A 72,089-nucleotide genomic window follows, 5' to 3' on the forward strand; every position below is an offset into this window, starting at 1 on the left:
CCGCAAATACGTCCGGCGCGCGGCTATTCTCCGCCGCGCAACACATTTAAAAAAAATCGTAGCGTGAAAACCGTGGGTTCGATCCGCGTGCCGCTTAAAGGCGATTACAGGGGAGATGCAGCCCTTTCCAAAGAGCCATGAAAAGACTTTCTACTCCCAAGGAGACAAGAGATATTAAGCCGAAATGACGTCCGACGCGCGCATTTCCTCCGCCGCGCACCACATTTAAAAAAATCATAGCGTGAAAACCGTGGGTTCGATCCGCGTGCCGCTCGAAGGCGATTACAGGGGAGATGCAGCCCTTTCCAAAGAGGCATGAACAGACTTCCTACTCCCAAGGAGCCCAAAGATATTAAGCCGCAAATACGTCCTACGCGCGTCTTTTCTACGCCGCGCACCACATTTAAAAAATCTTATCGGAAGAACGGTGGGTCCAATCCGCGTGCCGCTTAAAGGCGATTACAAGGGAGATGCAAACCTTTCCAAAGAGCCATGAAAAGACTTTCTACTCCCAAGGAGACAATAGATATTAAGCCGAAATGACGTCCGACGCGCGCATTTTCTCCGCCGCGCACCACATTTAAAAAAATCATAGCGTGAAAACCGTGGGTTCGATCCGCGTGCCGCTCGAAGGCGATTACAGCGGAGATGCAGCCCTTTCCAAAGAGCCATGAAAAGACTTTCTACTCCCAAGGAGACAAGAGATATTAAGCCGAAATGACGTCCGACGCGCGCATTTCCTCCGCCGCGCACCACATTTAAAAAAATCGTAGCGTGAAAAACGTGGGTTCGATCCGCGTGCCGCTCGAAGGCGATTACAGGGGAGATGCATCCCTTTCAAAAGAGCCATGAACAGACTTTCTACTCCCAAGGAGACCAGAAATATTAACATATAAAGCGTTACGCTCCAGTCGGATGAACGAGAAACGCTTGTACAATTGCAACGAATTGGAGGAGAAAGTTTAAACAAACGCGCTGACTTTGAACGCTCACATCTAGGCCGGGCCAACTCCAAATGGCGTGCAACTCGGTGTGCATCACCTCCATGACTGTCCCTAACGAACGCCACCTGCCACGCTTTCGGCCTATCCCTGGCGGCATTAAAAAATCGTAGCGTGATAACGATGGTTCCGATGCGCGTGCCGCTCGAAGGCGATTACAGGGGAGATACAGCCCTTTCCAAAGAGCCATGAACAGACTTTCTACTCCCAAGGAGACAAGAGATATTACGCGCATTTTCTCCGACGCGCACCACGTTTAAAAAATCGTAGCGTGAGAACGGTGGGTCCGATCCGCGTGCCGCTTAAAGGCGATTACAGGGGAGATGCAACCCTTTCCAAAGAGGCATGAACAGACTTCCTACTCCCAAGGAGCCCAAAGATATTAAGCCGCAAATACGTCCTACGCGCGTCTTTTCTACGCCGCGCACCACATTTAAAAAATCTTATCGGAAGAACGGTGGGTCCAATCCGCGTGCCGCTTAAAGGCGATTACAAGGGAGATGCAAACCTTTCCAAAGAGCCATGAAAAGACTTTCTACTCCCAAGGAGACAATAGATATTAAGCCGAAATGACGTCCGACGCGCACATTTTCTCCGCCGCGCACCACATTTAAAAAAATCATAGCGTGAAAACCGTGGGTTCGATCCGCGTGCCGCTCGAAGGCGATTACAGCGGAGATGCAGCCCTTTCCAAAGAGCCATGAAAAGACTTTCTACTCCCAAGGAGACAAGAGATATTAAGCCGAAATGACGTCCGACGCGCGCATTTCCTCCGCCGCGCACCACATTTAAAAAAATCATAGCGTGAAAACCGTGGGTTCGATCCGCGTGCCGCTCGAAGGCGATTACAGGGGAGATGCAGCCCTTTCCAAAGAGCCATGAACAGACTTTCTACACCCAATGAGACAAGAGATATTAAGCCGCAAATACGTCCGGCGCGCGACTTTTCTCCGCCGCGCACCACATTTAAAAAAAATCGTAGCGTGAAAAACGTGGGTTCGATCCGCGTGCCGCTCGAAGGCGATTACAGGGGAGATGCATCCCTTTCAAAAGAGCCATGAACAGACTTTCTACTCCCAAGGAGACCAGAAATATTAACATATAAAGCGTTACGCTCCAGTCGGATGAACGAGAAACGCTTGTACAATTGCAACGAATTGGAGGAGAAAGTTTAAACAAACGCGCTGACTTTGAACGCTCACATCTAGGCCGGGCCAACTCCAAATGGCGTGCAACTCGGTGTGCATCACCTCCATGACTGTCCCTAACGAACGCTACCTGCCACGCTTTCGGCCTATCCCTGGCGGCATTAAAAAATCGTAGCGTGATAACGATGGTTCCGATGCGCGTGCCGCTCGAAGGCGATTACAGGGGAGATACAGCCCTTTCCAAAGAGCCATGAACAGACTTTCTACTCCCAAGGAGACAAGAGATATTACGCGCATTTTCTCCGACGCGCACCACGTTTAAAAAATCGTAGCGTGAGAACGGTGGGTCCGATCCGCGTGCCGCTTAAAGGCGATTACAGGGGAGATGCAACCCTTTCCAAAGAGGCATGAACAGACTTCCTACTCCCAAGGAGACAAGAGATATTAAGCCGCAATGACGTCCGACGCGCGCATTTTCTCCGCCGCGCAGCACATTTAAAAAAATCATAGCGTGAAAACCGTGGGTTCGATCCGCGTGCCGCTCGAAGGCGATTACAGGGGAGATGGAGCCCTTTCCAAAGAGGCATGAACAGACTTCCTACTCCCAAGGAGCCCAAAGATATTAAGCCGCAAATACGTCCTACGCGCGTCTTTTCTACGCCGCGCACCACATTTAAAAAATCGTAGCGTAAGAACGGTGGGTCCGATCCGCGTGCCGCTTAAAGGCGATTACAGGGGAGATGCAAACCTTTCCAAAGAGCCATGAAAAGACTTTCTACTCCCAAGGAGACAAGAGATATTACGCCGCAATGACGTCCGACGCGCGCATTTTCTCCGACGCGCAACACATTTAAAAAAATCATAGCGTGAAAACCGTGGGTTCGATCCGCGTGCCGCTCGAAGGCGATTACAGGGGAGATGCAGCCCTTTCCAAAGAGCCATGAACAGACTTTCTACTCCCAATGAGACAAGAGATATCAAGCCGCAAATAGGTCCGGCGCGCGTCTATTCTCCGCCGCGCAACACATTTAAAAAAAATCGTAGCGTGAAAACCGTGGGTTCGATCCGCGTGCCGCTTAAAGGCGATTACAGGGGAGATGCAGCCCTTTCCAAAGAGCCATGAAAAGACTTTCTACTCCCAAGGAGACAAGAGATATTAAGCCGAAATGACGTCCGACGCGCGCATTTCCTCCGCCGCGCACCACATTTAAAAAAATCATAGCGTGAAAACCGTGGGTTCGATCCGCGTGCCGCTCGAAGGCGATTACAGGGGAGATGCAGCCCTTTCCAAAGAGGCATGAACAGACTTTCTACTCCCAAGGAGCCCAAAGATATTAAGCCGCAAATAAGTCCTACGCGCGTCTTTTCTACGCCTCGCACCACATTTAAAAAATCGTAGCGTAAGAACGGTGGGTCCGATCCGCGTGCCGCTTAAAGGCGATTACAGGGGAGATGCAGCCCTTTCCAAAGAGGCATGAACAGACTTCCTACTCCCAAGGAGCCCAAAGATATTAAGCCGCAAATACGTCCTACGCGCGTCTTTTCTACGCCGCGCACCACATTTAAAAAATCGTATCGGAAGAACGGTGGGTCCAATTCGCGTGCCGCTTAAAGGCGATTACAAGGGAGATGCAAACCTTTCCAAAGAGCCATGAAAAGACTTTCTACTCCCAAGGAGACAATAGATATTAAGCCGAAATGACGTCCGACGCGCGCATTTTCTCCGCCGCGCACCACATTTAAAAAAATCATAGCGTGAAAACCGTGGGTTCGATCCGCGTGCCGCTCGAAGGCGATTACAGCGGAGATGCAGCCCTTTCCAAAGAGCCATGAAAAGACTTTCTACTCCCAAGGAGACAAGAGATATTAAGCCGAAATGACGTCCGACGCGCGCATTTCCTCCGCCGCGCACCACATTTAAAAAAATCGTAGCGTGAAAAACGTGGGTTCGATCCGCGTGCCGCTCGAAGGCGATTACAGGGGAGATGCATCCCTTTCAAAAGAGCCATGAACAGACTTTCTACTCCCAAGGAGACCAGAAATATTAACATATAAAGCGTTACGCTCCAGTCGGATGAACGAGAAACGCTTGTACAATTGCAACGAATTGGAGGAGAAAGTTTAAACAAACGCGCTGACTTTGAACGCTCACATCTAGGCCGGGCCAACTCCAAATGGCGTGCAACTCGGTGTGCATCACCTCCATGACTGTCCCTAACGAACGCCACCTGCCACGCTTTCGGCCTATCCCTGGCGGCATTAAAAAATCGTAGCGTGATAACGATGGTTCCGATGCGCGTGCCGCTCGAAGGCGATTACAGGGGAGATACAGCCCTTTCCAAAGAGCCATGAACAGACTTTCTACTCCCAAGGAGACAAGAGATATTACGCGCATTTTCTCCGACGCGCACCACGTTTAAAAAATCGTAGCGTGAGAACGGTGGGTCCGATCCGCGTGCCGCTTAAAGGCGATTACAGGGGAGATGCAACCCTTTCCAAAGAGGCATGAACAGACTTCCTACTCCCAAGGAGCCCAAAGATATTAAGCCGCAAATACGTCCTACGCGCGTCTTTTCTACGCCGCGCACCACATTTAAAAAATCTTATCGGAAGAACGGTGGGTCCAATCCGCGTGCCGCTTAAAGGCGATTACAAGGGAGATGCAAACCTTTCCAAAGAGCCATGAAAAGACTTTCTACTCCCAAGGAGACAATAGATATTAAGCCGAAATGACGTCCGACGCGCGCATTTTCTCCGCCGCGCACCACATTTAAAAAAATCATAGCGTGAAAACCGTGGGTTCGATCCGCGTGCCGCTCGAAGGCGATTACAGGGGAGATGCAAACCTTTCCAAAGAGCCATGAAAAGACTTTCTACTCCCAAGGAGACAAGAGATATTACGCCGCAATGACGTCCGACGCGCGCATTTTCTCCGACGCGCAACACATTTAAAAAAATCATAGCGTGAAAACCGTGGGTTCGATCCGCGTGCCGCTCGAAGGCGATTACAGGGGAGATGCAGCCCTTTCCAAAGAGCCATGAACAGACTTTCTACTCCCAATGAGACAAGAGATATCAAGCCGCAAATAGGTCCGGCGCGCGTCTATTCTCCGCCGCGCAACACATTTAAAAAAAATCGTAGCGTGAAAACCGTGGGTTCGATCCGCGTGCCGCTTAAAGGCGATTACAGGGGAGATGCAGCCCTTTCCAAAGAGCCATGAAAAGACTTTCTACTCCCAAGGAGACAAGAGATATTAAGCCGAAATGACGTCCGACGCGCGCATTTCCTCCGCCGCGCACCACATTTAAAAAAATCATAGCGTGAAAACCGTGGGTTCGATCCGCGTGCCGCTCGAAGGCGATTACAGGGGAGATGCAGCCCTTTCCAAAGAGGCATGAACAGACTTTCTACTCCCAAGGAGCCCAAAGATATTAAGCCGCAAATAAGTCCTACGCGCGTCTTTTCTACGCCTCGCACCACATTTAAAAAATCGTAGCGTAAGAACGGTGGGTCCGATCCGCGTGCCGCTTAAAGGCGATTACAGGGGAGATGCAGCCCTTTCCAAAGAGGCATGAACAGACTTCCTACTCCCAAGGAGCCCAAAGATATTAAGCCGCAAATACGTCCTACGCGCGTCTTTTCTACGCCGCGCACCACATTTAAAAAATCGTATCGGAAGAACGGTGGGTCCAATTCGCGTGCCGCTTAAAGGCGTTTACAAGGGAGATGCAAACCTTTCCAAAGAGCCATGAAAAGACTTTCTACTCCCAAGGAGACAATAGATATTAAGCCGAAATGACGTCCGACGCGCGCATTTTCTCCGCCGCGCACCACATTTAAAAAAATCATAGCGTGAAAACCGTGGGTTCGATCCGCGTGCCGCTCGAAGGCGATTACAGCGGAGATGCAGCCCTTTCCAAAGAGCCATGAAAAGACTTTCTACTCCCAAGGAGACAAGAGATATTAAGCCGAAATGACGTCCGACGCGCGCATTTCCTCCGCCGCGCACCACATTTAAAAAAATCGTAGCGTGAAAAACGTGGGTTCGATCCGCGTGCCGCTCGAAGGCGATTACAGGGGAGATGCATCCCTTTCAAAAGAGCCATGAACAGACTTTCTACTCCCAAGGAGACCAGAAATATTAACATATAAAGCGTTACGCTCCAGTCGGATGAACGAGAAACGCTTGTACAATTGCAACGAATTGGAGGAGAAAGTTTAAACAAACGCGCTGACTTTGAACGCTCACATCTAGGCCGGGCCAACTCCAAATGGCGTGCAACTCGGTGTGCATCACCTCCATGACTGTCCCTAACGAACGCCACCTGCCACGCTTTCGGCCTATCCCTGGCGGCATTAAAAAATCGTAGCGTGATAACGATGGTTCCGATGCGCGTGCCGCTCGAAGGCGATTACAGGGGAGATACAGCCCTTTCCAAAGAGCCATGAACAGACTTTCTACTCCCAAGGAGACAAGAGATATTACGCGCATTTTCTCCGACGCGCACCACGTTTAAAAAATCGTAGCGTGAGAACGGTGGGTCCGATCCGCGTGCCGCTTAAAGGCGATTACAGGGGAGATGCAACCCTTTCCAAAGAGGCATGAACAGACTTCCTACTCCCAAGGAGCCCAAAGATATTAAGCCGCAAATACGTCCTACGCGCGTCTTTTCTACGCCGCGCACCACATTTAAAAAATCTTATCGGAAGAACGGTGGGTCCAATCCGCGTGCCGCTTAAAGGCGATTACAAGGGAGATGCAAACCTTTCCAAAGAGCCATGAAAAGACTTTCTACTCCCAAGGAGACAATAGATATTAAGCCGAAATGACGTCCGACGCGCGCATTTTCTCCGCCGCGCACCACATTTAAAAAAATCATAGCGTGAAAACCGTGGGTTCGATCCGCGTGCCGCTCGAAGGCGATTACAGGGGAGATGCAAACCTTTCCAAAGAGCCATGAAAAGACTTTCTACTCCCAAGGAGACAAGAGATATTAAGCCGCAATGACGTCCGACGCGCGCATTTTCTCCGACGCGCAACACATTTAAAAAAATCATAGCGTGAAAACCGTGGGTTCGATCCGCGTGCCGCTCGAAGGCGATTACAGCGGAGATGCAGCCCTTTCCAAAGAGCCATGAAAAGACTTTCTACTCCCAAGGAGACAATAGATATTAAGCCGAAATGACGTCCGACGCGCGCATTTTCTCCGACGCGCCCCACATTTAAAAAAATCATAGCGTGAAAACCGTGGGTTCGATCCGCGTGCCGCTCGAAGGCGATTACAGAGGAGATGCAGCCCTTTCCAAAGAGCCATGAAAAGACTTTCTACTCCCAAGGAGACAAGAGATATTAAGCCGAAATGACGTCCGACGCGCGCATTTTCTCCGACGCGCAACACATTTAAAAAAATCATAGCGTGAAAACCGTGGGTTCGATCCGCGTGCCGCTCGAAGGCGATTACAGCGGAGATGCAGCCCTTTCCAAAGAGCCATGAAAAGACTTTCTACTCCCAAGGAGACAATAGATATTAAGCCGAAATGACGTCCGACGCGCGCATTTTCTCCGACGCGCCCCACATTTAAAAAAATCATAGCGTGAAAACCGTGGGTCCGATCCGCGTGCCGCTTAAAGGCGATTACAGGGGAGATGCAAACCTTTCCAAAGAGCCATGAACAGACTTTCTACTCCCAATGAGACAAGAGATATCAAGCCGCAAATAGGTCCGGCGCGCGTCTATTCTCCGCCGCGCAACACATTTAAAAAAAATCGTAGCGTGAAAACCGTGGGTTCGATCCGCGTGCCGCTTAAAGGCGATTACAGGGGAGATGCAGCCCTTTCCAAAGAGCCATGAAAAGACTTTCTACTCCCAAGGAGACAAGAGATATTAAGCCGAAATGACGTCCGACGCGCGCATTTCCTCCGCCGCGCACCACATTTAAAAAAATCATAGCGTGAAAACCGTGGGTTCGATCCGCGTGCCGCTCGAAGGCGATTACAGGGGAGATGCAGCCCTTTCCAAAGAGGCATGAACAGACTTTCTACTCCCAAGGAGCCCAAAGATATTAAGCCGCAAATAAGTCCTACGCGCGTCTTTTCTACGCCTCGCACCACATTTAAAAAATCGTAGCGTAAGAACGGTGGGTCCGATCCGCGTGCCGCTTAAAGGCGATTACAGGGGAGATGCAGCCCTTTCCAAAGAGGCATGAACAGACTTCCTACTCCCAAGGAGCCCAAAGATATTAAGCCGCAAATACGTCCTACGCGCGTCTTTTCTACGCCGCGCACCACATTTAAAAAATCGTATCGGAAGAACGGTGGGTCCAATTCGCGTGCCGCTTAAAGGCGATTACAAGGGAGATGCAAACCTTTCCAAAGAGCCATGAAAAGACTTTCTACTCCCAAGGAGACAATAGATATTAAGCCGAAATGACGTCCGACGCGCGCATTTTCTCCGCCGCGCACCACATTTAAAAAAATCATAGCGTGAAAACCGTGGGTTCGATCCGCGTGCCGCTCGAAGGCGATTACAGCGGAGATGCAGCCCTTTCCAAAGAGCCATGAAAAGACTTTCTACTCCCAAGGAGACAAGAGATATTAAGCCGAAATGACGTCCGACGCGCGCATTTCCTCCGCCGCGCACCACATTTAAAAAAATCGTAGCGTGAAAACCGTGGGTTCGATCCGCGTGCCGCTCGAAGGCGATTACAGCGGAGATGCATCCCTTTCAAAAGAGCCATGAACAGACTTTCTACTCCCAAGGAGACCAGAAATATTAACATATAAAGCGTTACGCTCCAGTCGGATGAACGAGAAACGCTTGTACAATTGCAACGAATTGGAGGAGAAAGTTTAAACAAACGCGCTGACTTTGAACGCTCACATCTAGGCCGGGCCAACTCCAAATGGCGTGCAACTCGGTGTGCATCACCTCCATGACTGTCCCTAACGAACGCCACCTGCCACGCTTTCGGCCTATCCCTGGCGGCATTAAAAAATCGTAGCGTGATAACGATGGTTCCGATGCGCGTGCCGCTCGAAGGCGATTACAGGGGAGATACAGCCCTTTCCAAAGAGCCATGAACAGACTTTCTACTCCCAAGGAGACAAGAGATATTACGCGCATTTTCTCCGACGCGCACCACGTTTAAAAAATCGTAGCGTGAGAACGGTGGGTCCGATCCGCGTGCCGCTTAAAGACGATTACAGGGGAGATGCAACCCTTTCCAAAGAGGCATGAACAGACTTCCTACTCCCAAGGAGCCCAAAGATATTAAGCCGCAAATACGTCCTACGCGCGTCTTTTCTACGCCGCGCACCACATTTAAAAAATCTTATCGGAAGAACGGTGGGTCCAATCCGCGTGCCGCTTAAAGGCGATTACAAGGGAGATGCAAACCTTTCCAAAGAGCCATGAAAAGACTTTCTACTCCCAAGGAGACAATAGATATTAAGCCGAAATGACGTCCGACGCGCGCATTTTCTCCGCCGCGCACCACATTTAAAAAAATCATAGCGTGAAAACCGTGGGTTCGATCCGCGTGCCGCTCGAAGGCGATTACAGCGGAGATGCAGCCCTTTCCAAAGAGCCATGAAAAGACTTTCTACTCCCAAGGAGACAAGAGATATTAAGCCGAAATGACGTCCGACGCGCGCATTTCCTCCGCCGCGCACCACATTTAAAAAAATCATAGCGTGAAAACCGTGGGTTCGATCCGCGTGCCGCTCGAAGGCCATTACAGGGGAGATGGAGCCCTTTCCAAAGAGGCATGAACAGACTTCCTACTCCCAAGGAGCCCAAAGATATTAAGCCGCAAATACGTCAACGCGCGTCTTTTCTACGCCGCGCACCACATTTAAAAAATCGTAGCGTAAGAACGGTGGGTCCGATCCGCGTGCCGCTTAAAGGCGATTACAGGGGAGATGCAAACCTTTCCAAAGAGCCATGAAAAGACTTTCTACTCCCAAGGAGACAAGAGATATTACGCCGCAATGACGTCCGACGCGCGCATTTTCTCCGACGCGCAACACATTTAAAAAAATCATAGCGTGAAAACCGTGGGTTCGATCCGCGTGCCGCTCGAAGGCGATTACAGGGGAGATGCAGCCCTTTCCAAAGAGCCATGAACAGACTTTCTACTCCCAATGAGACAAGAGATATCAAGCCGCAAATAGGTCCGGCGCGCGTCTATTCTCCACCGCGCAACACATTTAAAAAAAATCGTAGCGTGAAAACCGTGGGTTCGATCCGCGTGCCGCTTAAAGGCGATTACAGGGGAGATGCAGCCCTTTCCAAAGAGCCATGAAAAGACTTTCTACTCCCAAGGAGACAAGAGATATTAAGCCGAAATGACGTCCGACGCGCGCATTTCCTCCGCCGCGCACCACATTTAAAAAAATCATAGCGTGAAAACCGTGGGTTCGATCCGCGTGCCGCTCGAAGGCGATTACAGGGGAGATGCAGCCCTTTCCAAAGAGCCATGAACAGACTTTCTACTCCCAAGGAGCCCAAAGATATTAAGCCGCAAATAAGTCCTACGCGCGTCTTTTCTACGCCTCGCACCACATTTAAAAAATCGTAGCGTAAGAACGGTGGGTCCGATCCGCGTGCCGCTTAAAGGCGATTACAGGGGAGATGCAGCCCTTTCCAAAGAGCCATGAAAAGACTTTCTACTCCCAAGGAGACAAGAGATATTAAGCCGAAATGACGTCCGACGCGCGCATTTCCTCCGCCGCGCACCACATTTAAAAAAATCGTAGCGTGAAAAACGTGGGTTCGATCCGCGTGCCGCTCGAAGGCGATTACAGGGGAGATGCATCCCTTTCAAAAGAGCCATGAACAGACTTTCTACTCCCAAGGAGACCAGAAATATTAACATATAAAGCGTTACGCTCCAGTCGGATGAACGAGAAACGCTTGTACAATTGCAACGAATTGGAGGAGAAAGTTTAAACAAACGCGCTGACTTTGAACGCTCACATCTAGGCCGGGCCAACTCCAAATGGCGTGCAACTCGGTGTGCATCACCTCCATGACTGTCCCTAACGAACGCCACCTGCCACGCTTTCGGCCTATCCCTGGCGGCATTAAAAAATCGTAGCGTGATAACGATGGTTCCGATGCGCGTGCCGCTCGAAGGCGATTACAGGGGAGATACAGCCCTTTCCAAAGAGCCATGAACAGACTTCCTACTCCCAAGGAGCCCAAAGATATTAAGCCGCAAATACGTCCTACGCGCGTCTTTTCTACGCCGCGCACCACATTTAAAAAATCGTATCGGAAGAACGGTGGGTCCAATCCGCGTGCCGCTTAAAGGCGATTACAAGGTAGATGCAGCCCTTTCCAAAGAGCCATGAACAGACTTTCTACTCCCAAGGAGACAAGAGATATTACGCGCATTTTCTCCGACGCGCACCACGTTTAAAAAATCGTAGCGTGAGAACGGTGGGTCCGATCCGCGTGCCGCTTAAAGGCGATTACAGGGGAGATGCAAACCTTTCCAAAGAGCCATGAAAAGAATTTCTACTCCCAAGGAGACAATAGATATTAAGCCGAAATGACGTCCGAAGCGCGCATTTTCTCCGACGCGCAACACATTTAAAAAAATCATAGCGTGAAAACCGTGGGTTCGATCCGCGTGCCGCTCGAAGGCGATTACAGGGGAGATGCAGCCCTTTCCAAAGAGCCATGAACAGACTTTCTACTCCCAATGAGACAAGAGATATCAAGCCGCAAATACGTCCGGCGCGCGTCTATTCTCCGCCGCGCAACACATTTAAAAAAAATCGTAGCGTGAAAACCGTGGGTTCGATCCGCGTGCCGCTTAAAGGCGATTACAAGGGAGATGCAGCCCTTTCCAAAGAGCCATGAAAAGACTTTCTACTCCCAAGGAGACAATAGATATTAAGCCGAAATGACGTCCGACGCGCGCATTTTCTCCGCCGCGCACCACATTTAAAAAAAATCATAGCGTGAAAACCGTGGGTTCGATCCGCGTGCCGCTCGAAGGCGATTACAGCGGAGATGCAGCCCTTTCCAAAGAGCCATGAAAAGACTTTCTACTCCCAAGGAGACAAGAGATATTAAGCCGAAATGACGTCCGACGCGCGCATTTTCTCCGACGCGCAACACATTTAAAAAAATCATAGCGTGAAAACCGTGGGTTCGATCCGCGTGCCGCTCGAAGGCGATTACAGCGGAGATGCAGCCCTTTCCAAAGAGCCATGAAAAGACTTTCTACTCCCAAGGAGACAATAGATATTAAGCCGAAATGACGTCCGACGCGCGCATTTTCTCCGACGCGCCCCACATTTAAAAAAATCATAGCGTGAAAACCGTGGGTCCGATCCGCGTGCCGCTTAAAGGCGATTACAGGGGAGATGCAAACCTTTCCAAAGAGCCATGAACAGACTTTCTACTCCCAATGAGACAAGAGATATCAAGCCGCAAATAGGTCCGGCGCGCGTCTATTCTCCGCCGCGCAACACATTTAAAAAAAATCGTAGCGTGAAAACCGTGGGTTCGATCCGCGTGCCGCTTAAAGGCGATTACAGGGGAGATGCAGCCCTTTCCAAAGAGCCATGAAAAGACTTTCTACTCCCAAGGAGACAAGAGATATTAAGCCGAAATGACGTCCGACGCGCGCATTTCCTCCGCCGCGCACCACATTTAAAAAAATCATAGCGTGAAAACCGTGGGTTCGATCCGCGTGCCGCTCGAAGGCGATTACAGGGGAGATGCAGCCCTTTCCAAAGAGGCATGAACAGACTTTCTACTCCCAAGGAGCCCAAAGATATTAAGCCGCAAATAAGTCCTACGCGCGTCTTTTCTACGCCTCGCACCACATTTAAAAAATCGTAGCGTAAGAACGGTGGGTCCGATCCGCGTGCCGCTTAAAGGCGATTACAGGGGAGATGCAGCCCTTTCCAAAGAGGCATGAACAGACTTCCTACTCCCAAGGAGCCCAAAGATATTAAGCCGCAAATACGTCCTACGCGCGTCTTTTCTACGCCGCGCACCACATTTAAAAAATCGTATCGGAAGAACGGTGGGTCCAATTCGCGTGCCGCTTAAAGGCGATTACAAGGGAGATGCAAACCTTTCCAAAGAGCCATGAAAAGACTTTCTACTCCCAAGGAGACAATAGATATTAAGCCGAAATGACGTCCGACGCGCGCATTTTCTCCGCCGCGCACCACATTTAAAAAAATCATAGCGTGAAAACCGTGGGTTCGATCCGCGTGCCGCTCGAAGGCGATTACAGCGGAGATGCAGCCCTTTCCAAAGAGCCATGAAAAGACTTTCTACTCCCAAGGAGACAAGAGATATTAAGCCGAAATGACGTCCGACGCGCGCATTTCCTCCGCCGCGCACCACATTTAAAAAAATCGTAGCGTGAAAACCGTGGGTTCGATCCGCGTGCCGCTCGAAGGCGATTACAGCGGAGATGCATCCCTTTCAAAAGAGCCATGAACAGACTTTCTACTCCCAAGGAGACCAGAAATATTAACATATAAAGCGTTACGCTCCAGTCGGATGAACGAGAAACGCTTGTACAATTGCAACGAATTGGAGGAGAAAGTTTAAACAAACGCGCTGACTTTGAACGCTCACATCTAGGCCGGGCCAACTCCAAATGGCGTGCAACTCGGTGTGCATCACCTCCATGACTGTCCCTAACGAACGCCACCTGCCACGCTTTCGGCCTATCCCTGGCGGCATTAAAAAATCGTAGCGTGATAACGATGGTTCCGATGCGCGTGCCGCTCGAAGGCGATTACAGGGGAGATACAGCCCTTTCCAAAGAGCCATGAACAGACTTTCTACTCCCAAGGAGACAAGAGATATTACGCGCATTTTCTCCGACGCGCACCACGTTTAAAAAATCGTAGCGTGAGAACGGTGGGTCCGATCCGCGTGCCGCTTAAAGACGATTACAGGGGAGATGCAACCCTTTCCAAAGAGGCATGAACAGACTTCCTACTCCCAAGGAGCCCAAAGATATTAAGCCGCAAATACGTCCTACGCGCGTCTTTTCTACGCCGCGCACCACATTTAAAAAATCTTATCGGAAGAACGGTGGGTCCAATCCGCGTGCCGCTTAAAGGCGATTACAAGGGAGATGCAAACCTTTCCAAAGAGCCATGAAAAGACTTTCTACTCCCAAGGAGACAATAGATATTAAGCCGAAATGACGTCCGACGCGCGCATTTTCTCCGCCGCGCACCACATTTAAAAAAATCATAGCGTGAAAACCGTGGGTTCGATCCGCGTGCCGCTCGAAGGCGATTACAGCGGAGATGCAGCCCTTTCCAAAGAGCCATGAAAAGACTTTCTACTCCCAAGGAGACAAGAGATATTAAGCCGAAATGACGTCCGACGCGCGCATTTCCTCCGCCGCGCACCACATTTAAAAAAATCATAGCGTGAAAACCGTGGGTTCGATCCGCGTGCCGCTCGAAGGCCATTACAGGGGAGATGGAGCCCTTTCCAAAGAGGCATGAACAGACTTCCTACTCCCAAGGAGCCCAAAGATATTAAGCCGCAAATACGTCAACGCGCGTCTTTTCTACGCCGCGCACCACATTTAAAAAATCGTAGCGTAAGAACGGTGGGTCCGATCCGCGTGCCGCTTAAAGGCGATTACAGGGGAGATGCAAACCTTTCCAAAGAGCCATGAAAAGACTTTCTACTCCCAAGGAGACAAGAGATATTACGCCGCAATGACGTCCGACGCGCGCATTTTCTCCGACGCGCAACACATTTAAAAAAATCATAGCGTGAAAACCGTGGGTTCGATCCGCGTGCCGCTCGAAGGCGATTACAGGGGAGATGCAGCCCTTTCCAAAGAGCCATGAACAGACTTTCTACTCCCAATGAGACAAGAGATATCAAGCCGCAAATAGGTCCGGCGCGCGTCTATTCTCCACCGCGCAACACATTTAAAAAAAATCGTAGCGTGAAAACCGTGGGTTCGATCCGCGTGCCGCTTAAAGGCGATTACAGGGGAGATGCAGCCCTTTCCAAAGAGCCATGAAAAGACTTTCTACTCCCAAGGAGACAAGAGATATTAAGCCGAAATGACGTCCGACGCGCGCATTTCCTCCGCCGCGCACCACATTTAAAAAAATCATAGCGTGAAAACCGTGGGTTCGATCCGCGTGCCGCTCGAAGGCGATTACAGGGGAGATGCAGCCCTTTCCAAAGAGCCATGAACAGACTTTCTACTCCCAAGGAGCCCAAAGATATTAAGCCGCAAATAAGTCCTACGCGCGTCTTTTCTACGCCTCGCACCACATTTAAAAAATCGTAGCGTAAGAACGGTGGGTCCGATCCGCGTGCCGCTTAAAGGCGATTACAGGGGAGATGCAGCCCTTTCCAAAGAGCCATGAAAAGACTTTCTACTCCCAAGGAGACAAGAGATATTAAGCCGAAATGACGTCCGACGCGCGCATTTCCTCCGCCGCGCACCACATTTAAAAAAATCGTAGCGTGAAAAACGTGGGTTCGATCCGCGTGCCGCTCGAAGGCGATTACAGGGGAGATGCATCCCTTTCAAAAGAGCCATGAACAGACTTTCTACTCCCAAGGAGACCAGAAATATTAACATATAAAGCGTTACGCTCCAGTCGGATGAACGAGAAACGCTTGTACAATTGCAACGAATTGGAGGAGAAAGTTTAAACAAACGCGCTGACTTTGAACGCTCACATCTAGGCCGGGCCAACTCCAAATGGCGTGCAACTCGGTGTGCATCACCTCCATGACTGTCCCTAACGAACGCCACCTGCCACGCTTTCGGCCTATCCCTGGCGGCATTAAAAAATCGTAGCGTGATAACGATGGTTCCGATGCGCGTGCCGCTCGAAGGCGATTACAGGGGAGATACAGCCCTTTCCAAAGAGCCATGAACAGACTTCCTACTCCCAAGGAGCCCAAAGATATTAAGCCGCAAATACGTCCTACGCGCGTCTTTTCTACGCCGCGCACCACATTTAAAAAATCGTATCGGAAGAACGGTGGGTCCAATCCGCGTGCCGCTTAAAGGCGATTACAAGGTAGATGCAGCCCTTTCCAAAGAGCCATGAACAGACTTTCTACTCCCAAGGAGACAAGAGATATTACGCGCATTTTCTCCGACGCGCACCACGTTTAAAAAATCGTAGCGTGAGAACGGTGGGTCCGATCCGCGTGCCGCTTAAAGGCGATTACAGGGGAGATGCAAACCTTTCCAAAGAGCCATGAAAAGAATTTCTACTCCCAAGGAGACAATAGATATTAAGCCGAAATGACGTCCGAAGCGCGCATTTTCTCCGACGCGCAACACATTTAAAAAAATCATAGCGTGAAAACCGTGGGTTCGATCCGCGTGCCGCTCGAAGGCGATTACAGGGGAGATGCAGCCCTTTCCAAAGAGCCATGAACAGACTTTCTACTCCCAATGAGACAAGAGATATCAAGCCGCAAATACGTCCGGCGCGCGTCTATTCTCCGCCGCGCAACACATTTAAAAAAAATCGTAGCGTGAAAACCGTGGGTTCGATCCGCGTGCCGCTTAAAGGCGATTACAAGGGAGATGCAGCCCTTTCCAAAGAGCCATGAAAAGACTTTCTACTCCCAAGGAGACAATAGATATTAAGCCGAAATGACGTCCGACGCGCGCATTTTCTCCGCCGCGCACCACATTTAAAAAAAATCATAGCGTGAAAACCGTGGGTTCGATCCGCGTGCCGCTCGAAGGCGATTACAGCGGAGATGCAGCCCTTTCCAAAGAGCCATGAAAAGACTTTCTACTCCCAAGGAGACAAGAGATATTAAGCCGAAATGACGTCCGAAGCGCGCATTTTCTCCGCCGCGCACCACATTTAAAAAAATCATAGCGTGAAAACCGTGGGTTCGATCCGCGTGCCGCTCGAAGGCGATTACAGCGGAGATGCAGCCCTTTCCAAAGAGCCATGAAAAGACTTTCTACTCCCAAGGAGACAAGAGATATTAAGCCGAAATGACGTCCGACGCGCGCATTTCCTCCGCCGCGCACCACATTTAAAAAAATCATAGCGTGAAAACCGTGGGTTCGATCCGCGTGCCGCTCGAAGGCGATTACAGGGGAGATGCAGCCCTTTCCAAAGAGCCATGAACAGACTTTCTACTCCCAAGGAGACCAGAAATATTAACTTATAAAGCGTTACGCTCCAGTCGGATGAACGAGAAACGCTTGTACAATTGCAACGAATTGGAGGAGAAAGTTTAAACAAACGCGCTGACTTTGAACGCTCACATCTAGGCCGGGCCAACTCCAAATGGCGTGCAACTCGGTGTGCATCACCTCCATGACTGTCCCTAACGAACGCCACCTGCCACGCTTTCGGCCTATCCCTGGCGGCATTAAAAAATCGTAGCGTGATAACGATGGTTCCGATGCGCGTGCCGCTCGAAGGCGATTACAGGGGAGATACAGCCCTTTCCAAAGAGCCATGAACAGACTTTCTACTCCCAAGGAGACAAGAGATATTACGCGCATTTTCTCCGACGCGCACCACGTTTAAAAAATCGTAGCGTGAGAACGGTGGGTCCGATCCGCGTGCCGCTTAAAGGCGATTACAGGGGAGATGCAACCCTTTCCAAAGAGGCATGAACAGACTTCCTACTCCCAAGGAGACAAGAGATATTAAGCCGCAATGACGTCCGACGCGCGCATTTTCTCCGCCGCGCAGCACATTTAAAAAAATCATAGCGTGAAAACCGTGGGTTCGATCCGCGTGCCGCTCGAAGGCGATTACAGGGGAGATGGAGCCCTTTCCAAAGAGGCATGAACAGACTTCCTACTCCCAAGGAGCCCAAAGATATTAAGCCGCAAATACGTCCTACGCACGTCTTTTCTACGCCGCGCACCACATTTAAAAAATCGTAGCGTAAGAACGGTGGGTCAGATCCGCGTGCCGCTTAAAGGCGATTACAGGGGAGATGCAGCCCTTTCCAAAGAGCCATGAAAAGACTTTCTACTCCCAAGGAGACAAGAGATATTAAGCAGCAATGATGTCCGACACGCGCATTTTCTCCGCCGCGCACCACATTTAAAAAATCTTAGCGTGAGAACGGTGGGTCCGATCCGCGTGCCGCTTAAAGGCGATTACAGGGGAGATGCAGCCCTTTCCAAAGAGCCATGAAAAGACTTTCTACTCCCAAGGAGACAAGAGATATTAAGCCGAAATGACGTCCGACGCGCGCATTTTCTCCGCCGCGCACCACATTTAAAAAAATCATAGCGTGAAAACCGTGGGTTCGATCCGCGTGCCGCTCGAAGGCGATTACAGGGGAGATGCAGCCCTTTCCAAAGATCCATGAACAGACTTCCTACTCCCAAGGAGACAAGAGATATTAACATATAAAGCGTTACGCTCCAGTCGGATGAGCGAGAAACGCTTGAACAGTTGCAACGAATTGGAGGAGAAAGTTTAAACAAACGCGCTGACTTTGAACGCTCACATCTAGGTCTGGCCAAGTCCAAATGGCGTGCAACTCGGTGCGCATCACCTCCATGACTGTCCCTAACGAACGCCACCTGCCACGCTTTCGGCCCGTCCCTGGCGGCTTTAAAAAATCGTAGCGTGATAACCGTGGGTCCAATCCGCTTGAAGCTCGAAGGCGATTAGAGGGGAGATGCAGCCCTTTCCAAAGAGCCATGAACAGACTTCCTACTCCCAAGGAGACAAGAGATATTAAGCCACAAATACGTCCGGACCGCGTCTTTTCTCCGCAGCTCACCACATTTAAAAAAATCGTAGCGTGAAAACCGTGGGTTCGATATAGTATACATACAGAGTATATAGTTTGACCAAAAGATCGTGCTGATCTTTGATCTCCTGGTTCTTCATCTCCAGCGCCACTTTCAGACTCATAATGTCCTCCTCTATGGGCTGGTATAACACAGACACGAATCATCACTACAGCCAGTACAATGGAAAGGTGGGAATGTGTACTGAATGTGTACTGACGTTATAAGTGAGAGGTGGTGGTACTGGTGGATGTGTACTGACACTATAAGGGATCTCTACCTGCAGTGACAGTTTGAGCTTCTCAAGTTCTTCCTCCAGAGATTTCTTCTCCTGTTCACAGGCCATTTTCATATCTGCCAGAGCAAGTATCATTACTGCTGGATATAACACAGATTGTATATACTACATAATTACTGCTGAATATATAAAATATAATATATATAGTACTATACATATATTAGTGTCACTTTTATTGGAGCCTAAAGGCTAACATTCATTATTAGTTATGTTAGTATTATTGCATTTCCATAGTACTTACTCTTGATGGACCTGTTATGCTCCTCCTCCTCCTGCTGTTTCTGCAGGAGCTCTGTCTCCTCCTGCTGCTTGTGTTTCAGCATCTCCTGAAGAACCTGCAGCTCCTTCTGCTTCTGCAACCTCAACTCCTTCAGCTGCTCAAACAAACTGTTCTCCAACTCCTCCTTCTCACACCGCAAACACTGCAATCGGGCCACAGGCCCCACTAGTGACACAGAACCACACACACACACACACAGACACACACACACACACACACACAGAGAGAGATAAACATGTATAAATGTATAAGAATTTGTGGATAAAATTATTATGAGATTATTTATAATCAAACGACTACACTACACAACCACATCTTCCTTTTATTTACATATTATACAGATATTTAGAGATATTTACATTTTATTTACCCGCGTGCGTCTCTCTTCTCCAAGGTAGCGGAGAGATATGAAAGGATAAAAGGGGAAAAGAATAAAATGCACGTCGGTTTTAAATTCGCAGGCTACCTGCGCTGAAGGCGTGGAAAACGAGCACGTGACGGAAAGGCTTCCGTACCCGATGGGTCCAAATCACATGCCCAGCAAAGTAGCCTTAAACCTGGACACACAATGGAGACCATTTGACCCTTTAAAATCATACTACAACCAGACTTCCAGGCCCAAGAGGTCACACAGTCATGCCCAGCAAAGTAGCTCTGGGCCTGGGCACACTTCACGCAGTTTGACCGTTTAAATAAAACTAGAAACAGACTTCCTGGCCCAAGAGGTCACACAGTCATGCCCAGCAAGGTTGCTTTAAACGTGGGCACACTTCAGACCGTTTCACTCTTTAAATCATTCAAAGCACCACATTTCAAGGCCCAAGAGGTCACAGAATCATGCCCATCAAAGTAGCTCTGGGCCTGGGCACACTTTACGGAGTTTGACCCTTTAAATAATACTACAACCAGACACATACAGGTGCGCACATATACACAGATACACATTCTGTTTAATTTCTTCACATCTGCAGACTAGAGTAAGCTGAGGGTATAGTGTTAAACCAGGAGCTACATAAACAGTATATAGTATATATAAAGAGGATATAGTGTTAAACCAGGTACTACATACAGAGTATATAGTATACATACAGAGTATATAGTTTGACCAAAAGATCGTGCTGATCTTTGATCTCCTGGTTCTTCATCTCCAGCGCCACTTTCAGACTCATAATGTCCTCCTCTATGGGCTGGTATAACCCACACATACGAATCATCACTACAGCCAGTACAATGGAAAGGTGGGAATGTGTACTGAATGTGTACTGACGTTATAAGTGAAAGGTGGACGTACTGGTGGATGTGTACTGACACTATAAGGGATCTCTACCTGCAGTGACAGTCTGAGCTTCTCAAGTTCTTCCTCCAGAGATTTCTTCTCCTGTTCACAGGCCATTTTCAGATCTGCCAGAGCAAGTATCATTACTGCTGGATATAACATAGATTGTATATACTACATAATTACTACTGAATATATAAAATATAATATATATAGTACTATACATATATTAGTATCACTTTTATTGGAGCCTAAAGGCTAGCATTCATTATTAGTTATGTTAGTATTATTGCATTTCCATAGTACTTACTCTTGATGGACCTGTTATGCTCCTCCTCCTCCTGCTGTTTCTGCAGGAGCTCTGTCTCCTCATGCTGCTTGTGTTTCAGCATCTCCTGAAGAACCTGCAGCTCCTTCTGCTTCTGCAACCTCAACTCCTTCAGCTGCTCCAACAAACTGTTCTCCAACTCCTCCTTCTCACACCGCAAACACTCCAATCGGGCCACAGGCCCCACTAGTGACACAGAACCACACACACACACACACACACACACACACACACACACACACACACACAGAGAGAGATAAACATGTATAAATGTATAAGAATTTGTGGATAAAATTATTATGAGATTATTTATAATGAAACGACTACACTACACAACCACTTCTTCCTTTTATTTACATATTATACAGATATTTAGAGATATTTACATTTTATTTACCCGCGTGCGTCTCTCTTCTCCAAGGTAGCGGAGAGATATGAAGGGATAAAAGGGGAAAAGAATAAAATGCACGTCGGTTTTAAATTCGCAGGCTACCTGCGCTGAAGGCGTGGAAAACGAGCACGTGACGGAAAGGCTTCCGTACACGATGGGTCCAAATCACATGCCCAGAAAAGTAGCCTTAAACCTGGACACACAATGGAGACCATTTGACCCTTTAAAATCATACTACAACCAGACTTCCAGGCCCAAGAGGTCACACAGTCATGCCCAGCAAAGTAGCTCTGGGCCTGGGCACACTTCACGCAGTTTGACCGTTTAAATAAAACTAGAAACAGACTTCCTGGCCCAAGAGGTCACACAGTCATGCCCAGCAAGGTTGCTTTAAACGTGGGCACACTTCAGACCGTTTCACTCTTTAAATCATTCAAAGCACCACATTTCAAGGCCCAAGAGGTCACAGAATCATGCCCATCAAAGTAGCTCTGGGCCTGGGCACACTTCACGCAGTTTGACCCTTTAAATAATACTACAACCAGACACATACAGGTGCGCACATATACACAGATACACATTCTGTTTAATTTCTTCACATCTGCAGACTAGAGTAAGCTGAGGGTATAGTGTTAAACCAGGTACTACATAAACAGTATATAGTATATATACAGAGGATATAGTGTTAAACCAGGTACTACATACAGAGTATATAGTATACATACAGAGTATATAGTTTGACCAAAAGATCGTGCTGATCTTTGATCTCCTGGTTCTTCATCTCCAGCGCCACTTTCAGACTCATAATGTCCTCCTCTATGGGCTGGTATAACACACACACGAATCATCACTACAGCCAGTACAATGGAAAGGTGGGAATGTGTACTGAATGTGTACTGACGTTATAAGTGAAAGGTGGAGCTACTGGTGGATGTGTACTGACACTATAAGGGATCTCTACCTGCAGTGACAGTCTGAGCTTCTCAAGTTCTTCCTCCAGAGATTTCTTCTCCTGTTCACAGGCCATTTTCATATCTGCCAGAGCAAGTATCATTACTGCTGGATATAACATAGATTGTATATACTACATAATTACTACTGAATATATAAAATATAATATATATAGTACTATACATATATTAGTATCACTTTTATTGGAGCCTAAAGGCTAACATTCATTATTAGTTATGTTAGTATTATTGCATTTCCATAGTACTTACTCTTGATGGACCTGTTATGCTCCTCCTCCTCCTGCTGTTTCTGCAGGAGCTCTGTCTCCTCCTGCTGCTTGTGTTTCAGCATCTCCTGAAGAACCTGCAGCTCCTTCTGCTTCTGCAACCTCAACTCCTTCAGCTGCTCCAACAAACTGTTCTCCAACTCCTCCTTCTCACACCGCAAACACTCCAATCGGGCCACAGGCCCCACTAGTGACACAGAACCACACACACACACACACACACACAAAGAGAGAGATAAACATGTATAAATGTATAAGAATTTGTGGATAAAATTATTATGAGATTATTTATAATCAAACGACTACACTACACAACCACATCTTCCTTTTATTTACATATTATACAGATATTTAGAGATATTTACATTTTATTTACCCGCGTGCGTCTCTCTTCTCCAAGGTAGCGGAGAGATATGAAAGGATAAAAGGGGAAAAGAATAAAATGCACGTCGGTTTTAAATTCGCAGGCTACCTGCGCTGAAGGCGTGGAAAACAAGCACGTGACGGAAAGGCTTCCGTACCCGATGGGTCCAAATCACATGCCCAGCAAAGTAGCCTTAAACCTGGACACACAATGGAGAGCATTTGACCCTTTAAAATCATACTACAACCAGACTTCCAGGCCCAAGAGGTCACACAGCCATGCCCAGCAAAGTAGCTCTGGGCCTGGGCACACTTCACGCAGTTTGACCGTTTAAATAAAACTAGAAACAGACTTCCTGGCCCAAGAGGTCACAGTCATACCCAGCAAAGTACGTTTAAACCTGGAAACAAATCAGATCCTTTCTGTCATTCAAAGGAATGGGCCTGCAACTCACAACCACATCCCCAGTGAAGCGCACCGTCACCCAGCCACACTACCCCACCTTGCCCGTCCTGGAACAACCACACCTCCAGGGCACCACATGCCAATCTCTCATGCCCAGCAAACTGCAACCTCACGCAGCCAGGCCACACACTGTCTCCCCTTGTACAGTCCAAGGACGAACTCCTCCACAAACCTGGTGTTCACGCGCACACACGCAATTACAACGAATTGGTGGAGAACTTTGAAACAAACGTGCTGACTTTGAAAACTCACATCTAGGCTGGGCCAGGTCCAAATGGCCTGCAGCTCGGTGCGCATTAACTGCTTGACTGTCCGTCACGAACGCCACCTGCCAAGCGTTCGTTCCGTCCCTGGCGGATTTTAAAAAATCGTAGCGTGAGAACGATGGGTCCGATCCGCGTGCCGCTTAAAGGCGATTACAGGGGAGATGCAACCCTTTCCAAAGAACCATGAAAAGACTTTCTACTCCCAAGGAGACCAGAGATATTAACAGATAAAGCGTTACGCTCCAGTCGGATGAGCGAGAAACGCTTGTACAATTGCAACGAATTGGAGGAGAAAGTTTAAACAAACGCGCTGACTTTGAAGGCTCACATCTAGGCCGGGCCAGGTCCAAATGGCCTGCAACTCGGTCCGCATCACGTCCATGACTTTTCCTAACGAACGCCACCTGCCAAGCTTTCGGCCCGTCCCTGTCGGCATTAAAAAATCGTAGCGTGATAACGATGGTTCCGATCCGCGTGCCGCGCGAAGGCGATTACAGGGGAGATGCAGCCCTTTCCAAAGAGCCATGAACAGACTTTCTACTCCCAAGGAGCCCAAAGATATTAAGCCGCAAATAAGTCCTACGCGCGTCATTTCTACGCCTCGCACCACATTTAAAAAATCGTAACGTGAAAACCGTGGGTTCGATCCGCGTGCCGCTTAAAGGCGATTACAGGGGAGATGCAGCCCTTTCCAAAGAGCCATGAAAAGACTTTCTACTCCCAAGGAGACAAGAGATATTAAGCCGAAATGACGTCCGACGCGCGCATTTCCTCCGCCGCGCACCACATTTAAAAAAATCATAGCGTGAAAACCGTGGGTTCGATCCGCGTGCCGCTCGAAGGCGATTACAGGGGAGATGCAGCCCTTTCCAAAGAGGCATGAACAGACTTCCTACTCCCAAGGAGCCCAAAGATATTAAGCCGCAAATACGTCCTACGCGCGTCTTTTCTACGCCGCGCACCACATTTAAAAAATCGTATCGGAAGAACGGTGGGTCCAATCCGCGTGCCGCTTAAAGGCGATTACAAGGGAGATGCAAACCTTTCCAAAGAGCCATGAAAAGACTTTCTACTCCCAAGGAGACAATAGATATTAAGCCGAAATGACGTCCGACGCGCGCATTTTCTCCGCCGCGCACCACATTTAAAAAAATCATAGCGTGAAAACCGTGGGATCGATCCGCGTGCCGCTCGAAGGCGATTACAGCGGAGATGCAGCCCTTTCCAAAGAGCCATGAAAAGACTTTCTACTCCCAAGGAGACAAGAGATATTAAGCCGAAATGACGTCCGACGCGCGCATTTCCTCCGCCGCGCACCACATTTAAAAAAATCATAGCGTGAAAACCGTGGGATCGATCCGCGTCCCGCTCGAAGGCGATTACAGGGGAGATGCAGCCCTTTCCAACGAGCCATGAACAGACTTTCTACACCCAATGAGACAAGAGATATTAAGCCGCAAATACGTCCGGCGCGCGTCTTTTCTCCGCCGCGCAACACATTTAAAAAAAATCGTAGCGTGAAAAACGTGGGTTCGATCCGCGTGCCGCTCGAAGGCGATTACAGGGGAGATGCATCCCTTTCAAAAGAGCCATGAACAGACTTTCTACTCCCAAGGAGACCAGAAATATTAACATATAAATCGTTACGCTCCAGTCGGATGAACGAGAAACGCTTGTACAATTGCAACGAATTGGAGGAGAAAGTTTAAACAAACGCGCTGACTTTGAACGCTCACATCTAGGCCGGGCCAACTCCAAATGGCGTGCAACTCGGTGCGCATCACCTCCATGACTGTCGCTAACGAACGCCACCTGCCACGCTTTCGGCCTATCCCTGGCGGCATTAAAAAATCGTAGCGTGATAACGATGGTTCCGATGCGCGTGCCGCTCGAAGGCGATTACAGGGGAGATACAGCCCTTTCCAAAGAGCCATGAACAGACTTTCTACTCCCAAGGAGACAAGAGATATTACGCGCATTTTCTCCGACGCGCACCACGTTTAAAAAATCGTAGCGTGAGAACGGTGGGTCCGATCCGCGTGCCGCTTAAAGGCGATTACAGGGGAGATGCATCCCTTTCCAAAGAGCCATGAACAGACTTTCTACTCCCAAGGAGACCAGAGATATTAACAGATAAAGCGTTACGCTCCAGTCGGATGAGCGAGAAACGCTTGTACAATTGCAACGAATTGGAGGAGAAAGTTTAAACAAACGCTCTGACTTTGAAGGCTCACATCTAGGCCGGGCCAGGTCCAAATGGCCTGCAACTCGGTCCGCATCACGTCCATGACTTTTCCTAACGAACGCCACCTGCCAAGCTTTCGGCCCGTCCCTGTCGGCATTAAAAAATCGTAGCGTGATAACGATGGTTCCGATCCGCGTGCCGCGCGAAGGCGATTACAGGGGAGATGCAGCCCTTTCCAAAGAGCCATGAACAGACTTTCTACTCCCAAGGAGCCCAAAGATATTAAGCCGCAAATAAGTCCTACGCGCGTCTTTTCTACGACGCGCACCACATTTAAAAAATCGTAGCGTAAGAACGGTGGGTCCGATCCGCGTGCCGCTTAAAGGCGATTACAGGGGAGATGCAACCCTTTCCAAAGAGCCATGAAAAGACTTTCTATTCCCAAGGAGACAAGAGATATTAAGCCGCAATGACGTCCGACGCGCGCATTTTCTCCGCCGCGCACCACATTTAAAAAATCTTAGCGTGAAAACCGTGTGTTCGATCCGCGTGCCACTCGAAGGCGATTACAGGGGAGATGCAGCCCTTTCCAAAGATCCATGAACAGACTTCCTACTCCCAAGGAGACAAGAGATATTAACATATAAAGCGTTACGCTCCAGTCGGATGAGCGAGAAACGCTTGAGCAGTTGCAACGAATTGGAGGAGAAAGTTTAAACAAACGCGCTGACTTTGAACGCTCACATCTAGGTCTGGCCAAGTCCAAATGGCGTGCAACTCGGTGCGCATCACCTCCATGACTGTCCCTAACGAACGCCACCTGCCACGCTTTCGGCCCGTCCCTGGCGGCTTTAAAAAATCGTAGCGTGATAACCGTGGGTCCAATCCGCTTGAAGCTCGAAGGCGATTAGAGGGGAGATGCAGCCCTTTCCAAAGAGCCATGAACAGACTTCCTACTCCCTAGGAGACAAGAGATATTAAGCCACAAATACGTCCGGACCGCGTCTTTTCTCCGCAGCTCACCACATTTAAAAAAATCGTAGCGTGAAAACCGTGGGTTCGATATAGTATACATACAGAGTATATAGTTTGACCAAAAGATCGTGCTGATCTTTGATCTCCTGGTTCTTCATCTCCAGCGCCACTTTCAGACTCATAATGTCCTCCTCTATGGGCTGGTATAACCCACACATACGAATCATCACTACAGCCAGTACAATGGAAAGGTGGGAATGTGTACTGAATGTGTACTGACGTTATAAGTGAAAGGTGGAGGTACTGGTGGATGTGTACTGACACTATAAGGGATCTCTACCTGCAGTGACAGTCTGAGCTTCTCAAGTTCTTCCTCCAGAGATTTCTTCTCCTGTTCACAGGCCATTTTCAGATCTGCCAGAGCAAGTATCATTACTGCTGGATATAACATAGATTGTATATACTACATAATTACTACTGAATATATAAAATATAATATATATAGTACTATACATATATTAGTATCACTTTTATTGGAGCCTAAAGGCTAGCATTCATTATTAGTTATGTTAGTATTATTGCATTTCCATAGTACTTACTCTTGATGGACCTGTTATGCTCCTCCTCCTCCTGCTGTTTCTGCAGGAGCTCTGTCTCCTCATGCTGCTTGTGTTTCAGCATCTCCTGAAGAACCTGCAGCTCCTTCTGCTTCTGCAACCTCAACTCCTTCAGCTGCTCCAACAAACTGTTCTCCAACTCCTCCTTCTCACACCGCAAACACTCCAATCGGGCCACAGGCCCCACTAGTGACACAGAACCACACACACACACACACACACACACACACACACACACACACACACACAGAGAGAGATAAACATGTATAAATGTATAAGAATTTGTGGATAAAATTATTATGAGATTATTTATAATGAAACGACTACACTACACAACCACTTCTTCCTTTTATTTACATATTATACAGATATGTAGAGATATTTACATTTTATTTACCCGCGTGCGTCTCTCTTCTCCAAGGTAGCGGAGAGATATGAAGGGATAAAAGGGGAAAAGAATAAAATGCACGTCGGTTTTAAATTCGCAGGCTACCTGCGCTGAAGGCGTGGAAAACGAGCACGTGACGGAAAGGCTTCCGTACAAGATGGGTCCAAATCACATGCCCAGAAAAGTAGCCTTAAACCTGGACACACAATGGAGACCATTTGACCCTTTAAAATCATACTACAACCAGACTTCCAGGCCCAAGAGGTCACACAGTCATGCCCAGCAAAGTAGCTCTGGGCCTGGGCACACTTCACGCAGTTTGACCGTTTAAATAAAACTAGAAACAGACTTCCTGGCCCAAGAGGTCACACAGTCATGCCCAGCAAGGTTGCTTTAAACGTGGGCACACTTCAGACCGTTTCACTCTTTAAATCATTCAAAGCACCACATTTCAAGGCCCAAGAGGTCACAGAATCATGCCCATCAAAGTAGCTCTGGGCCTGGGCACACTTCACGCAGTTTGACCCTTTAAATAATACTACAACCAGACACATACAGGTGCGCACATATACACAGATACACATTCTGTTTAATTTCTTCACATCTGCAGACTAGAGTAAGCTGAGGGTATAGTGTTAAACCAGGTACTACATAAACAGTATATAGTATATATACAGAGGATATAGTGTTAAACCAGGTACTACATACAGAGTATATAGTATACATACAGAGTATATAGTTTGACCAAAAGATCGTGCTGATCTTTGATCTCCTGGTTCTTCATCTCCAGCGCCACTTTCAGACTCATAATGTCCTCCTCTATGGGCTGGTATAACACACACACGAATCATCACTACAGCCAGTACAATGGAAAGGTGGGAATGTGTACTGAATGTGTACTGACGTTATAAGTGAAAGGTGGAGCTACTGGTGGATGTGTACTGACACTATAAGGGATCTCTACCTGCAGTGACAGTCTGAGCTTCTCAAGTTCTTCCTCCAGAGATTTCTTCTCCTGTTCACAGGCCATTTTCATATCTGCCAGAGCAAGTATCATTACTGCTGGATATAACATAGATTGTATATACTACATAATTACTACTGAATATATAAAATATAATATATATAGTACTATACATATATTAGTATCACTTTTATTGGAGCCTAAAGGCTAACATTCATTATTAGTTATGTTAGTATTATTGCATTTCCAGAGTACTTACTCTTGATGGACCTGTTATGCTCCTCCTCCTCCTGCTGTTTCTGCAGGAGCTCTGTGTCCTCCTGCTGCTTGTGTTTCAGCATCTCCTGAAGAACCTGCAGCTCCTTCTGCTTCTGCAACCTCAACTCCTTCAGCTGCTCCAACAAACTGTTCTCCAACTCCTCCTTCTCACACCGCAATCACTCCAATCGGGCCACAGGCCCCACTAGTGACACAGAACCACACACACACACACACACACACAAAGAGAGAGATAAACATGTATAAATGTATAAGAATTTGTGGATAAAATTATTATGAGATTATTTATAATCAAACGACTACACTACACAACCACATCTTCCTTTTATTTACATATTATACAGATATTTAGAGATATTTACATTTTATTTACCCGTGTTCGTCTCTCTTCTCCAAGGTAGCGGAGAGATATGAAAGGATAAAAGGGGAAAAGAATAAAATGCACGTCGGTTTTAAATTCGCAGGCTACCTGCGCTGAAGGCGTGGAAAACGAGCACGTGACGGAAAGGCTTCCGTACCCGATGGGTCCAAATCACATGCCCAGCAAAGTAGCCTTAAACCTGGACACAGAATGGAGACCATTTGACCCTTTAAAATCATACTACAACCAGACTTCCAGGCCCAAGAGGTCACACAGCCATGCCCAGCAAAGTAGCTCTGGGCCTGGGCACACTTCACGCAGTTTGACCGTTTAAATAAAACTAGAAACAGACTTCCTGGCCCAAGAGGTAACAGTCATACCCAGCAAAGTACGTTTAAACCTGGAAACAAATCAGATCCTTTCTGTCATTCAAAGGAATGGGCCTGCAACTCACAACCACATCCCCAGTGAAGCGCACCGTCACCCAGCCACACTACCCCACCTTGCCCGTCCTGGAACAACCACACCTCCAGGGCACCACATGCCAATCTCTCATGCCCAGCAAACTGCAACCTCACGCAGCCAGGCCACACACTGTCTCCCCTTGTACAGTCCAAGGACGAACTCCTCCACAAACCTGGTGTTCACGCGCACACACGCAATTACAACGAATTGGTGGAGAACTTTGAAACAAACGTGCTGACTTTGAAAACTCACATCTAGGCTGGGCCAGGTCCAAATGGCCTGCAGCTCGGTGCGCATTAACTGCTTGACTGTCCGTCACGAACGCCACCTGCCAAGCGTTCGTTCCGTCCCTGGCGGATTTTAAAAAATCGTAGCGTGAGAACGATGGGTCCGATCCGCGTGCCGCTTAAAGGCGATTACAGGGGAGATGCAACCCTTTCCAAAGAACCATGAAAAGACTTTCTACTCCCAAGGAAACGAGATATTAAGCCGCAATGACATCCGACGCGCGCATTTTCTCCGCCGCGCAGCACATTTAAAAAAATCACAGCGTGAAAACCGTGGGTTCGATCCGCGTGCCGCTCGAAGGCGATTACAGGGGAGATGCAGCCATTTCCAAAGAGCCATGAACAGACTTTCTACACCCAATGAGACAAGAGATATCAAGCCGCAAATACGTCCGGCGCGCGTCTATTCTCCGCCGCGCAACACATTTAAAAAAAATCGTAGCGTGAAAACCGTGGGTTCGATCCGCGTGCCGCTTAAAGGCGATTACAGGGGAGATGCAGCCCTTTCCAAAGAGCCATGAAAAGACTTTCTACTCCCAAGGAGACAAGAGATATTAAGCCGAAATGACGTCCGACGCGCGCATTTCCTCCGCCGCGCACCACATTTAAAAAAATCATAGCGTGAAAACCGTGGGTTCGATCCGCGTGCCGCTCGAAGGCGATTACAGGGGAGATGCAGCCCTTTCCAAAGAGCCATGAACAGACTTTCTACTCCCAAGGAGACCAGAAATATTAACATATAAAGCGTTACGCTCCAGTCGGATGAGCGAGAAACGCTTGTACAATTGCAACGAATTGGAGGAGAAAGTTTAAACAAACGCGCTGACTTTGAAGGCTCACATCTAGGCCGGGCCAGGTCCAAATGGCCTGCAACTCGGTCCGCATCACGTCCATGACTTTTCCTAACGAACGCCACCTGCCAAGCTTTCGGCCCGTCCCTGTCGGCATTAAAAAATCGTAGCGTGATAACGATGGTTCCGATCCGCGTGCCGCGCCAAGGCGATTACAGGGGAGATGCAGCCCTTTCCAAAGAGCCATGAACAGACTTTCTACTCCCAATGAGACAAGAGATATCAAGCCGCAAATACATCCGGCGCGCGTCTATTCTCCGCCGCGCAACACATTTAAAAAAAATCGTAGCGTGAAAACCGTGGGTTCCATCCGCGTGCCGCTTAAAGGCGATTACAGGGGAGATGCAGCCCTTTCCAAAGAACCATGAAAAGACTTTCTACTCCCAAGGAGACAAGAGATATTAAGCCGAAATGACGTCCGACGCGCGCATTTCCTCCGCCGCGCACCACATTTAAAAATATCATAGCGTGAAAACCGTGGGTTCGATCCGCGTGCCGCTCGAAGGCGATTACAGGGGAGATGCAGCCCTTTCCAAAGAGACATGAACAGACTTCCTACTCCCAAGGAGCCCAAAGATATTAAGCCGCAAATACGTCCTACGCGCGTCTTTTCTACGCCGCGCACCACATTTAAAAAATCGTATCGTAAGAACGGTGGGCCCAATCCGCGTGCCGCTTAAAGGCGATTACAAGGGAGATGCAACCCTTTCCAAAGAGCCATGAACAGACTTTCTACTCCCAAGGAGACAATAGATATTAAGCCGCAATGACGTCCGACGCGCGCATTTTCTCCGACGCGCACCACGTTTAAAAAATCGTAGCGTGAGAACGGTGGGTCCGATCCGCGTGCCGCTTAAAGGCGATTACAGGGGAGATGCATCCCTTTCCAAAGAGCCATGAACAGACTTTCTACTCCCAAGGAGACCAGAGATATTAACAGATAAAGCGTTACGCTCCAGTCGGATGAGCGAGAAACGCTTGTACAATTGCAACGAATTGGAGGAGAAAGTTTAAACAAACGCGCTGACTTTGAAGGCTCACATCTAGGCCGGGCCAGGTCCAAATGGCCTGCAACTCGGCGCGCATCACCTCCATGACTGTCCCTAACGAACGCCACCTGCCACGCTTTCGGCCCGTCCCTGTCGGCATTAAAAAATCGTAGCGTGATAACGATGGTTCCGATCCGCGTGCCGCGCGAAGACGATTACAGGGGAGATGCAGCCCTTTCCAAAGAGCCATGAACAGACTTTCTACTCCCAAGGAGCCCAAAGATATTAAGCCGCAAATACGTCCTACGCGCGTCTTTTCTACGCCGCGCACCACATTTAAAAAATCTTAGCGTGAGAACGGTGGGTCCGATCCGCGTGCCGCTTCAAGGCGATTACAAGGGAAATGCAGCCCTTTCCAAAGAGCCATGAACAGACTTCCTACTCCCAAGGAGACAAGAGATATTAAGCCGCAATGACGTCCGACGCGCGCATTTATTGCGCCGCGCACCACATTTAAAAAATCGTAGCGTGAGAACGGTGGGTCCGATCCGCGTGCCGCTTAAAGGCGATTACAGGGGAGATGCAGCCCTTTCCAAAGAGCCATGAACAGACTTTCTACTCCCAAGGAGACAAGAGATATTAAGCCGCAATGACGTCCGACGCGCGCATTTTCTCCGCCGCGCACCACATTTAAAAAAATCATAGCGTGAAAACCGTGGGTTCCATCCGCGTGCCGCTCGAAGGCGATTACAGGGGAGATGCAGCCCTTTCCTAAGAGCCATGAACAGACTTTCTATTCCCAAGGAGACAAGAGATATTAAGCCGCAATGACGTCCGACGCGCGCATTTTCTCCGCTGCGCAGCACATTTAAAAAAATCATAGCGTGAAAACCGTGGGTTCGATCCGCGTGCCGCTCGAAGGCGATTACAGGGGAGATGCAGCCCTTTCCAAAGAGCCATGAACAGACTTTCTACTCCCAAGGAGACCAGAGATATTAACAGATAAAGCGTTACGCTCTAGTCGGATGAGCGAGAAACGCTTGTACAATTGCAACGAATTGGAGGAGAAAGTTTAAACAAACGCGCTGACTTTGAACGCTCACATCTAGGCCGGGCCAGGACCAAATGGCCTGCAACTCGGCGCGCATCACCTCCATGACTGTCCCTAACGAACGCCACCTGCCACGCTTTCGGCCCGTCCCTGTCGGCATTAAAAAATCGTAGCGTGATAACGATGGTTCCGATCCGCGTGCCGCGCGAAGGCGATTACAGGGGAGATGCAGCCCTTTCCAAAGAGCCATGAACAGACTTTCTACTCCCAAGGAGCCCAAAGATATTAAGCCGCAAATACGTCCTACGCGCGTCTTTTCTACGCCGCGCACCACATTTAAAAAATCGTAGCGTAAGAACGGTGGGTCCGATCCGCGTGCCGCTTAAAGGCGATTACAGGGGAGACGCAACCCTTTCCAAAGAGCCATGAAAAGACTTTCTACTCTCAAGGAGACAAGAGATATTAAGCCGAAATGACGTCCGACACGCGCATTTTCTCCGCCGCGCACCACATTTAAAAAAATCATAGCGTGAAAACCGTGGGTTCGATCCGCGTGCCGCTCGAAGGCGATTACAGGGGAGATGCAGCCCTTTCCAAAGAGGCATGAACAGACTTCCTACTCCCAAGGAGCCCAAAGATATTAAGCCACAAATACGTCCGGACCGCGACTTTTCTCCGCAGCTCACCACATTTAAAAAAATCGTAGCGAGAAAACCGTGGGTTCGATATAGTATACATACAGAGTATATAGTTTGACCAAAAGATCGTGCTGATCTTTGATCTCCTGGTTCTTCATCTCCAGCGCCACTTTCAGACTCATAATGTCCTCCTCTATGGGCTGGTATAACCCACACATACGAATCATCACTACAGCCAGTACAATGGAAAGGTGGGAATGTGTACTGAATGTGTACTGACGTTATAAGTGAAAGGTGGAGGTACTGGTGGATGTGTACTGACACTATAAGGGATCTCTACCTGCAGTGACAGTCTGAGCTTCTCAAGTTCTTCCTCTAGAGATTTCTTCTCCTGTTCACAGGCCATTTTCATATCTGCCAGAGCAAGTATCATTACTGCTGGATATAACATAGATTGTATATACTACATAATTACTACTGAATATATAAAATATAATATATATAGTACTATACATATATTAGTATCACTTTTATTGGAGCCTAAAGGCTAGCATTCATTATTAGTTATGTTAGTATTATTGCATTTCCATAGTACTTACTCTTGATGGACCTGTTATGCTCCTCCTCCTCCTGCTGTTTCTGCAGGAGCTCTGTCTCCTCATGCTGCTCGTGTTTCAGCATCTCCTGAAGAACCTGCAGCTCCTTCTGCTTCTGCAACCTCAACTCCTTCAGCTGCTCCAACAAACTGTTCTCCAACTCCTCCTTCTCACACCGCAAACACTCCAATCGGGCCACAGGCCCCACTAGTGACACAGAACCACACACACACACACACACACACACACACACACACACACACACACACAGAGAGAGATAAACATGTATAAATGTATAAGAATTTGTGGATAAAATTATTATGAGATTATTTATAATGAAACGACTACACTACACAACCACTTCTTCCTTTTATTTACATATTATACAGATATTTAGAGATATTTACATTTTATTTACCCGCGTGCGTCTCTCTTCTCCAAGGTAGCGGAGAGATATGAAGGGATAAAAGGGGAAAAGAATAAAATGCACGTCGGTTTTAAATTCGCAGGCTACCTGCGCTGAAGGCGTGGAAAACGAGCACGTGACGGAAAGGCTTCCGTACCCGATGGGTCCAAATCACATGCCCAGCAAAGTAGCCTTAAACCTGGACACACAATGGAGACCATTTGACCCTTTAAAATCATACTACAACCAGACTTCCAGGCCCAAGAGGTCACACAGTCATGCCCAGCAAAGTAGCTCTGGGCCTGGGCACCCTTCACGCAGTTTGACCGTTTAAATAAAACTAGAAACAGACTTCCTGGCCCAAGAGGTCACACAGTCATGCCCAGCAAGGTTGCTTTAAACGTGGGCACACTTCAGACCGTTTCACTCTTTAAATCATTCAAAGCACCACATTTCAAGGCCCAAGGGGTCACAGAATCATGCCCATCAAAGTAGCTCTGGGCCTGGGCACACTTCACGCAGTTTGACCCTTTAAATAATACTACAACCAGACACATACAGGTGCGCACATATACACAGATACACATTCTGTTTAATTTCTTCACATCTGCAGACTAGAGTAAGCTGAGGGTATAGTGTTAAACCAGGTACTACATAAACAGTATATAGTATATATACAGAGGATATAGTGTTAAACCAGGTAATACATACAGAGTATATAGTATACATACAGAGTATATAGTTTGACCAAAAGATCGTGCTGATCTTTGATCTCCTGGTTCTTCATCTCCAGCGCCACTTTCAGACTCATAATGTCCTCCTCTATGGGCTGGTATAACACACACACGAATCATCACTACAGCCAGTACAATGGAAAGGTGGGAATGTGTACTGAATGTGTACTGACGTTATAAGTGAAAGGTGGAGCTACTGGTGGATGTGTACTGACACTATAAGGGATCTCTACCTGCAGTGACAGTCTGAGCTTCTCAAGTTCTTCCTCCAGAGATTTCTTCTCCTGTTCACAGGCCATTTTCATATCTGCCAGAGCAAGTATCATTACTGCTGGATATAACATGGATTGTATATACTACATAATTACTACTGAATATATAAAATATAATATATATAGTACTATACATATATTAGTATCACTTTTATTGGAGCCTAAAGGCTAACATTCATTATTAGTTATGTTAGTATTATTGCATTTCCATAGTACTTACTCTTGATGGACCTGTTATGCTCCTCCTCCTCCTGCTGTTTCTGCAGGAGCTCTGTCTCCTCCTGCTGCTTGTGTTTCAGCATCTCCTGAAGAACCTGCAGCTCCTTCTGCTTCTGCAACCTCAACTCCTTCAGCTGCTCCAACAAACTGTTCTCCAACTCCTCCTTCTCACACCGCAAACACTCCAATCGGGCCACAGGCCCCACTAGTGACACAGAACCACACACACACACACACACACACACACAAAGAGAGAGATAAACATGTATAAATGTATAAGAATTTGTGGATAAAATTATTATGAGATTATTTATAATCAAACGACTACACTACACAACCACATCTTCCTTTTATTTACATATTATACAGATATTTAGAGATATTTACATTTTATTTACCCGCGTGCGTCTCTCTTCTCCAAGGTAGCGGAGAGATATGAAAGGATAAAAGGGGAAAAGAATAAAATGCACGTCGGTTTTAAATTCGCAGGCTACCTGCGCTGAAGGCGTGGAAAACGAGCACGTGACGGAAAGGCTTCCGTACCCGATGGGTCCAAATCACATGCCCAGCAAAGTAGCCTTAAACCTGGACACGCAATGGAGAGCATTTGACCCTTTAAAATCATACTACAACCAGACTTCCAGGCCCAAGAGGTCACACAGCCATGCCCAGCAAAGTAGCTCTGGGCCTGGGCACACTTCACGCAGTTTGACCGTTTAAATAAAACTAGAAACAGACTTCCTGGCCCAAGAGGTCACAGTCATACCCAGCAAAGTACGTTTAAACCTGGAAACAAATCAGATCCTTTCTGTCATTCAAAGGAATGGGCCTGCAACTCACAACCACATCCCCAGTGAAGCGCACCGTCACCCAGCCACACTACCCCACCTTGCCCGTCCTGGAACAACCACACCTCCAGGGCACCACATGCCAATCTCTCATGCCCAGCAAACTGCAACCTCACGCAGCCAGGCCACACACTGTCTCCCCTTGTACAGTCCAAGGACGAACTCCTCCACAAACCTGGTGTTCACGCGCACACACGCAATTACAACGAATTGGTGGAGAACTTTGAAACAAACGTGCTGACTTTGAATACTCACATCTAGGCTGGGCCAGGTCCAAATGGCCTGCAGCTCGGTGCGCATTAACTGCTTGACTGTCCGTCACGAACGCCACCTGCCAAGCGTTCGTTCCGTCCCTGGCGGATTTTAAAAAATCGTAGCGTGAGAACGATGGGTCCGATCCGCGTGCCGCTTAAAGGCGATTACAGGGGAGATGCAACCCTTTCCAAAGAACCATGAAAAGACTTTCTACTCCCAAGGAGACCAGAGATATTAACAGATAAAGCGTTACGCTCCAGTCGGATGAGCGAGAAACGCTTGTACAATTGCAACGAATTGGAGGAGAAAGTTTAAACAAACGCGCTGACTTTGAAGGCTCACATCTAGGCCGGGCCAGGTCCAAATGGCCTGCAACTCGGTCCGCATCACGTCCATGACTTTTCCTAACGAACGCCACCTGCCAAGCTTTCGGCCCGTCCCTGTCGGCATTAAAAAATCGTAGCGTGATAACGATGGTTCCGATCCGCGTGCCGCGCGAAGGCAATTACAGGGGAGATGCAGCCCTTTCCAAAGAGCCATGAACAGACTTCCTACTCCCAAGGAGACAAGAGATATTAAGCCGCAATGACGGCCGACGCGCGCATTTTCTCCGCCGCGCAGCACATTTAAAAAAATCATAGCGTGAAAACCGTGGGTTCGATCCGCGTGCCGCTCGAAGGCGATTACAGGGGAGATGGAGCCCTTTCCAAAGAGGCATGAGCAGACTTCCTACTCCCAAGGAGCCCAAAGATATTAAGCCGCAAATACGTCCTACGCGCGTCTTTTCTACGCCGCGCACCACATTTAAAAAATCGTAGCGTAAGAACGGTGGGTCAGATCCGCGTGCCGCTTAAAGGCGATTACAAGGGAGATGCAAACCTTTCCAAAGAGCCATGAAAAGACTTTCTACTCCCAAGGAGACAAGAGATATTAAGCCGCAATGACGTCCGACGCACGCATTTTCTCCGACGCGCAACACATTTAAAAAAATCATAGCGTGAAAACCGTGGGTTCGATCCGCGTGCCGCTCGAAGGCGATTACAAGGGAGATGCAGCCCTTTCCAAAGAGCCATGAAAAGACTTTCTACTCCCAAGGAGACAATAGATATTAAGCCGAAATGACGTCCGACGCGCGCATTTTCTCCGCCGCGCACCACATTTAAAAAAAATCATAGCGTGAAAACCGTGGGTTCGATCCGCGTGCCGCTCGAAGGCGATTACAGCGGAGATGCAGCCCTTTCCAAAGAGCCATGAAAAGACTTTCTACTCCCAAGGAGACAAGAGATATTAAGCCGAAATGACGTCCGACGCGCGCATTTCCTCCGCCGCGCACCACATTTAAAAAAATCATAGCGTGAAAACCGTGGGTTCGATCCGCGTGCCGCTCGAAGGCGATTACAGGGGAGATGCATCCCTTTCAAAAGAGCCATGAACAGACTTTCTACTCCCAAGGAGACCAGAAATATTAACATATAAAGCGTTACGCTCCAGTCGGATGAACGAGAAACGCTTGTACAATTGCAACGAATTGGAGGAGAAAGTTTAAACAAACGCGCTGACTTTGAACGCTCACATCTAGGCCGGGCCAACTCCAAATGGCGTGCAACTCGGTGTGCATCACCTCCATGACTGTCCCTAACGAACGCCACCTGCCACGCTTTCGGCCTATCCCTGGCGGCATTAAAAAATCGTAGCGTGATAACGATGGTTCCGATGCGCGTGCCGCTCGAAGGCGATTACAGGGGAGATGGAGCCCTTTCCAAAGAGGCATGAACAGACTTCCTACTCCCAAAGAGCCCAAAGATATTAAGCCGCAAATACGTCCTACGAGCGTCTTTTCTACGCCGCGCACCACATTTAAAAAATCGTAGCGTAAGAACGGTGGGTCCGATCCGCGTGCCGCTTAAAGGTGATTACAGGGGAGATGCAAACCTTTCCAAAGAGCCATGAACAGACTTTCTACTCCCAATGAGACAAGAGATATCAAGCCGCAAATACGTCCGGCGCGCGTCTATTCTCCGCCGCGCAACACATTTAAAAAAAATCGTAGCGTGAAAACCGTGTGTTCGATCCGCGTGCCGCTTAAAGGCGATTACAGGGGAGATGCAGCCCTTTCCAAAGAGCCATGAAAAGACTTTCTACTCCCAAGGAGACAAGAGATATTAAGCCGAAATGACGTCCGACGCGCGCATTTCCTCCGCCGCGCACCACATTTAAAAAAATCATAGCGTGAAAACCGTGTGTTCGATCCGCGTGCCGCTCGAAGGCGATTACAGGGGAGATGCAGCCCTTTCCAAAGAGGCATGAACAGACTTCCTACTCCCAAGGAGCCCAAAGATATGAAGCCGCAAATACGTCCTACGCGCGTCTTTTCTACGCCGCGCACCACATTTAAAAAATCGTATCGGAAGAACGGTGGGTCCAATCCGCGTGCCGCTTAAAGGCGATTACAAGGTAGATGCAGCCCTTTCCAAAGAGCCATGAACAGACTTTCTACTCCCAAGGAGACAAGAGATATTACGCGCATTTTCTCCGACGCGCACCACGTTTAAAAAATCGTAGCGTGAGAACGGTGGGTCCGATCCGCGTGCCGCTTAAAGGCGATTACAGGGGAGATGCAAACCTTTCCAAAGAGCCATGAAAAGAATTTCTACTCCCAAGGAGACAAGAGATATTACGCCGCAATGACGTCCGACGCGCGCATTTTCTCCGACGCGCAACACATTTAAAAAAATCATAGCGTGAAAACCGTGGGTTCGATCCGCGTGCCGCTCGAAGGCGATTACAGGGGAGATGCAGCCCTTTCCAAAGAGCCATGAACAGACTTTCTACTCCCAATGAGACAAGAGATATCAAGCCGCAAATACGTCCGGCGCGCGTCTATTCTCCGCCGCGCAACACATTTAAAAAAAATCGTAGCGTGAAAACCGTGGGTTCGATCCGCGTGCCGCTTAAAGGCGATTACAAGGGAGATGCAGCCCTTTCCAAAGAGCCATGAAAAGACTTTCTACTCCCAAGGAGACAATAGATATTAAGCCGAAATGACGTCCGACGCGCGCATTTTCTCCGCCGCGCACCACATTTAAAAAAAATCATAGCGTGAAAACCGTGGGTTCGATCCGCGTGCCGCTCGAAGGCGATTACAGCGGAGATGCAGCCCTTTCCAAAGAGCCATGAAAAGACTTTCTACTCCCAAGGAGACAAGAGATATTAAGCCGAAATGACGTCCGAAGCGCGCATTTTCTCCGCCGCGCACCACATTTAAAAAAATCATAGCGTGAAAACCGTGGGTTCGATCCGCGTGCCGCTCGAAGGCGATTACAGCGGAGATGCAGCCCTTTCCAAAGAGCCATGAAAAGACTTTCTACTCCCAAGGAGACAAGAGATATTAAGCCGAAATGACGTCCGACGCGCGCATTTCCTCCGCCGCGCACCACATTTAAAAAAATCATAGCGTGAAAACCGTGGGTTCGATCCGCGTGCCGCTCGAAGGCGATTACAGGGGAGATGCAGCCCTTTCCAAAGAGCCATGAACAGACTTTCTACTCCCAAGGAGACCAGAAATATTAACTTATAAAGCGTTACGCTCCAGTCGGATGAACGAGAAACGCTTGTACAATTGCAACGAATTGGAGGAGAAAGTTTAAACAAACGCGCTGACTTTGAACGCTCACATCTAGGCCGGGCCAACTCCAAATGGCGTGCAACTCGGTGTGCATCACCTCCATGACTGTCCCTAACGAACGCCACCTGCCACGCTTTCGGCCTATCCCTGGCGGCATTAAAAAATCGTAGCGTGATAACGATGGTTCCGATGCGCGTGCCGCTCGAAGGCGATTACAGGGGAGATACAGCCCTTTCCAAAGAGCCATGAACAGACTTTCTACTCCCAAGGAGACAAGAGATATTACGCGCATTTTCTCCGACGCGCACCACGTTTAAAAAATCGTAGCGTGAGAACGGTGGGTCCGATCCGCGTGCCGCTTAAAGGCGATTACAGGGGAGATGCAACCCTTTCCAAAGAGGCATGAACAGACTTCCTACTCCCAAGGAGACAAGAGATATTAAGCCGCAATGACGTCCGACGCGCGCATTTTCTCCGCCGCGCAGCACATTTAAAAAAATCATAGCGTGAAAACCGTGGGTTCGATCCGCGTGCCGCTCGAAGGCGATTACAGGGGAGATGGAGCCCTTTCCAAAGAGGCATGAACAGACTTCCTACTCCCAAGGAGCCCAAAGATATTAAGCCGCAAATACGTCCTACGCACGTCTTTTCTACGCCGCGCACCACATTTAAAAAATCGTATCGGAAGAACGGTGGGTCCAATCCGCGTGCCGCTTAAAGGCGATTACAAGGTAGATGCAGCCCTTTCCAAAGAGCCATGAACAGACTTTCTACTCCCAAGGAGACAAGAGATATTACGCGCATTTTCTCCGACGCGCACCACGTTTAAAAAATCGTAGCGTGAGAACGGTGGGTCCGATCCGCGTGCCGCTTAAAGGCGATTACAGGGGAGATGCAAACCTTTCCAAAGAGCCATGAAAAGAATTTCTACTCCCAAGGAGACAAGAGATATTACGCCGCAATGACGTCCGACGCGCGCATTTTCTCCGACGCGCAACACATTTAAAAAAATCATAGCGTGAAAACCGTGGGTTCGATCCGCGTGCCGCTCGAAGGCGATTACAGGGGAGATGCAGCCCTTTCCAAAGAGCCATGAACAGACTTTCTACTCCCAATGAGACAAGAGATATCAAGCCGCAAATACGTCCGGCGCGCGTCTATTCTCCGCCGCGCAACACATTTAAAAAAAATCGTAGCGTGAAAACCGTGGGTTCGATCCGCGTGCCGCTTAAAGGCGATTACAAGGGAGATGCAGCCCTTTCCAAAGAGCCATGAAAAGACTTTCTACTCCCAAGGAGACAATAGATATTAAGCCGAAATGACGTCCGACGCGCGCATTTTCTCCGCCGCGCACCACATTTAAAAAAAATCATAGCGTGAAAACCGTGGGTTCGATCCGCGTGCCGCTCGAAGGCGATTACAGCGGAGATGCAGCCCTTTCCAAAGAGCCATGAAAAGACTTTCTACTCCCAAGGAGACAAGAGATATTAAGCCGAAATGACGTCCGAAGCGCGCATTTTCTCCGCCGCGCACCACATTTAAAAAAATCATAGCGTGAAAACCGTGGGTTCGATCCGCGTGCCGCTCGAAGGCGATTACAGCGGAGATGCAGCCCTTTCCAAAGAGCCATGAAAAGACTTTCTACTCCCAAGGAGACAAGAGATATTAAGCCGAAATGACGTCCGACGCGCGCATTTCCTCCGCCGCGCACCACATTTAAAAAAATCATAGCGTGAAAACCGTGGGTTCGATCCGCGTGCCGCTCGAAGGCGATTACAGGGGAGATGCAGCCCTTTCCAAAGAGCCATGAACAGACTTTCTACTCCCAAGGAGACCAGAAATATTAACTTATAAAGCGTTACGCTCCAGTCGGATGAACGAGAAACGCTTGTACAATTGCAACGAATTGGAGGAGAAAGTTTAAACAAACGCGCTGACTTTGAACGCTCACATCTAGGCCGGGCCAACTCCAAATGGCGTGCAACTCGGTGTGCATCACCTCCATGACTGTCCCTAACGAACGCCACCTGCCACGCTTTCGGCCTATCCCTGGCGGCATTAAAAAATCGTAGCGTGATAACGATGGTTCCGATGCGCGTGCCGCTCGAAGGCGATTACAGGGGAGATACAGCCCTTTCCAAAGAGCCATGAACAGACTTTCTACTCCCAAGGAGACAAGAGATATTACGCGCATTTTCTCCGACGCGCACCACGTTTAAAAAATCGTAGCGTGAGAACGGTGGGTCCGATCCGCGTGCCGCTTAAAGGCGATTACAGGGGAGATGCAACCCTTTCCAAAGAGGCATGAACAGACTTCCTACTCCCAAGGAGACAAGAGATATTAAGCCGCAATGACGTCCGACGCGCGCATTTTCTCCGCCGCGCAGCACATTTAAAAAAATCATAGCGTGAAAACCGTGGGTTCGATCCGCGTGCCGCTCGAAGGCGATTACAGGGGAGATGGAGCCCTTTCCAAAGAGGCATGAACAGACTTCCTACTCCCAAGGAGCCCAAAGATATTAAGCCGCAAATACGTCCTACGCACGTCTTTTCTACGCCGCGCACCACATTTAAAAAATCGTAGCGTAAGAACGGTGGGTCAGATCCGCGTGCCGCTTAAAGGCGATTACAGGGGAGATGCAAACCTTTCCAAAGAGCCATGAAAAGACTTTCTACTCCCAAGGAGACAAGAGATATTAAGCCGCAATGACGTCCGACGCGCGCATTTTCTCCGACGCGCAACACATTTAAAAAAATCATAGCGTGAAAACCGTGGGTTCGATCCGCGTGCCGCTCGAAGGCGATTACAGGGGAGATGCAGCCCTTTCCAAAGAGCCACGAACAGACTTTCTACTCCCAATGAGACAAGAGATATCAAGCCGCAAATACGTCCGGCGCGCGTCTATTCTCCGCCGCGCAACACATTTAAAAAAAATCGTAGCGTGAAAACCGTGGGTTCGATCCGCGTGCCGCTTAAAGGCGATTACAGGGGAGATGCAGCCCTTTCCAAAGAGCCATGAAAAGACTTTCTACTCCCAAGGAGACAAGAGATATTAAGCAGCAATGATGTCCGACACGCGCATTTTCTCCGCCGCGCACCACATTTAAAAAATCTTAGCGTGAGAACGGTGGGTCCGATCCGCGTGCCGCTTAAAGGCGATTACAGGGGAGATGCAGCCCTTTCCAAAGAGCCATGAAAAGACTTTCTACTCCCAAGGAGACAAGAGATATTAAGCCGAAATGACGTCCGACGCGCGCATTTTCTCCGCCGCGCACCACATTTAAAAAAATCATAGCGTGAAAACCGTGGGTTCGATCCGCGTGCCGCTCGAAGGCGATTACAGGGGAGATGCAGCCCTTTCCAAAGATCCATGAACAGACTTCCTACTCCCAAGGAGACAAGAGATATTAACATATAAAGCGTTACGCTCCAGTCGGATGAGCGAGAAACGCTTGAACAGTTGCAACGAATTGGAGGAGAAAGTTTAAACAAACGCGCTGACTTTGAACGCTCACATCTAGGTCTGGCCAAGTCCAAATGGCGTGCAACTCGGTGCGCATCACCTCCATGACTGTCCCTAACGAACGCCACCTGCCACGCTTTCGGCCCGTCCCTGGCGGCTTTAAAAAATCGTAGCGTGATAACCGTGGGTCCAATCCGCTTGAAGCTCGAAGGCGATTAGAGGGGAGATGCAGCCCTTTCCAAAGAGCCATGAACAGACTTCCTACTCCCAAGGAGACAAGAGATATTAAGCCACAAATACGTCCGGACCGCGTCTTTTCTCCGCAGCTCACCACATTTAAAAAAATCGTAGCGTGAAAACCGTGGGTTCGATATAGTATACATACAGAGTATATAGTTTGACCAAAAGATCGTGCTGATCTTTGATCTCCTGGTTCTTCATCTCCAGCGCCACTTTCAGACTCATAATGTCCTCCTCTATGGGCTGGTATAACACAGACACGAATCATCACTACAGCCAGTACAATGGAAAGGTGGGAATGTGTACTGAATGTGTACTGACGTTATAAGTGAGAGGTGGTGGTACTGGTGGATGTGTACTGACACTATAAGGGATCTCTACCTGCAGTGACAGTTTGAGCTTCTCAAGTTCTTCCTCCAGAGATTTCTTCTCCTGTTCACAGGCCATTTTCATATCTGCCAGAGCAAGTATCATTACTGCTGGATATAACACAGATTGTATATACTACATAATTACTGCTGAATATATAAAATATAATATATATAGTACTATACATATATTAGTGTCACTTTTATTGGAGCCTAAAGGCTAACATTCATTATTAGTTATGTTAGTATTATTGCATTTCCATAGTACTTACTCTTGATGGACCTGTTATGCTCCTCCTCCTCCTGCTGTTTCTGCAGGAGCTCTGTCTCCTCCTGCTGCTTGTGTTTCAGCATCTCCTGAAGAACCTGCAGCTCCTTCTGCTTCTGCAACCTCAACTCCTTCAGCTGCTCCAACAAACTGTTCTCCAACTCCTCCTTCTCACACCGCAAACACTGCAATCGGGCCACAGGCCCCACTAGTGACACAGAACCACACACACACACACACAGACACACACACACACACACACACACAGAGAGAGATAAACATGTATAAATGTATAAGAATTTGTGGATAAAATTATTATGAGATTATTTATAATGAAACGACTACACTACACAACCACTTCTTTCTTTTATTTACATATTATACAGATATTTAGAGATATTTACATTTTATTTACCCGCGTGCGTCTCTCTTCTCCAAGGTAGCGGAGAGATATGAAGGGATAAAAGGGGAAAAGAATAAAATGCACGTCGGTTTTAAATTCGCAGGCTACCTGCGCTGAAGGCGTGGAAAACGAGCACGTGACGGAAAGGCTTCCGTACAAGATGGGTCCAAATCACATGCCCAGAAAAGTAGCCTTAAACCTGGACACACAATGGAGACCATTTGACCCTTTAAAATCATACTACAACCAGACTTCCAGGCCCAAGAGGTCACACAGTCATGCCCAGCAAAGTAGCTCTGGGCCTGGGCACACTTCACGCAGTTTGACCGTTTAAATAAAACTAGAAACAGACTTCCTGGCCCAAGAGGTCACACAGTCATGCCCAGCAAGGTTGCTTTAAACGTGGGCACACTTCAGACCGTTTCACTCTTTAAATCATTCAAAGCACCACATTTCAAGGCCCAAGAGGTCACAGAATCATGCCCATCAAAGTAGCTCTGGGCCTGGGCACACTTCACGCAGTTTGACCCTTTAAATAATACTACAACCAGACACATACAGGTGCGCACATATACACAGATACACATTCTGTTTAATTTCTTCACATCTGCAGACTAGAGTAAGCTGAGGGTATAGTGTTAAACCAGGTACTACATAAACAGTATATAGTATATATACAGAGGATATAGTGTTAAACCAGGTACTACATACAGAGTATATAGTATACATACAGAGTATATAGTTTGACCAAAAGATCGTGCTGATCTTTGATCTCCTGGTTCTTCATCTCCAGCGCCACTTTCAGACTCATAATGTCCTCCTCTATGGGCTGGTATAACACACACACGAATCATCACTACAGCCAGTACAATGGAAAGGTGGGAATGTGTACTGAATGTGTACTGACGTTATAAGTGAAAGGTGGAGCTACTGGTGGATGTGTACTGACACTATAAGGGATCTCTACCTGCAGTGACAGTCTGAGCTTCTCAAGTTCTTCCTCCAGAGATTTCTTCTCCTGTTCACAGGCCATTTTCATATCTGCCAGAGCAAGTATCATTACTGCTGGATATAACATAGATTGTATATACTACATAATTACTACTGAATATATAAAATATAATATATATAGTACTATACATATATTAGTATCACTTTTATTGGAGCCTAAAGGCTAACATTCATTATTAGTTATGTTAGTATTATTGCATTTCCATAGTACTTACTCTTGATGGACCTGTTATGCTCCTCCTCCTCCTGCTGTTTCTGCAGGAGCTCTGTCTCCTCCTGCTGCTTGTGTTTCAGCATCTCCTGAAGAACCTGCAGCTCCTTCTGCTTCTGCAACCTCAACTCCTTCAGCTGCTCCAACAAACTGTTCTCCAACTCCTCCTTCTCACACCGCAAACACTCCAATCGGGCCACAGGCCCCACTAGTGACACAGAACCACACACACACACACACACACACAAAGAGAGAGATAAACATGTATAAATGTATAAGAATTTGTGGATAAAATTATTATGAGATTATTTATAATCAAACGACTACACTACACAACCACATCTTCCTTTTATTTACATATTATACAGATATTTAGAGATATTTACATTTTATTTACCCGTGTGCGTCTCTCTTCTCCAAGGTAGCGGAGAGATATGAAAGGATAAAAGGGGAAAAGAATAAAATGCACGTCGGTTTTAAATTCGCAGGCTACCTGCGCTGAAGGCGTGGAAAACGAGCACGTGACGGAAAGGCTTCCGTACCCGATGGGTCCAAATCACATGCCCAGCAAAGTAGCCTTAAACCTGGACACACAATGGAGACCATTTGACCCTTTAAAATCATACTACAACCAGACTTCCAGGCCCAAGAGGTCACACAGCCATGCCCAGCAAAGTAGCTCTGGGCCTGGGCACACTTCACGCAGTTTGACCGTTTAAATAAAACTAGAAACAGACTTCCTGGCCCAAGAGGTAACAGTCATACCCAGCAAAGTACGTTTAAACCTGGAAACAAATCAGATCCTTTCTGTCATTCAAAGGAATGGGCCTGCAACTCACAACCACATCCCCAGTGAAGCGCACCGTCACCCAGCCACACTACCCCACCTTGCCCGTCCTGGAACAACCACACCTCCAGGGCACCACATGCCAATCTCTCATGCCCAGCAAACTGCAACCTCACGCAGCCAGGCCACACACTGTCTCCCCTTGTACAGTCCAAGGACGAACTCCTCCACAAACCTGGTGTTCACGCGCACACACGCAATTACAACGAATTGGTGGAGAACTTTGAAACAAACGTGCTGACTTTGAAAACTCACATCTAGGCTGGGCCAGGTCCAAATGGCCTGCAGCTCGGTGCGCATTAACTGCTTGACTGTCCGTCACGAACGCCACCTGCCAAGCGTTCGTTCCGTCCCTGGCGGATTTTAAAAAATCGTAGCGTGAGAACGATGGGTCCGATCCGCGTGCCGCTTAAAGGCGATTACAGGGGAGATGCAACCCTTTCCAAAGAACCATGAAAAGACTTTCTACTCCCAAGGAAACGAGATATTAAGCCGCAATGACATCCGACGCGCGCATTTTCTCCGCCGCGCAGCACATTTAAAAAAATCACAGCGTGAAAACCGTGGGTTCGATCCGCGTGCCGCTCGAAGGCGATTACAGGGGAGATGCAGCCATTTCCAAAGAGCCATGAACAGACTTTCTACACCCAATGAGACAAGAGATATCAAGCCGCAAATACGTCCGGCGCGCGTCTATTCTCCGCCGCGCAACACATTTAAAAAAAATCGTAGCGTGAAAACCGTGGGTTCGATCCGCGTGCCGCTTAAAGGCGATTACAGGGGAGATGCAGCCCTTTCCAAAGAGCCATGAAAAGACTTTCTACTCCCAAGGAGACAAGAGATATTAAGCCGAAATGACGTCCGACGCGCGCATTTCCTCCGCCGCGCACCACATTTAAAAAAATCATAGCGTGAAAACCGTGGGTTCGATCCGCGTGCCGCTCGAAGGCGATTACAGGGGAGATGCAGCCCTTTCCAAAGAGCCATGAACAGACTTTCTACTCCCAAGGAGACCAGAAATATTAACATATAAAGCGTTACGCTCCAGTCGGATGAGCGAGAAACGCTTGTACAATTGCAACGAATTGGAGGAGAAAGTTTAAACAAACGCGCTGACTTTGAAGGCTCACATCTAGGCCGGGCCAGGTCCAAATGGCCTGCAACTCGGTCCGCATCACGTCCATGACTTTTCCTAACGAACGCCACCTGCCAAGCTTTCGGCCCGTCCCTGTCGGCATTAAAAAATCGTAGCGTGATAACGATGGTTCCGATCCGCGTGCCGCTCGAAGGCGATTACAGGGGAGATGCAGCCCTTTCCAAAGAGCCATGAACAGACTTTCTACTCCCAATGAGACAAGAGATATCAAGCCGCAAATACATCCGGCGCGCGTCTATTCTCCGCCGCGCAACACATTTAAAAAAAATCGTAGCGTGAAAACCGTGGGTTCCATCCGCGTGCCGCTTAAAGGCGATTACAGGGGAGATGCAGCCCTTTCCAAAGAACCATGAAAAGACTTTCTACTCCCAAGGAGACAAGAGATATTAAGCCGAAATGACGTCCGACGCGCGCATTTCCTCCGCCGCGCACCACATTTAAAAAAATCATAGCGTGAAAACCGTGGGTTCGATCCGCGTGCCGCTCGAAGGCGATTACAGGGGAGATGCAGCCCTTTCCAAAGAGACATGAACAGACTTCCTACTCCCAAGGAGCCCAAAGATATTAAGCCGCAAATACGTCCTACGCGCGTCTTTTCTACGCCGCGCACCACATTTAAAAAATCGTATCGTAAGAACGGTGGGCCCAATCCGCGTGCCGCTTAAAGGCGATTACAAGGGAGATGCAACCCTTTCCAAAGAGCCATGAACAGACTTTCTACTCCCAAGGAGACAATAGATATTAAGCCGCAATGACGTCCGACGCGCGCATTTTCTCCGACGCGCACCACGTTTAAAAAATCGTAGCGTGAGAACGGTGGGTCCGATCCGCGTGCCGCTTAAAGGCGATTACAGGGGAGATGCATCCCTTTCCAAAGAGCCATGAACAGACTTTCTACTCCCAAGGAGACCAGAAATATTAACATATAAAGCGTTACGCTCCAGTCGGATGAACGAGAAACGCTTGTACAATTGCAACGAATTGGAGGAGAAAGTTTAAACAAACGCGCTGACTTTGAACGCTCACATCTAGGCCGGGCCAACTCCAAATGGCGTGCAACTCGGTGCGCATCACCTCCATGACTGTCCCTAACGAACGCCACCTGCCACGCTTTCGGCCCGTCCCTGGCGGCATTAAAAAATCGTAGCGTGATAACGATGGTTCCGATGCGCGTGCCGCTCGAAGGCGATTACAGGGGAGATACAGCCCTTTCCAAAGAGCCATGAACAGACTTTCTACTCCCAAGGAGACCAGAGATATTAACAGATAAAGCGTTCCGCTCCAGTCGGATGAGCGAGAAACGCTTGTACAATTGCAACGAATTGGAGGAGAAAGTTTAAACAAACGCGCTGACTTTGAAGGCTCACATCTAGGCCGGACCAGGTCCAAATGGCCTGCAACTCGGTCCGCATCACGTCCATGACTTTTCCTAACGAACGCCACCTGCCAAGCTTTCGGCCCGTCCCTGTCGGCATTAAAAAATCGTAGCGTGATAACGATGGTTCCGATCCGCGTGCCGCGCGAAGGCGATTACAGGGGAGATGCAGCCCTTTCCAAAGAGCCATGAACAGACTTTCTACTCCCAAGGAGCCCAAAGATATTAAGCCGCAAATAAGTCCTACGCGCGTCTTTTCTACGCCTCGCACCACATTTAAAAAATCGTAGCGTAAGAACGGTGGGTCCGATCCGCGTGCCGCTTAAAGGCGATTACAGGGGAGATGCAACCCTTTCCAAAGAACCATGAAAAGACTTTCTACTCCCAAGGAGACAAGAGATATTAAGCCGCAATGACGGCCGACGCGCGCATTTTCTCCGCCGCGCAGCACATTTAAAAAAATCATAGCGTGAAAACCGTGGGTTCGATCCACGTGCCGCTCGAAGGCGATTACAGGGGAGATGCAGCCCTTTCCAAAGAGGCATGAACAGACTTCCTACTCCCAAGGAGCCCAAAGATATTAAACCGCAAATACGTCCTACGCGCGTCTTTTCTACGCCGCGCACCACATTTAAAAAATCGTATCGGAAGAACGGTGGGTCCAATCCGCGTGCCGCTTAAAGGCGATTACAAGGGAGATGCAAACCTTTCCAAAGAGCCATGAAAAGACTTTCTACTCCCAAGGAGACAAGAGATATTACGCGCATTTTCTCCGACGCGCACCACGTTTAAAAAATCGTAGCGTGAGAACGGTGGGTCCGATCCGCGTGCCGCTTAAAGGCGATTACAGGGGAGATGCATCCCTTTCCAAAGAGCCATGAACAGACTTTCTACTCCCAAGGAGACCAGAGATATTAACAGATAAAGCGTTACGCTCCAGTCGGATGAGCGAGAAACGCTTGTACAATTGCAACGAATTGGAGGAGAAAGTTTAAACAAACGCGCTGACTTTGAAGGCTCACATCTAGGCCGGGCCAGGTCCAAATGGCCTGCAACTCGGTCCGCATCACGTCCATGACTTTTCCTAACGAACGCCACCTGCCAAGCTTTCGGCCCGTCCCTGTCGGCATTAAAAAATCGTAGCGTGATAACGATGGTTCCGATCCGCGTGCCGCGCGAAGGCGATTACAGGGGAGATGCAGCCCTTTCCAAAGAGCCATGAACAGACTTTCTACTCCCAAGGAGCCCAAAGATATTAAGCCGCAAATAAGTCCTACGCGCGTCTTTTCTACGCCTCGCACCACATTTGAAAAATCGTAGCGTAAGAACGGTGGGTCCGATCCGCGTGCCGCTTAAAGGCGATTACAGGGGAGATGCAACCCTTTCCAAAGAACCATGAAAAGACTTTCTACTCCCAAGGAGACAAGAGATATTAAGCCGCAATGACTTCCGACGCGCGCATTTTCTCCGCCGCGCAGCACATTTAAAAAAGTCATAGCGTGAAAACCGTGGGTTCGATCCACGTGCCGCTCGAAGGCGATTACAGGGGAGATGCAGCCCTTTCCAAAGAGGCATGAACAGACTTCCTACTCCCAAGGAGCCCAACGATATTAAGCCGCAAATACGTCCTACGCGCGTCTTTTCTACGCTGCGCACCACATTTAAAAAATCGTATCGGAAGAACGGTGGGTCCAATCCGCGTGCCGCTTAAAGGCGATTACAAGGGAGATGCAAACCTTTCCAAAGAGCCATGAAAAGACTTTCTACTCCCAAGGAGACAAGAGATATTAAGCCGAAATGACGTCCGACGCGCGCATTTCCTCCGCCGCGCACCACATTTAAAAAAATCATAGCGTGAAAACCGTGGGTTCGATCCGCGTGCCGCTCGAAGGCGATTACAGGGGAGATGCAGCCCTTTCCAAAGAGGCATGAACAGACTTCCTACTCCCAAGGAGCCCAAAGATATTAAGCCGCAAATACGTCCTACGCGCGTCTTTTCTACGCCGCGCACCACATTTAAAAAATCGTATCGGAAGAACGGTGGGTCCAATCCGCGTGCCGCTTAAAGGCGATTACAAGGGAGATGCAAACCTTTCCAAAGAGCCATGAAAAGTCTTTCTACTCCCAAGGAGACAATAGATATTAAGCCGAAATGACGTCCGACGCGCGCATTTTCTCCGCCGCGCACCACATTTAAAAAAATCATAGCGTGAAAACCGTGGGTTCGATCCGCGTGCCGCTCGAAGGCGATTACAGCGGAGATGCAGCCCTTTCCAAAGAGCCATGAAAAGACTTTCTACTCCCAAGGAGACAAGAGATATTAAGCCGAAATGACGTCCGACGCGCGCATTTCCTCCGCCGCGCACCACATTTAAAAAAATCATAGCGTGAAAACAGTGGGTTCGATCCGCGTGCCGCTCGAAGGCGATTACAGGGGAGATGCAGCCCTTTCCAAAGAGCCATGAACAGACTTTCTACTCCCAAGGAGACCAGAAATATTAACTTATAAAGCGTTACGCTCCAGTCGGATGAACGAGAAACGCTTGTACAATTGCAACGAATTGGAGGAGAAAGTTTAAACAAACGCGCTGATTTTGAACGCTCACATCTAGGCCGGGCCAACTCCAAATGGCGTGCAACTCGGTGTGCATCACCTCCATGACTGTCCCTAACGAACGCCACCTGCCACGCTTTCGGCCTATCCCTGGCGGCATTAAAAAATCGTAGCGTGATAACGATGGTTCCGATGCGCGTGCCGCTCGAAGGCGATTACAGGGGAGATACAGCCCTTTCCAAAGAGCCATGAACAGACTTTCTACTCCCAAGGAGACAAGAGATATTACGCGCATTTTCTCCGACGCGCACCACGTTTAAAAAATCGTAGCGTGAGAACGGTGGGTCCGATCCGCGTGCCGCTTAAAGGCGATTACAGGGGAGATGCAACCCTTTCCAAAGAGGCATGAACAGACTTCCTACTCCCAAGGAGACAAGAGATATTAAGCCGCAATGACGTCCGACGCGCGCATTTCCTTCGCCGCGCACCACATTTAAAAAAATCATAGCGTGAAAACCGTGGGTTCGATCCGCGTGCCGCTCGAAGGCGATTACAGGGGAGATGCAGCCCTTTCCAAAGAGGCATGAACAGACTTCCTACTCCCAAGGAGCCCAAAGATATTAAGCCGCAAATACGTCCTACGCGCGTCTTTTCTACGCCGCGCACCACATTTAAAAAATCGTACCGTAAGAACGGTGGGTCCGATCCGCGTGCCGCTTAAAGGCGATTACAGGGGAGATGCAAACCTTTCCAAAGAGCCATGAAAAGACTTTCTACTCCCAAGGAGACAAGAGATATTAAGCCGCAATGACGTCCGACGCGCGCATTTTCTCCGACCCGCAACACATTTAAAAAAATCGTAGCGTGAAAACCGGGGGTTCGATCCGCGTGCCGCTTAAAGGCGATTACAGGGGAGATGCAGCCCTTTCCAAAGAGCCATGAAAAGACTTTCTACTCCCAAGGAGACAAGAGATATTAAGCCGAAATGACGTCCGACGCGCGCATTTCCTCCGCCGCGCACCACATTTAAAAAAATCATAGCGTGAAAACCGTGGGTTCGATCCGCGTGCCGCTCGAAGGCGATTACAGGGGAGATGCAGCCCTTTCCAAAGAGGCATGAACAGACTTCCTACTCCCAAGGAGCCCAAAGATATTAAGCCGCAAATACGTCCTACGCGCGTCTTTTCTACGCCGCGCACCACATTTAAAAAATCGTATCGGAAGAACGGTGGGTCCAATCCGCGTGCCGCTTAAAGGCGATTACAAGGGAGATGCAAACCTTTCCAAAGAGCCATGAAAAGACTTTCTACTCCCAAGGAGACAATAGATATTAAGCCGAAATGACGTCCGACGCGCGCATTTTCTCCGCCGCGCACCACATTTAAAAAAATCATAGCGTGAAAACCGTGGGTTCGATCCGCGTGCCGCTCGAAGGCGATTACAGCGGAGATGCAGCCCTTTCCAAAGAGCCATGAAAAGACTTTCTACTCCCAAGGAGACCAGAGATATTAACAGATAAAGCGTTACGCTCCAGTCGGATGAGCGAGAAACGCTTGTACAATTGCAACGAATTGGAGGAGAAAGTTTAAACAAACGCGCTGACTTTGAAGGCTCACATCTAGGCCGGGCCAGGTCCAAATGGCCTGCAACTCGGTCCGCATCACGTCCATGACTTTTCCTAACGAACGCCACCTGCCAAGCTTTCGGCCCGTCCCTGTCGGCATTAAAAAATCGTAGCGTGATAACGATGGTTCCGATCCGCGTGCCGCGCGAAGGCGATTACAGGGGAGATGCAGCCCTTTCCAAAGAGCCATGAACAGACTTTCTACTCCCAAGGAGCCCAAAGATATTAAGCCGCAAATAAGTCCTACGCGCGTCTTTTCTACGCCGCGCACCACATTTAAAAAATCGTAGCGTAAGAACGGTGGGTCCGATCCGCGTGCCGCTTAAAGGCGATTACAGGGGAGATGCAACCCTTTCCAAAGAGCCATGAAAAGACTTTCTATTCCCAAGGAGACAAGAGATATTAAGCCGCAATGACGTCCGACGCGCGCATTTTCTCCGCCGCGCACCACATTTAAAAAATCTTAGCGTGAAAACCGTGTGTTCGATCCGCGTGCCGCTCGAAGGCGATTACAGGGGAGATGCAGCCCTTTCCAAAGATCCATGAACAGACTTCCTACTCCCAAGGAGACAAGAGATATTAACATATAAAGCGTTACGCTCCAGTCGGATGAGCGAGAAACGCTTGAGCAGTTGCAACGAATTGGAGGAGAAAGTTTAAACAAACGCGCTGACTTTGAACGCTCACATCTAGGTCTGGCCAAGTCCAAATGGCGTGCAACTCGGTGCGCATCACCTCCATGACTGTCCCTAACGAACGCCACCTGCCACGCTTTCGGCCCGTCCCTGGCGGCTTTAAAAAATCGTAGCGTGATAACCGTGGGTCCAATCCGCTTGAAGCTCGAAGGCGATTAGAGGGGAGATGCAGCCCTTTCCAAAGAGCCATGAACAGACTTCCTACTCCCTAGGAGACAAGAGATATTAAGCCACAAATACGTCCGGACCGCGTCTTTTCTCCGCAGCTCACCACATTTAAAAAAATCGTAGCGTGAAAACCGTGGGTTCGATATAGTATACATACAGAGTATATAGTTTGACCAAAAGATCGTGCTGATCTTTGATCTCCTGGTTCTTCATCTCCAGCGCCACTTTCAGACTCATAATGTCCTCCTCTATGGGCTGGTATAACACAGACACGAATCATCATTACAGCAGGTACAATGGAAAGGTGGGAATGTGTACTGAATGTGTACTGACGTTATAAGTGAGAGGTGGTGGTACTGGTGGATGTGTACTGACACTATAAGGGATCTCTACCTGCAGTGACAGTTTGAGCTTCTCAAGTTCTTCCTCCAGAGATTTCTTCTCCTGTTCACAGGCCATTTTCATATCTGCCAGAGCAAGTATCATTACTGCTGGATATAACACAGATTGTATATACTACATAATTACTGCTGAATATATAAAATATAATATATATAGTACTATACATATATTAGTGTCACTTTTATTGGAGCCTAAAGGCTAACATTCATTATTAGTTATGTTAGTATTATTGCATTTCCATAGTACTTACTCTTGATGGACCTGTTATGCTCCTCCTCCTCCTGCTGTTTCTGCAGGAGCTCCGTCTCCTCCTGCTGCTTGTGTTTCAGCATCTCCTGAAGAACCTGCAGCTCCTTCTGCTTCTGCAACCTCAACTCCTTCAGCTGCTCCAACAAACTGTTCTCCAACTCCTCCTTCTCACACCGCAAACACTCCAATCGGGCCACAGGCCCCACTAGTGACACAGAACCACACACACACACACACACACACAAAGAGAGAGATAAACATGTATAAATGTATAAGAATTTGTGGATAAAATTATTATGAGATTATTTATAATCAAACGACTACACTACACAACCACATCTTCCTTTTATTTAAATATTATACAGATATTTAGAGATATTTACATTTTATTTACCCGCGTGCGTCTCTCTTCTCCAAGGTAGCGGAGAGATATGAAAGGATAAAAGGGGAAAAGAATAAAATGCACGTCGGTTTTAAATTCGCAGGCTACCTGCGCTGAAGGCGTGGAAAACGAGCACGTGACGGAAAGGCTTCCGTACCCGATGGGTCCAAATCACATGCCCAGCAAAGTAGCTCTGTGCCTGGGCACACTTCACGCAGTTTGACCGTTTAAATAAAACTAAACCAGACACATACAGGTGTGCACATATACACAGATACACATTCTGTTTAATTTCTTCACATCTGCAGACTAGAGTAAGCTGAGGGTATAGTGTTAAACCAGGTACTACATAAACAGTATATAGTATATATACAGAGGATATAGTGTTAAACCAGGTACTACATACAGAGTATATAGTATACATACAGAGTATATAGTTTGACCAAAAGATCGTGCTGATCTTTGATCTCCTGGTTCTTCATCTCCAGCGCCACTTTCAGACTCATAATGTCCTCCTCTATGGGCTGGTATAACACACACACGAATCATCACTACAGCCAGTACAATGGAAAGGTGGGAATGTGTACTGAATGTGTACTGACGTTATAAGTGAAAGGTGGAGCTACTGGTGGATGTGTACTGACACTATAAGGGATCTCTACCTGCAGTGACAGTCTGAGCTTCTCAAGTCCTTCCTCCAGAGATTTCTTCTCCTGTTCACAGGCCATTTTCATATCTGCCAGAGCAAGTATCATTACTGCTGGATATAACACAGATTGTATATACTACATAATTACTACTGAATATATAAAATATAATATATATAGTACTATACATATATTAGTATCACTTTTATTGTAGCCTAAAGGCTAACATTCATTATTAGTTATGTTAGTATTATTGCATTTCCATAGTACTTACTCTTGATGGACCTGTTATGCTCCTCCTCCTCCTGCTGTTTCTGCAGGAGCTCTGTGTCTCCTCCTGCTGCTTGTGTTTCAGCATCTCCTGAAGAACCTGCAGCTCCTTCTGCTTCTGCAACCTCAACTCCTTCAGCTGCTCCAACAAATTGTTCTCCAACTCCTCCTTCTCACACCGCAAACACTCCAATCGGGCCACAGGCCCCACTAGTGACACAGAACCACACACACACACACACAGAGAGAGATAAACATGTATAAATGTATAAGAATTTGTGGATAAAATTATTATGAGATTATTTATAATGAAACGACTACACTACACAACCACTTCTTCCTTTTATTTACATATTATACAGATATTTACAGATATTTACATTTTATTTACCCGCGTGCGTCTCTCTTCTCCAAGGTAGCGGAGAGATATGAAAGGATAAAAGGGGAAAAGAATAAAATGCACGTCGGTTTTAAATTCGCAGGCTACCTGCGCTGAAGGCGTGGAAAACGAGCACGTGACGGAAAGGCTTCCGTACCCGATGGGTCCAAATCACATGCCAAGCAAAGTAGCCTTAAACCTGGACACACAATGGAGACCATTTGACCCTTTAAATAATACTACAACCAGACACATACAGGTGCGCACATATACACAGATACACATTCTGTTTAAATTTCTTCACATCTGCAGACTAGAGTAAGCTGAGGGTATAGTGTTAAACCAGGAACTACATAAACAGTATATAGTATATATACAGAGGATATAGTGTTAAACCAGGTACTACATACAGAGTATATAGTATACATACAGAGTATATAGTTTGACCAAAAGATCGTGCTGATCTTTGATCTCCTGGTTCTTCATCTCCAGCGCCACTTTCAGACTCATAAAGTCCTCCTCTATGGGCTGGTATAACACACACACGAATCATATCTACAGCCAGTACAATGGAAAGGTGGGAATGTGTACTGAATGTGTACTGACGTTATAAGTGAAAGGTGGAGGTACTGGTGGATGTGTACTGACACTATAAGGGATCTCTACCTGCAGTGACAGTCTGAGCTTCTCAAGTTCTTCCTCCAGAGATTTCTTCTCCTGTTCACAGGCCATTTTCATATCTGCCAGAGCAAGTATCATTACTGCTGGATATAACACAGATTGTATATACTACATAATTACTACTGAATATATAAAATATAATATATATAGTACTATACATATATTAGTATCACTTTTATTGGAGCCTAAAGGCTAACATTCATTATTAGTTATGTTAGTATTATTGCATTTCCATAGTACTTACTCTTGATGGACCTGTTATGCTCCTCCTCCTCCTGCTGTTTCTGCAGGAGCTCTGTCTCCTCCTGCTGCTTGTGTTTCAGCATCTCCTGAAGAACCTGCAGCTCCTTCTGCTTCTGCAACCTCAACTCCTTCAGCTGCTCCAACAAACTGTTCTCCAACTCCTCCTTCTCACACCGCAAACACTCCAATCGGGCCACAGGCCCCACTAGTGACACAGAACCACACACACACACACAGACACAGACACACACACACACACACACACACACACAGAGAGAGATAAACATGTATAAATGTATAAGAATTTGTGGATAAAATTATTATGAGATTATTTATAATCAAACGACTACACTACACAACCACATCTTCCTTTTATTTACATATTATACAGATATTTACAGATATTTACATTTTATTTACCTGCGTCCGTCTCTCTTCTCCAAGGTAGCGGAGAGATATGAAAGGATAAAAGGGGAAAAGAATAAAATGCACGTCGGTTTTAAATTCGCAGGCTACCTGCGCTGAAGGCGTGGAAAACGAGCACGTGACGGAAAGGCTTCCGTACCCCATGGGTCCAAATCACACGCCAAGCAAAGTAGCCTTAAACCTGGACACACAATGGAGACCATTTGACCCTTTAAAATCATACTACAACCAGACTTCCAGGCCCAAGAGGTCACACAGTCATGCCCAGCAAAGTAGCTCTGGGCATGGGCACACTTCACGCAGTTTGACCGTTTAAATAAAAGTAGAAACAGACTTCCTGGCCCAAGAGGTCACACAGTCATGCCCAGCAAGGATGCTTTAAACGTGGGCACACTTCAGACCGTTTCACTCTTTAAATCATTCAAAGCACCACATTTCAAGGCCCAAGAGGTCACAGAATCATGCCCATCAAAGTAGCTCTGGGCCTGGGCACACTTCATGCAGTTTGACCCTTTAAATAATACTACAACCAGACACATACAGGTGCGCACATATACACAGATACACATTCTGTTTAATTTATTCACATCTGCAGACTAGAGTAAGCTGAGGGTATAGTGTTAAACCAGGTACTACATAAACAGTATATAGTATATATACAGAGGATATAATGTTAAACCAGGTACTACATACAGAGTATATAGTTTGACCAAAAGATCGTGCTGATCTTTGATCTCCTGGTTCTTCATCTCCAGCGCCACTTTCAGACTCATAATGTCCTCCTCTATGGGCTGGTATAACACACACACGAATCATCACTACAGCCAGTACAATGGAAAGGTGGGAATGTGTACTGAATGTGTACTGACGTTATAAGTGAAAGGTGGAGGTACTGGTGGATGTGTACTGACACTATAAGGGATCTCTACCTGCAGTGACAGTCTGAGCTTCTCAAGTTCTTCCTCCAGAGATTTCTTCTCCTGTTCACAGGCCATTTTCATATCTGCCAGAGCAAGTATCATTACTGCTGGATATAACACAGATTGTATATACTACATAATTACTACTGAATATATAAAATATAATATATATAGTACTATACATATATTAGTATCACTTTTATTGGAGCCTAAAGGCTAACATTCATTATTAGTTATGTTAGTATTATTGCATTTCCATAGTACTTACCCTTGAGGGACCTGTTATGCTCCTCCTCCTCCTGCTGTTTCTGCAGGAGCTCTGTCTCCTCCTGCTGCTTGTGTTTCAGCATCTCCTGAAGAACCTGCAGCTCCTTCTGCTTCTGCAACCTCAACTCCTTCAGCTGCTCCAACAAACTGTTCTCCAACTCCTCCTTCTCACACCGCAAACACTCCAATCGGGCCACAGGCCCCACTAGTGACACAGAACCACACACACACACACACAGAGAGAGATAAACATGTATAAATGTATAAGAATTTGTGGATAAAATTATTATGAGATTATTTATAATGAAACGACTACACTACACAACCACTTCTTCCTTTTATTTACATATTATACAGATATTTAGAGATATTTACATTTTATTTACCCGCGTGCGTCTCTCTTCTCCAAGGTAGCGGAGAGATATGAAAGGATAAAAGGGGAAAAGAATAAAATGCACGTCGGTTTTAAATTCGCAGGCTACCTGCGCTGAAGGCGTGGAAAACGAGCACGTGACGGAAAGGCTTCCGTACCCGATGGGTCCAAATCACATGCCCAGCAAAGTAGCCTTAAACCTGGACACACAATGGAGACCATTTGACCCTTTAAAATCATACTACAACCAGACTTCCAGGCCCAAGAGGTCACACAGTCATGCCCAGCAAAGTAGCTCTGGGCATGGGCACACTTCACGCAGTTTGACCGTTTAAATAAAAGTAGAAACAGACTTCCTGGCCCAAGAGGTCACACAGTCATGCCCAGCAAGGATGCTTTAAACGTGGGCACACTTCAGACCGTTTCACTCTTTAAATCATTCAAAGCACCACATTTCAAGGCCCAAGAGGTCACAGAATCATGCCCATCAAAGTAGCTCTGGGCCTGGGCACACTTCATGCAGTTTGACCCTTTAAATAATAGTACAACCAGACACATACAGGTGCGCACATATACACAGATACACATTCTGTTTAATTTATTCACATCTGCAGACTAGAGTAAGCTGAGGGTATAGTGTTAAACCAGGTACTACATAAACAGTATATAGTATATATACAGAGGATATAATGTTAAACCAGGTACTACATACAGAGTATATAGTTTGACCAAAAGATCGTGCTGATCTTTGATCTCCTGGTTCTTCATCTCCAGCGCCACTTTCAGACTCATAATGTCCTCCTCTATGGGCTGGTATAACACACACACGAATCATCACTACAGCCAGTACAATGGAAAGGTGGGAATGTGTACTGAATGTGTACTGACGTTATAAGTGAAAGGTGGAGGTACTGGTGGATGTGTACTGACACTATAAGGGATCTCTACCTGCAGTGACAGTCTGAGCTTCTCAAGTTCTTCCTCCAGAGATTTCTTCTCCTGTTCACAGGCCATTTTCATATCTGCCAGAGCAAGTATCATTACTGCTGGATATAACACAGATTGTATATACTACATAATTACTACTGAATATATAAAATATAATATATATAGTACTATACATATATTAGTATCACTTTTATTGGAGCCTAAAGGCTAACATTCATTATTAGTTATGTTAGTATTATTGCATTTCCATAGTACTTACCCTTGAGGGACCTGTTATGCTCCTCCTCCTCCTGCTGTTTCTGCAGGAGCTCTGTCTCCTCCTGCTGCTTGTGTTTCAGCATCTCCTGAAGAACCTGCAGCTCCTTCTGCTTCTGCAACCTCAACTCCTTCAGCTGCTCCAACAAACTGTTCTCCAACTCCTCCTTCTCACACCGCAAACACTCCAATCGGGCCACAGGCCCCACTAGTGACACAGAACCACACACACACACACACACAGACACACACACACACACACACACACACAAAGAGAGAGATAAACATGTATAAATGTATAAGAATTTGTGGATAAAATTATTATGAGATTATTTATAATGAAACGACTACACTACACAACCACTTCTTCCTTTTATTTACATATTATACAGATATTTACAGATATTTACATTTTATTTACCCGCGTGCGTCTCTCTTCTCCAAGGTAGCGGAGAGATATGAAAGGATAAAAGGGGAAAAGAATAAAATGCACGTCGGTTTTAAATTCGCAGGCTACCTGCGCTGAAGGCGTGGAAAACGAGCACGTGACGGAAAGGCTTCCGTACCCGATGGGTCCAAATCACATGCCCAGCAAAGTAGCCTTAAACCTGTACACACAATGGAGACCATTTGACCCTTTAAATAATACTACAACCAGACACATACAGGTGCTCACATATACACAGATACACATTCTGTTTAAATTTCTTCACATCTGCAGACTAGAGTAAGCTGAGGGTATAGTGTTAAACCAGGTGCTACATAAACAGTATATAGTATATATACAGAGGATATAGTGTTAAACCATGTACTACATACAGAGTATATAGTATACATACAGAGTATATAGTTTGACCAAAAGATCGTGCTGATCTTTGATCTCCTGGTTCTTCATCTCCAGCGCCACTTTCAGACTCATAATGTCCTCCTCTATGGGCTGGTATAACCCACACATACGAATCATCACTACAGCCAGTACAATGGAAAGGTGGGAATGTGTACTGAATGTGTACTGACGTTATAAGTGAAAGGTGGAGGTACTGGTGGATGTGTACTGACACTATAAGGGATCTCTACCTGCAGTGACAGTCTGAGCTTCTCAAGTTCTTCCTCCAGAGATTTCTTCTCCTGTTCACAGGCCATTTTCATATCTGCCAGAGCAAGTATCATTACTGCTGGATATAACATAGATTGTATATACTACATAATTACTACTGAATATATAAAATATAATATATATAGTACTATACATATATTAGTATCACTTTTATTGGAGCCTAAAGGCTAGCATTCATTATTAGTTATGTTAGTATTATTGCATTTCCATAGTACTTACTCTTGATGGACCTGTTATGCTCCTCCTCCTCCTGCTGTTTCTGCAGGAGCTCTGTCTCCTCCTGCTGCTTTTGTTTCAGCATCTCCTGAAGAACCTGCAGCTCCTTCTGCTTCTGCAACCTCAACTCCTTCAGCTGCTCCAACAAACTGTTATCCAACTCCTCCTTCTCACACCGCAAACACTCCAATCGGGCCACAGGCCCCACTAGTGACACAGAACCACACACACACACACACACACAGAGAGATAAACATGTATAAATGTGTAAGAATTTGTGGATAAAATTATTATGAGATTATTTATAATCAAACGACTACACTACACAACCACATCTTCCTTTTATTTACATATTATACAGACATTTAGAGATATTTACATTTTATTTACCCGCGTGCGTCTCTCTTCTCCAAGGTAGCGGAGAGATATGAAAGGATAAAAGGGGAAAAGAATAAAATGCACGTCCGTTTTAAATTCGAAGGCTACCTGCGCTGAAGGCGTGGAAAACGAGCACGTGACGGAAAGGCTTCCGTACCCGATGGGTCCAAATCACATGCCCAGCAAAGTAGCCTTAAACCTGGACACACAATGGAGACCATTTGACCCTTTAAAATCATACTACAACCAGACTTCCAGGCCCAAGAGGTCACACAGTCATGCCCAGCAAAGTACCTCTGGGCCTGGGCACACTTCACGCAGTTTGACCGTTTAAATAAAACTAGAAACAGACTTCCTGGCCCAAGAGGTCACACAGTCATGCCCAGCAAGGTTGCTTTAAACGTGGGCACACTTCAGACCGTTTCACTCTTTAAATCATTCAAAGCACCACATTTCAAGGCCCAAGAGGTCACAGAATCATGCCCATCAAAGTAGCTCTGGGCCTGGGCACACTTCACGCAGTTTGACCCTTTAAATAATACTACAACCAGACACATACAGGTGCGCACATATACACAGATACACATTCTGTTTAAATTTCTTCACATCTGAAGACTAGAGTAAGCTGAGGGTATAGTGTTAAACCAGGTACTACATAAACAGTATATAGTATATATACAGAGGATAAAGTGTTAAACCAGGTACTACATACAGAGTATATAGTATACATACAGAGTATATAGCTTGACCAAAAGATCGTGCTGATCTTTGATCTCCTGGTTCTTCATCTCCAGCGCCACTTTCAGACTCATAAAGTCCTCCTCTATGGGCTGGTATAACACACACACGAATCATCACTACAGCCAGTACAATGGAAAGGTGGGAATGTGTACTGAATGTGTACTGACGTTATAAGTGAGAGGTGGAGGTACTGGTGGATGTGTACTGACACTATAAGGGATCTCTACCTGCAGTGACAGTCTGAGCTTCTCAAGTTCTTCCTCCAGAGATTTCTTCTCCTGTTCACAGGCCATTTTCATATCTGCCAGAGCAAGTATCATTACTGCTGGATATAACACAGATTGTATATACTACATAATTACTACTGAATATATAAAATATAATATATATAGTACTATACATATATTAGTATCACTTTTATTGGAGCCTAAAGGCTAACATTCATTATTAGTTATGTTAGTATTATTACATTTCCATAGTACTTACTCTTGATGGACCTGTTATGCTCCTCCTCCTCCTGCTGTTTCTGCAGGAGCTCTGTCTCCTCCTGCTGCTTGTGTTTCAGCATCTCCTGAAGAACCTGCAGCTCCTTCTGCTTCTGCAACCTCAACTCCTTCAGCTGCTCCAACAAACTGTTCTCCAACTCCTCCTTCTCACACCGCAAACACTCCAATCGGGCCACAGGCCCCACTAGTGACACAGAACCACACACACACACACACACACACACACACACACACACACACACACACACACACACACACAGAGAGAGATAAACATGTATAAATGTATAAGAATTTGTGGATAAAATTATTATGAGATTATTTATAATCAAACGACTACACTACACAACCACTTCTTCCTTTTATTTACATATTATACAGATATTTACAGATATTTACATTTTATTTACCCGCATGCGTCTCTCTTCTCCAAGGTAGCGGAGAGATATGAAAGGATAAAAGGGGAAAAGAATAAAATACACGTCGGTTTTAAATTCGCAGGCTACCTGCGCTGAAGGCGTGGAAAACGAGCACGTGACGGAAAGGCTTCCGTACCCGATGGGTCCAAATCACATGCCCAGCAAAGTAGCCTTAAACCTGGACACACAATGGAGACCATTTGACCCTTTAAAATCATACTACAAGCAGACTTCCAGGCCCAAGAGGTCACACAGTCATGCCCAGCAAAGTACCTCTGGGCCTGGGCACACTTCACGCAGTTTGACCGTTTAAATAAAACTAGAAACAGACTTCCTGGCCCAAGAGGTCACACAGTCATGCCCAGCAAGGTTGCTTTAAACGTGGGCACACTTTAGACCGTTTCACTCTTTAAATCATTCAAAGCACCACATTTCAAGGCCCAAGAGGTCACAGAATCATGCCCATCAAAGTAGCTCTGGGCCTGGGCACACTTCACGCAGTTTGACCCTTTAAATAATACTACAACCAGACACATACAGGTGCGCACATATACACAGATACACATTCTGTTTAAATTTCTTCACATCTGCAGACTAGAGTAAGCTGAGGGTATAGTGTTAAACCAGGTACTACATAAACAGTATATAGTATATATACAGAGGATATAGTGTTAAACCAGGTACTACATACAGAGTATATAGTATACATACAGAGTATATAGTTTGACCAAAAGATCGTGCTGATCTTTGATCTCCTGGTTCTTCATCTCCAGCGCCACTTTCAGACTCATAAAGTCCTCCTCTATGGGCTGGTATAACACACACACGAATCATCACTACAGCCAGTACAATGGAAAGGTGGGAATGTGTACTGAATGTGTACTGACGTTATAAGTGAGAGGTGGAGGTACTGGTGGATGTGTACTGACACTATAAGGGATCTCTACCTGCAGTGACAGTCTGAGCTTCTCAAGTTCTTCCTCCAGAGATTTCTTCTCCTGTTCACAGGCCATTTTCATATCTGCCAGAGCAAGTATCATTACTGCTGGATATAACACAGATTGTATATACTACATAATTACTACTGAATATATAAAATATAATATATATAGTACTATACATATATTAGTATCACTTTTATTGGAGCCTAAAGGCTAACATTCATTATTAGTTATGTTAGTATTATTACATTTCCATAGTACTTACTCTTGATGGACCTGTTATGCTCCTCCTCCTCCTGCTGTTTCTGCAGGAGCTCTGTCTCCTCATGCTGCTTGTGTTTCAGCATCTCCTGAAGAACCTGCAGCTCCTTCTGCTTCTGCAACCTCAACTCCTTCAGCTGCTCCAACAAACTGTTCTCCAACTCCTCCTTCTCACACCGCAAACACTCCAATCGGGCCACAGGCCCCACTAGTGACACAGAACCACACACACACACACACGCACACACACACACACAGACACACACACACACACACACACAGAGAGAGATAAACATGTATAAATGTATAAGAATTTGTGGATAAAATTATTATGAGATTATTTATAATGAAACGACTACACTACACAACCACTTCTTCCTTTTATTTACATATTATACAGATATTTACAGATATTTACATTTTATTTACCCGCATGCGTCTCTCTTCTCCAAGGTAGCGGAGAGATATGAAAGGATAAAAGGGGAAAAGAATAAAATACACGTCGGTTTTAAATTCGCAGGCTACCTGCGCTGAAGGCGTGGAAAACGAGCACGTGACGGAAAGGCTTCCGTACCCGATGGGTCCAAATCACATGCCCAGCAAAGTAGCCTTAAACCTGGACACACAATGGAGACCATTTGACCCTTTAAAATCATACTACAAGCAGACTTCCAGGCCCAAGAGGTCACACAGTCATGCCCAGCAAAGTACCTCTGGGCCTGGGCACACTTCACGCAGTTTGACCGTTTAAATAAAACTAGAAACAGACTTCCTGGCCCAAGAGGTCACACAGTCATGCCCAGCAAGGTTGCTTTAAACGTGGGCACACTTTAGACCGTTTCACTCTTTAAATCATTCAAAGCACCACATTTCAAGGCCCAAGAGGTCACAGAATCATGCCCATCAAAGTAGCTCTGGGCCTGGGCACACTTCACGCAGTTTGACCCTTTAAATAATACTACAACCAGACACATACAGGTGCGCACATATACACAGATACACATTCTGTTTAAATTTCTTCACATCTGCAGACTAGAGTAAGCTGAGGGTATAGTGTTAAACCAGGTACTACATAAACAGTATATAGTATATATACAGAGGATATAGTGTTAAACCAGGTACTACATACAGAGTATATAGTATACATACAGAGTATATAGTTTGACCAAAAGATCGTGCTGATCTTTGATCTCCTGGTTCTTCATCTCCAGCGCCACTTTCAGACTCATAATGTCCACCTCTATGGGCTGGTATAACACACACACGAATCATCACTACAGCCAGTACAATGGAAAGGTGGGAATGTGTACTGAATGTGTACTGACGTTATAAGTGAAAGGTGGAGCTACTGGTGGATGTGTACTGACACTATAAGGGATCTCTACCTGCAGTGACAGTCTGAGCTTCTCAAGTTCTTCCTCCAGAGATTTCTTCTCCTGTTCACAGGCCATTTTCATATCTGCCAGAGCAAGTATCATTACTGCTGGATATAACACAGATTGTATATACTACATAATTACTACTGAATATATAAAATATAATATATATAGTACTATACATATATTAGTATCACTTTTATTGGAGCCTTAAGGCTAACATTCATTATTAGTTATGTTAGTATTATTGCATTTCCATAGTACTTACCCTTGAGGGACCTGTTATGCTCCTCCTCCTCCTGCTGTTTCTGCAGGAGCTCTGTCTCCTCCTGCTGCTTGTGTTTCAGCATCTCCTGAAGAACCTGCAGCTCCTTCTGCTTCTGCAACCTCAACTCCTTCAGCTGCTCCAACAAACTGTTCTCCAACTCCTCCTTCTCACACCGCAAACACTCCAATCGGGCCACAGGCCCCACTAGTGACACAGAACCACACACACACACACACAGACACACACACACACACACACACACACACACACACACACACAAAGAGAGAGATAAACATGTATAAATGTATAAGAATTTGTGGATAAAATTATTATGAGATTATTTATAATGAAACGACTACACTACACAACCACTTCTTCCTTTTATTTACATATTATACAGATATTTACAGATATTTACATTTTATTTACCCGCGTGCGTCTCTCTTCTCCAAGGTAGCGGAGAGATATGAAAGGATAAAAGGGGAAAAGAATAAAATGCACGTCGGTTTTAAATTCGCAGGCTACCTGCGCTGAAGGCGTGGAAAACGAGCACGTGACGGAAAGGCTTCCGTACCCGATGGGTCCAAATCACATGCCCAGCAAAGTAGCCTTAAACCTGGACACACAATGGAGACCATTTGACCCTTTAAATAATACTACAACCAGACACATACAGGTGCGCACATATACACAGATACACATTCTGTTTAAATTTCTTCACATCTGCAGACTAGAGTAAGCTGAGGGTATAGTGTTAAACCAGGAACTACATAAACAGTATATAATATATATACAGAGGATATAGTGTTAAACCAGGTACTACATACAGAGTATTTAGTATACATACAGAGTATATAGTTTGACCAAAAGATCGTGCTGATCTTTGATCTCCTGGTTCTTCATCTCCAGCGCCACTTTCAGACTCATAATGTCCTCCTCTATGGGCTGGTATAACACACACACGAATCATATCTTCAGCCAGTACAATGGAAAGGTGGGAATGTGTACTGAATGTGTACTGACGTTATAAGTGAAAGGTGGAGCTACTGGTGGATGTGTACTGACACTATAAGGGATCTCTACCTGCAGTGACAGTCTGAGCTTCTCAAGTTCTTCCTCCAGAGATTTCTTCTCCTGTTCACAGGCCATTTTCATATCTGCCAGAGCAAGTATCATTACTGCTGGATATAACACAGATTGTATATACTACATAATTACTACTGAATATATAAAATATAATATATATAGTACTATACATATATTAGTATCACTTTTATTGGAGCCTTAAGGCTAACATTCATTATTAGTTATGTTAGTATTATTGCATTTCCATAGTACTTACCCTTGAGGGACCTGTTATGCTCCTCCTCCTCCTGCTGTTTCTGCAGGAGCTCTGTCTCCTCCTGCTGCTTGTGTTTCAGCATCTCCTGAAGAACCTGCAGCTCCTTCTGCTTCTGCAACCTCAACTCCTTCAGCTGCTCCAACAAACTGTTCTCCAACTCCTCCTTCTCACACCGCAAACACTCCAATCGGGCCACAGGCCCCACTAGTGACACAGAACCACACACACACACACACAGACACACACACACACACACACACACACACACACACACACAAAGAGAGAGATAAACATGTATAAATGTATAAGAATTTGTGGATAAAATTATTATGAGATTATTTATAATGAAACGACTACACTACACAACCACTTCTTCCTTTTATTTACATATTATACAGATATTTACAGATATTTACATTTTATTTACCCGCGTGCGTCTCTCTTCTCCAAGGTAGCGGAGAGATATGAAAGGATAAAAGGGGAAAAGAATAAAATGCACGTCGGTTTTAAATTCGCAGGCTACCTGCGCTGAAGGCGTGGAAAACGAGCACGTGACGGAAAGGCTTCCGTACCCGATGGGTCCAAATCACATGCCCAGCAAAGTAGCCTTAAACCTGGACACACAATGGAGACCATTTGACCCTTTAAATAATACTACAACCAGACACATACAGGTGCGCACATATACACAGATACACATTCTGTTTAAATTTCTTCACATCTGCAGACTAGAGTAAGCTGAGGGTATAGTGTTAAACCAGGAACTACATAAACAGTATATAATATATATACAGAGGATATAGTGTTAAACCAGGTACTACATACAGAGTATTTAGTATACATACAGAGTATATAGTTTGACCAAAAGATCGTGCTGATCTTTGATCTCCTGGTTCTTCATCTCCAGCGCCACTTTCAGACTCATAATGTCCTCCTCTATGGGCTGGTATAACACACACACGAATCATATCTTCAGCCAGTACAATGGAAAGGTGGGAATGTGTACTGAATGTGTACTGATGTTATAAGTGAAAGGTGGAGGTACTGGTGGATGTGTACTGACACTATAAGGGATCTCTACCTGCAGTGACAGTCTGAGCTTCTCAAGTTCTTCCTCCAGAGATTTCTTCTCCTGTTCACAGGCCATTTTCATATCTGCCAGAGCAAGTATCATTACTGCTGGATATAACACAGATTGTATATACTACATAATTACTACTGAATATATAAAATATAATATATATAGTACTATACATATATTAGTATCACTTTTATTGGAGCCTAAAGGCTAACATTCATTATTAGTTATGTTAGTATTATTGCATTTCCATAGTACTTACTCTTGATGGACCTGTTATGCTCCTCCTCCTCCTGCTGTTTCTGCAGGAGCTCTGTCTCCTCCTGCTGCTTGTGTTTCAGCATCTCCTGAAGAACCTGCAGCTCCTTCTGCTTCTGCAACCTCAACTCCTTCAGCTGCTCCAACAAACTGTTATCCAACTCCTCCTTCTCACACCGCAAACACTCCAATCGGGCCACAGGCCCCACTAGTGACACAGAACCACACACACACACACACACAGAGAGAGATAAACATGTATAAATGTATAAGAATTTGTGGATAAAATTATTATGAGATTATTTATAATCAAACGACTACACTACACAACCACATCTTCCTTTTATTTACATATTATACAGATATTTAGAGATATTTACATTTTATTTACCCGCGTGCGTCTCTCTTCTCCAAGGTAGCGGAGAGATATGAAAGGATAAAAGGGGAAAAGAATAAAATGCACGTCGGTTTTAAATTCGCAGGCTACCTGCGCTGAAGGCGTGGAAAACGAGCACGTGGCGGAAAGGCTTCCGTACACGATGGGTCCAAATCACATGCCCAGAAAAGTAGCCTTAAACCTGGACACACAATGGAGACCATTTGACCCTTTAAAATCATACTACAACCAGACTTCCAGGCCCAAGAGGTCACACAGTCATGCCCAGCAAAGTAGCTCTGGGCCTGGGCACACTTCACGCAGTTTGACCTTTTAAATAAAACTAGAAACAGACTTCCTGGCCCAAGAGGTCACACAGTCATGCCCAGCAAGGTTGCTTTAAACGTGGGCACACTTCAGACCGTTTCACTCTTTAAATCATTCAAAGCACCACATTTCAAGGCCCAAGAGGTCACAGAATCATGCCCATCAAAGTAGCTCTGGGCCTGGGCACACTTTACGGAGTTTGACCCTTTAAATAATACTACAACCAGACACATACAGGTGCGCACATATACACAGATACACATTCTGTTTAATTTCTTCACATCTGCAGACTAGAGTAAGCTGAGGGTATAGTGTTAAACCAGGAGCTACATAAACAGTATATAGTATATATAAAGAGGATATAGTGTTAAACCAGGTACTACATACAGAGTATATAGTATACATACAGAGTATATAGTTTGACCAAAAGATCGTGCTGATCTTTGATCTCCTGGTTCTTCATCTCCAGCGCCACTTTCAGACTCATAATGTCCTCCTCTATGGGCTGGTATAACCCACACATACGAATCATCACTACAGCCAGTACAATGGAAAGGTGGGAATGTGTACTGAATGTGTACTGACGTTATAAGTGAAAGGTGGAGGTACTGGTGGATGTGTACTGACACTATAAGGGATCTCTACCTGCAGTGACAGTCTGAGCTTCTCAAGTTCTTCCTCCAGAGATTTCTTCTCCTGTTCACAGGCCATTTTCAGATCTGCCAGAGCAAGTATCATTACTGCTGGATATAACATAGATTGTATATACTACATAATTACTACTGAATATATAAAATATAATATATATAGTACTATACATATATTAGTA

The sequence above is a fragment of the Electrophorus electricus genome, chromosome 9 (assembly GCF_041902795.1).
Source record: "Electrophorus electricus isolate QZ-2024a chromosome 9, ASM4190279v1, whole genome shotgun sequence".
Classification (NCBI taxonomy): Eukaryota; Metazoa; Chordata; class Actinopteri; order Gymnotiformes; family Gymnotidae; genus Electrophorus; species Electrophorus electricus.